The sequence below is a fragment of the Dipodomys merriami genome, unplaced genomic scaffold (assembly GCF_024711535.1).
Source record: "Dipodomys merriami isolate MVZ:Mamm:240054 unplaced genomic scaffold, mDipMer1.0.p SCAF_3, whole genome shotgun sequence".
NCBI classification, from domain to species: Eukaryota; Metazoa; Chordata; class Mammalia; order Rodentia; family Heteromyidae; genus Dipodomys; species Dipodomys merriami.
This window is the reverse complement of record NW_027204492.1, coordinates 103,566,961-103,639,049: the sequence shown is the minus strand read 5'-3', so window position 1 is coordinate 103,639,049 and position 72,089 is coordinate 103,566,961. Positions and strand designations below refer to the sequence as shown.

At 36.0% G+C, this 72,089-nt stretch overlaps 1 long non-coding RNA gene across 1 annotated transcript; it reads right to left on the bottom strand.

Annotated features, from left to right (window-relative positions):
* Nucleotides 1–23,076: 23,076 nt before the first annotated feature.
* On the bottom strand, nt 23,077–67,390 carry LOC138839695 (uncharacterized). The gene is made up of 3 exons (XR_011376013.1): nt 67,327–67,390; nt 65,876–65,947; nt 23,077–23,133 (listed from the first exon to the last, which is right to left on the bottom strand). It is a non-coding gene; the product is annotated as an uncharacterized lncRNA (long non-coding RNA).
* Between the last annotated feature and the right edge of the window lie 4,699 nt (nt 67,391–72,089).

Sequence of the window (72,089 nt, the reverse complement as noted above, 5' to 3'; positions counted from 1 at the left end):
AGCCATAATATTCATCACTGCTTAATCTGATCCACTTATTGATTTATCTATTGTACCTTTGCTCCTGTGTATTATGTACTCTATGAGTGATGAGAGTGACACTTTTACTCACCAGTGCATTATCAATATCTACAAAAGTAAATGATATATAGAAGCCTTAAAATGGAGAAGCGAATGAATGAATAACTCAATGGAAATAAAAATATGTCTAATAAATCAATTAGAGGTAAATAAAACTTAAATGAAAATGCAACTCATTGTTCAATGACTTAATCAAGAAATTTTAAAACACACGTTGATGCATGGCATTAGGCTAAAAACCTGATGCAACCTCTAATACTGAAACTGTCCTTTCCAATTTGACAAGACCTCCAAAGTTAACTAACATTTATTCCTTGTCTATACAATACCAATATGAGCATTCATAGGCTTGGATTTTGGAGGTTTCCTATGTTTATGTTCGATGGCTGAGACAAACTCCTTGTTAATGAACAATCTACTAATGCTGGTCCTGGGGCTTGAACTCAGGGCCTAGTTGCCATCTCAGAACTCTTGTGTTCAAGACTAGAGCTCTACCACTTGAGGCACAGCTCCACTTGCAGCTTTTTTGATGAGACAGATGAGAGAGATAAGAAATAAGAGAGAGAAAGAGCTTCATGGACTTTGCTGTTTGAGCTGGCTTCGAACTAAACACTTAGCTCTCAGCATCCTAAGTAATTAACATTACAGGTATAAGCCACTGGCAGCCAGCAACAATCTGTGTTTTAAAAAAAAATACTAGATTCCACGGTAGAGACAGAAGAGGGAAAATGAGGAAGACCAAAGGAAGTGGTGACATTGACCAAGAAACATTAAACTCATAACCTGATTTAGGAAATTGTAACCCTTTTGCACAGCTACTTAATAGTAACAGTAATAATAAGCATAAAACTAATAGATCCATTTGTATAACTACTTGGAAAAAATAAAATATTCACTAATTAAAACAAAAAATAAAGTATCTGCTAAAAATGAAGAAATGTTGGCTGGGAAGGTGGCTCATTGGTAGAGCGCTTGCCTTGTATGCATGAGGCCCTGAGTTCGATTCCTCAGCACCACATAAGCAAAAAGTAAAAAGCCAAAAGTGGCATTGTAGCTCAAGTGGTAGAGCGCTAGCCTTGAGCTGAAGAGCTGAGGGACAGCGCCCAGGCCCAGAGTTCAGGCCCCATGACCGGACCCCCCCCAAAATGAAGAAATGTAACAAACAAAAATAAAAACTAGGAGTTCCGGGAAGATGGCGGAGGAGAAGCTGGAATTTGAACAAGCTCTCGCATAGAAAGCAATTCTAGAGTTCCAGTGAACAGTCCTAAGCCAGAGAATCACACCAAGTGTGCCAACACAGGACAGAGAGTTAGACAAGAGAGGGGAAGCCAAGACAAGGAGACACATCTGAGCGCCTGCCAGCAGCCTCCGCGGCGGCGGCAGGGTCGCAGCGGCGACTGCAGCCGCAGCCATACCTGAGCGCTCACACAGAGGGTCCAGGACGAAGGAGCCAGACGCAGTGGGCGAGAGGATTCTACTCAACACCAGCAAGAACCGACAAGGAGCGGACATCTTCATCCTGCAGTTTGCAGACCAGACACGACCCAGGATCCAAGACTCGGCGTGAGTACAAGCCTGACGTCCTCACTCCTTCCCAGGGAGCAGAGAAGGGAAGGCCACCCCTCCACCCCCAGCACCGGTGATCTCCATCTTGGATACCGACAAAGCTCGGAGGAGCTGCTAGCTTCAACTCAGGCCTTGGAATAAAACGAGTCATTTAGCTCAGGCACCAGCTCAGGCACCAGCCATTGGAGTGGCTTTCCTCACTGGGTAACCAGAGCCAGAGGCTGCCCCTCCCTCTAGCAGCCTCCACAATCAATTGAAAAACAGAAACCCTGAGAATGGCTCCAGGCTGGGCACTGTGAGTTTTTCACAAAATAGCCCCAGGGAAAAGCTACTGTTTGTTGAAAGGCCTCAACTCTACCAGAACCTAGCCTCATCACCCCTCTTTTGTGATTCTCAAAGCAGATCACCCTCCCATTAAACTAACCTGGGAGGGGGATCTCAAAATCTTGGGTAAAGCAGAGCATTTTTATGCCTGTTGAACAAACTGACTTAAGAAACCAATCAAGCCACAGACCTCAAGCTGACCAGAGACTCCAACAAGAGGCTGGTTACAGACAAAAGGGAGATACAGGATTCTTCCCACCCCTCCCAAAAAAAAAAAAAAATCAAAGAACTTTTTTTTTTCTTCTTCTTCTTCTTTTCCTTTTTATTTCTTTTTTTTTTGCTACCATATATATATATATATATATATATATATATAAATTTTTCCTTTTCTAAAACTTTTATTAATCTGTAATTTTTGCCTTTTTTGAAAAAATAATTGTTTTCCAGTAACTTTTTTTTCCCTTTTATAATTTTTATTTTAGGAATATGTGAATGTGAGTTTTCCTTTCTTTTCTTGTCTTCTTTCTCTTTTTCTTTCTTTCTTAATTATCTTTTTGTTTTTTGTCTAGCTCTATTGAACTTCTGATCTTTTTTTTCTCCCTTTCTTATCTTTTTCACCTTTTCCTCTCTTTTGTTCTTCTGTATGTGACTTAACTCTTGTCCTGCACATCCTCAGATAAACCCATAGTTAACTACTAGACCCTCTCCCCCATTGTGTACACACTTAATCCACAAATTTATTACTCAATCCAAAACCTCTGAGACTTAAATTCCTTAATAGCAGTACTACCTCTTTATACCTATATAATATTTTAAGCATTTTTTTAAGTTTTTCACATCTCCTCTATCTCCTTCCTGTTTTCTCAATATATTCACATTCCTCTCTAAATAGATGGTCTTTCAATCTCCATAACTATAATAATTTTTACGTTTCTATTTTTTTTCTGGTCTGTTTTCATTTCCCTTTCCCTTTCTTCTTTTTCTCTCTCTCTCTACTTGCATCCTACCCAACCTATTTCCTGCATTGAGATTAGGACATAGTTAACTCTCCCTGTGCATCCCCACACCAATCTATTCCTATTTTTTACCCACATATCTCCCTAACCCTAAAAATTTCTGGTTTTCCAAATTCTTCTCTGCGGTTCGAAACCCATTAACATATAGTTGTTTGATGTTGAATAGATGTATCTGTTGAACGAGATTGTATCTGTAGACTATTGACTGTATAAATGCAAACGTTGGTTGATGGTTGCCTTAAGATAGTGTTCTAGCACAAAACTGGTGCTATTTTCATCTCAAGTGGGCAGAGTAAGCCGGAAAAACACAAGAAAAATGCCAAATCCGGATATCTCAATTCCCAATCTTGATAATCAGGGCTCAGATCAGATAATGAAAAATCCAGAGGAGAGTTCCCAAATAGCTCTACAAACACTGCTGGCAAACATGATAAATGAGAAGTTTGACAACTTACAAAGGACTCTGTATGAGCGTGATAGGGAGAGAGAGGAGGCATCCCAAAAGTTTATACAGGAATATCATAAGCGTGAGGAAGCTAATCAAAAACTGATACAGGATTTGCGTGAACAACTTGAGAATACTCAAAGAGAAAGGGAGGAATGGCGTGAGCAGGCTGAGAACACTCAAAGAGAACTGCAGGAATCCCACGAACAGGAGGAAAGAGAACTGCAGGAATCCCATAAATGGGAGGAAGCTAATCAAAGAGTAATTCAGGAATTGAGAGACCAGGTAGAGAATACACAAAGATCACTAAAGGCATTCATGGAATCCATTAACAAAGAGCTGAAGGAAGTCAGGGAGACCACAAAGGGAATGCTGAATGGAACCCAACAGAAGGAATGGGAGTCCAAAGAAACCATAACCAATCAACTAAGTGATTTGAGAACAAACACTGAACACCAAATTAAGGAAGTAAAGAAATTCATACAAGACCTAAAACAGAGCTTCAACAAAGAACTTGAAGCCATCAAAGCTGACCAATTAGAAGGAAAAGAGATAAAAAACAAAGTAGAGAGTCTTGACAGCAGGTTAGACCATGCAGAAGATCAAATCTCAGGGATTGAAGACAGCCTAGATATTATAGAGAAAGAACATACAACCATCCAAGACAAGTCCAAGAAATATGATAGATCTATCCAACACCTGGAAGACACCATCAGAAGGCCTAATCTAAGGATAATGGGTGTAGAGGAGCACCTAGAAACAGAAGTTAATGGTCTAGGAAGTTCGATTAACAGGATCCTAGCAGAGAAATTCCCAAACATACAAAAAGATAGGCCTATTCAGATACAAGAAGCTTTTAGAACCCCAAATAGACAAGACCAGAATAGGACATCCCACCGTCACATTATCATCCACACAGGATCAACTCAGAACAAGGAAAGGATCCTTAAAGGTGTCAAGGAGAAAAGGGTAATCACCTATAAAGGGAAACCAATTAGAATCACCTCAGATTTCTCAGCAGAGACAATCAAAGCAAGAAGAGCCTGGAATGATGTATGCCATGCCCTAAAAACAAACAACTATCAACCAAGAATACTGTACCCAGCTAAACTCTCCTTCATAACTGAAGGCCAAATAAAAACCTTCCATAGCAAAGAAAAATTGAAACAATACATCTCCACCAAACCAGCCCTACAAAAGATTCTTAAAGATGTCCTACACATAGAAAACCAACAAGACCGCAACAAAGGCCAAGAAACTGCACCCAAACTGAGAATCCAAGAACCATAGGAAGAACCCAGTTTTCGCAGCCCCCAAGAAGGTGGATAACATGGCAGGAACTCCCAAATACCTCTCAGTCCTATCTCTTAACGTTAACAGACTGAACTCTCCAATTAAGCAACATAGACTGTCTAGTTGGATTAAAAAACAAGACCCTTCTATCAGCTGCCTGCAGGAGTCACATCTTGCCCGTAAAAACAAACACATTTTCAATGTTAAAGCCTGGAACAAAATCTACCAAGCAAAGGGCCCCAATAAACAGGCGGGAGTCGCAATCCTAATATCACATAAAATAGACTTCAAATTAAAATTCGTGAGAAGAGATAAAGAAGGTCGCTACATACTAATTAAAGGATCTCTCCTTCAGGAGGATATTACAATTCTAAATATCTATTCGCCAAACAATGGAGCACCCAAATTTATCAAAGAAGCACTACGTTCCCTCAAATCCAATATAGATCCAAAGACATTAATTGTGGGGGATTTTAACACACCACTCTCCCCACTAGATAGATCAACTCGGCAAAAACTCAACAGAGAAACCGCAGATCTAAACAGCTGCATAGATCAACTAGACTTAACAGATATCTACCGAACATTTCACCCAGCAGCTTCAGAATACACGTTTTTCTCAGCAGCACATGGAACGTTTTCTAAAATAGACCACATTTTAGGCCACAAAGCAAACTTGTCTAAATTCAGAAACATTGAAGTTATGCCTTGCCTTCTCTCTGACCACAAGGGAATAAAATTAGAACTCAACACCAAAAGCCACCAAAGAAAGTCCAGTATCAGATGGAGGCTGAACAACACACTGCTGAATCAAGAGTGGGTCATGGAAGAGATTAGAAAGGAAATTCAAATGTTCATGCTATTCAACAAAAATGAACACACAAATTACCAGCTCCTCTGGGACACAGCAAAGGCAGTACTCAGAGGCAAGTTTATAGCTCTGAGCTCCTACATCAACAAATTGGAGAGATCTGAAACTAGCAATTTAATGACACATCTAAACCTCCTTGAAAAAGAGAAGCAAGATAAACCCCAATCCAGTACACGGAAAGAAATAGTCAAAATTAAATCAGAATTAAATGAATTAGAATCCAAAAAAACTATAGAAAGAATCAACAAAACAAGGAGTTGGTTCTTCGAAAAACTTAACAAAATTGACAGACCCTTAGCAAATCTTATCAGAAAAAGAAGAGAACACACCCAAATTAATAAACTCAGAGATGAGAATGGAAACATCACCACGCAAACAACCAAGATTCAGAACATTATAAGGGAATACTTCTCAAAACTTTATGCTAATAAGTTTCAGAACTTGACAGAAATGGACCTTTTCCTAGCAAATATTGACATGCCAAAACTAAACCAAGATGAGTTAAACCAGCTTAACAGGCCCATATCAAGCATTGAAATAGAAACAGCAATAAGAGACCTCCCAGCTAAGAAAAGTCCAGGACCAGATGGTTTTACAGCGGAATTTTACAAGGCCTTCAAAGCAAGAGCTCACACCAATACTCCAACTCTTCAATGAAATTGAAAGAGAAAGCTCACTACCGAACACATTCTATGAAGCCATCATAACCCTCATCCCAAAACCAGGCAGGGACTCATCAAAGAAAGAGAACTATAGACCCATTTCTTTGATGAACATTGATGAAACACTTCTCAACAAAATTTTGGCCAATCAACTTCAACAATTCATCCAAAAAATCATACACCATGATCAAACAGGATTCATTTCAGGAATGCAAAGCTAGTTCAATATATGCAAATCAATTAATATTATTCATCACATCAACAGGAGCAAGAATAAGAACCACATGGTTATCTCAATAGATGCAGAAAAAGCATTCGACAAGATCAAACACCCCTTTATGATGAAGGTTTTGGAAAAATTAGGAATCCATGGAACATTCCTCAATACAATAAAGGCTGTATATGACAAACCTACAGCCAGCATTATACTCAATGGTGAAAAACTAAAGCCATTTCCTCTTAACTCAGGAACAAGACAAGGATGCCCACTCTCTCCACTTCTCTTCAATCTACTATTAGAATGCCTAGCTACAGCAATAAGACAAGATGCAGACATAAAGGGGATCCAAATAGGGAAAGAAGAAATAAAACTCTCCTTCTTTGCAGATGACATGATCTTCTATTTAAAGAATCCCATAGACTCCACTCCCAAATTACTCAAACTGATTCAAAACTTTGGCAAAGTAGCAGGTTATAAAATTAACCCCCCAAAATCAATGGCTTTTCTGTATGCCAACAATGAGAAAAGTGTGGCTGAAATCAGGAAAGCAACTCCTATTTTAATAGCACCACAAAAAATAAAATAACTAGGAATTAACTAAAGAAGTGAAGGACCTCTATGATGAAAACTTTAAAATCTTAAAAAAGGAAATCAACACAGAACTTAAAAAATGGCAAAACCTCCCATGCTCATGGATTGGAAAGATTAACATCGGGAAAATGGCAATACTTCCCAAGGCTATCTACAAATTCAATGCAATACCTATCAAAATTCCAACCTCATTCTTCAAGGAAATAGAAGAGGCAATCCAAAAATGCATATGGAACAATAAAAGACCCCTAATAGCAAAAACGCTCCTCAATGTAAAGAACACTGCTGGAGGAATATCAATACCAAACTTCAAACTCTTCTATAAAGCCATAGTAATCAAAACAGCTTGGTATTGGCATAAGAACAGACCTCAAGACCAATGGAATAGAATTGAAAACCCAGAAATGAACCTACAGACCTATAGCCATCTAATCTTCAATAAGGGAGCTAAAACAATAGAATGGAAGAAAGACAACCTCTTCAGTAAATGGTGCTGGCAAAATTGCTTAACTACATGTAGAAAACTTAAGCTAGATCCTTATATATCACCCTGCACCAGAATCAACTCCAAATGGATCAAAGACCTTGAACTCAAAGCAGACATTCAGTAAATGGTGCTGGCAAAATTGCTTAACTACATGTAGAAAACTTAAGCTAGATCCTTATATATCACCCTGCACCAGAATCAACTCCAAATGGATCAAAGACCTTGAACTCAAAGCAGACACTCTGAAAACATTACAGGATGGAATAGGAGAAACCCTAGGTCTCCTTGGCTCAGGCCGAAATTTTCTGAATAGAGACCCGGAAACACAACAAATCAAAGAAAGGTTGGACAAATGGGATTGCATAAAGTTGCAGAGCTTCTGCAGGGCAAATGACATAGCTAGCAAGATCAATAGAAAGCCCACGGATTGGGAGAAGATCTTCACTAGCCATACAACGGACAAGGGTCTCATATCTAAAATATACTTGGAACTCAAAAAATTAAACCCCCCAACAACAAATCCTCAAATAAATAACTGCCCAATAAATAAGTGGGCGAAAGACTTAAAGAGAAACTTCTCTGAAGAAGAAAGAAGGATGGCCAATAGACACATGAAGAAATGTTCAACATCCCTAGCCATGAAAGAAATGCAAATCAAAACAACATGGAGATATCACCTCACTCCAGTTAGAACGGCAAAAATAAGAACTCTAACAACAACAGATGCTGGAGGGGATGTGGACAGAAAGGAACCTTACTTCATTGTTGGTGGGAATGTAAACTTGTTCAACCACTTTGGAAAGCAGTATGGAGGTTCCTCAAAAGACTTCACATAGAACTCCCCTATGACCCAGCAATCCCACTTTTGGGCATTTACCCAAATGTTTACAAACAAGACCACACTAAAGCTACCAACACAACTATGTTTATTGCAGCATTATTTACCGTAGCTAAGATATGGAACCAACCCAGATGCCCCCTCAGTAGATGAATGGATCAAGAAAATGTAGTATATATACACAATGGAATTCTATGCCTCCATCCGAAAGAATGACATTGCCCCATTTGTTAGGAAATGGAAAAACTTGGAAAAAATTATATTAAGTGAAGTAAGCCAGGCCCAAAGAAACATAGGTCCCATGGTTTCCCTTATTTGCAATATCTAGTATATGCATGAGTCAAGTGGAAAAGGTCAGATAATGTGATGTCAGGAAAATGAACCCTTAGATATGTATTTTAATGTTTTTTTCTTTCATGCATGTGTTTCTAACGCATTTATAAGATTATCTCTTTGTTGCTTTGTATGTCCCTCCCCCACAGTATGACCCCTGCTTTCACTATATTTGATGTCAGTATAACTTGTGGAGGAGATGGGGAAAAACCAGTTGTTTAAGGATACAGGTGGACCTGTTGCAACAATGAGAAGTACAAGTTGTCATGTCCAAAACTAGCTTTACCACGTCAGTGCGGGGGGGTGGGGTAAGGGGGGGAAGGGGAAGGATTGGGATTGGGGGCAGGAGGGAGGCTGGGAAGGGATGTGAAGGGTAAACAAAGGAGGAGGCTGCAATGCTTGGTAAGATATGTACGCATTATCCTTCCCATGTAATTGTAACTCCTATGTACAGTATGTTCACAAATAAAATAAAATTAAATAAAAATAAAAAAATAAAAAAATAAAAATACTACCACACTGTGTATCATCCATATAAAAAGATAAACAATAAGTAATAAATAATAAAAAAGAATGAGAACGCATATTTTCTCTTGCTAATCTATCTATCTATCTATCTATCTATCTATCTATCTATCTATCCATCTATCTATCTATCTATCTATATATATATATATATATATATATATATATTCACACACACATACATATTACCAAGTATTTTTGAAGCTTCCTCCCTCCTGCTTTGCAATCCCTGGTAGTCACTGTTTTTTATTCTGGTATCCTGCTTCTTGTATATACATTTATCTGATTTGGGGAAGGGAAGGGAAATAACCAAAAGGTGAAACAAGGAAAAATCATGAACCAATATAACAGTGATACTCACAAGACACTAGTTTGGAAATGAAAATTACAACTTCAGGGTGGTAAGGGAGGAGTAGGGGGTGGACAGTGGGAGAAAAACAAAGGAGTGGGTAACAATGTTCGACAAGAACTCATTACCTTACTCATTACCTTACTCATGTAACTGTAACCCCTCTGTGCAGTAAAATTTAAAAGAAAAATTAAAAAAGAAAATGATTGTCCTGTGTTTTGAGACAACTATTCTTTTGTTCTTCAAACAAATTTTATTACATATAGACACTATGTAGAATTGTATTAATTATCAAATTATGGACTATCAGTTGTCTTTTCACTCATTGTGTTTCTAAGATTCATCCGTACAGATGTTTTCAATTTTAAATTCTTTTATTGTTATTCTGTAAATTATTCATTACAGAAATGTATGCTAATTTATTTACCACATTACTCATGATATGGCAAATGGTTTTCTGGCTACTGTGATTTTATTTACAAGTTGCTGTAAATATTCTTTTATGTATCTGTCCATTGCTATTAACATTGGAGTCATCTCTCTTAGAAGACTTTATAGAACTATATGCAGAAAATTTAACATTTATTTTATAATTCCTTTGATGGAATCTTTGTTTTTCTTATTTTGAGTCCTCACTTAATCAAAAATTTACTGTAGTCCTTGGAAAATGTACTCATATTATCTTAGATAAATCATTAAGATAAACTCTAAAGCTATTACAGCAATGCCAATTATCTCTTTGTTGGGCAGTTTTCTTTCAGTAAAAGACTCCAAGGAAATCTCTAATTTGGAGCACTATAAAAAATACATTGGCAAGCCCATAACATCATAGAAAGTTTTCTTCATAAAATTAAGTTGATATTCCTATACTATTTTAAATTGAATTAACTCCCAATAAATATATACAGCCTCTATTGTACTTGCATGTTAGACTGCTGGAATGTTGCATACTCACTCATTTCAATGTCCACTTTAAATTGACCACTTGATTTCAGCTTTGATTACATTAAAGGAGTAAATTCTTTTTGTCACTAAAGAGCCTGCCAAATGTAATAAATAAAATGACAGGACACCATGTTAAATTTAAATCTCAGATAAATTATAAGTTGAAATATAGTGGAAATATGTCTAGTATAAGGTTGAGATCTGATTTGCTGAAATGTATTTATTGTATATCTGATAAGCAATTAACCACGCATCTTTCATTTTACCTTGTAACTTTATATACCAATTTTGCCAGTTAGAATTTCTCAAGGTTTTGTTCAATCTGTTTGAATTGCTTTAGATATTTCTTGTATGTCAGGAAGTCACTAGCTAGGAAGCACTTAGCCAACCTTTCATTGTACTTGCCTATATCTTCATTTCATACTGCACATTATCTTCCAGCACAGCACTGAGAGGCTTATGAAAACTATTTTGTTAAGGAATATCACTTTTGCTGATAGTTCTCTAATAAGAATATTTGCCAAAGTGCACCAAGTCACAGTCTGCAAAATAATAGCACAGCACATGCAGCAGCTCACAGTGTAACATGATTCTGCAGGCAGCATTCAGGTCCCGATTAAAGACTTAAGCAGTCCTAAGTACTGAAAAAGTAAGATAGGAAGAAGCTTTCTGAATCTCATGGGTTGCCACAAGTAGTTTCTTTACTCCTCCTTCTTTATCCCTTAACTTTATATGAATGTATAAATAAATTATTTATATCTCTTCCCTTTTGTTCCTTCATAGCTAACCTTTATTATTTCCTGATTCTGGAAAAATTCTCTTATTAGACATATCTTACCATGTTTTAATTCATTAATAATTTAATTTTATATTTCATATTCTTCCTGCTTCAAAAATAAAGTAAAAGAAAATTAGCCAAGTTTCTTGATTTCAGACCCTTGGTCATGCATAAACAGCACACATACTTGCTCTCTCTTCTGTACAGAAGACAAAATCATGAGAAGCCAGATATTTTTCTAACTAGGTAATTCACTGCCTTAAACTAAACAACTGGGAATTGTCCACATATGAATCCATATGTTATTAACATTGGATCATTTGAGTACAATGAAGCTGGCGAGAGCTAAATTAAATTTTAACACATGCTAGTTTTTTACCCTGAACTTTCAATTTTCTTGTTTTTTGAATCCTAATGGTTGAGACATACCACATGATTATCTTCCAGGAAGTCTTCCTGACTCAGCCGTCTTAGTATAATATGTTAGCCATACTAGCAATGCTGCAATTAAAGAATAGAGAATTATTTGATGTACAACCATTAGAAATATATTGTTACATAGATGCTTTGTTTAAAATTCTCTGCCAGTATTTATGAGGTTAAATTGCTTTAAAAATTATTTGACGCAGGCGCCGGTGGCTCATGCCCGTAATCCTAGTTACTGAGGAGGCTGAGATCTGAGGATCTCAGTTCAAGGCTGAGCAGGAAAGTCCGTGAGACTCTTATCTCCAATAAATCACCAGAAAACCAGAAGTGGCGCTGTGGCTCAAGTGGTAGAGTGCTCCTCTTGAGCTGAAGAGTTCAGGGACAGTTTCCAGGCCCAGAGTTCAAGCCCCATGAACGACAAAAAAAAAATTTATTTGAGACTTACTTAATGTAAATTTGTGGTACTAAAGATGCAATCACTGTTTAGCAATAATTTCCAGTTTTATATTATATGTTAATTTACATAAGTGAATATAAAATTATCAGTTTCCTGTAAACATCAGTGAACTTTTATCTTTCTTGGCAGATTTTTTGCTGGGAAAGAAGATGTAATGAAACACCTCATGACCAGATAATGACTTTCCATTGATAATATTGCCTAAAATGGGTATTCTCTGTACTCTCATGCAGTCAAGTTAAAAATTTTTCATAGTGATATTAGACTTTGTAATGGAGATATCTTCACCAAAGTTCCAGTGCACTGAGATTCAAAGTTAAGGAACGTACCTAAGGATCTAGAGGCCTGGAGACAAGAAAGGACCTTAAGAGTATCATAAGAAAATTCATCTGGAAAACCCAATAATTCTGAGCTTACTACTGTGGTTTCAAGGAAAATAAGAAACTAAGATTACACATTTGAGCCACCCTGTATAAATAAGTAAGGTGTAAACCAGCAACATTAACAAAACTTTACTTTGCTTGCTCTTTTTCTAGGGTATCCATAAACCATCAACTTAGTTAACTCAAAACTTTGTCCAGAGTTTCCTGCCTGAATATGAGATTATTTTTCCTATAACCGACATATAGAAAAATATCAAAAATGCAAAAGTAAGGTATTATCCATATTTTTTATCCTTACAAAGTATTCTCACAAGTAGTAAAAGGGAAAGCCGGTGATGCTGTAGCTTGTGGACAATTTTGCCTACCTTGCAGGTGTGGAGTAATTGTTGGGCCCACAACTCTATCTCCCTTAGATTTTCCTTTACCTTCATTTGCTCCATTAAAAGGAGTGTCTGCTTCTTCAAGGCAGTCATAAAATCAGAGCTGGATGTCTGAAGACAAGGAGAGATCAACATGAGTTTCATCCTGTCCTTTTCATCCAAATAATTCTTACAGACTCCCATTTATTATTATGTTTTCCGCACCACAACCATCTCTCCTTCCTGAATGCACTCTCTATATCAGTTTGCAGTATCTGAGCATGAACAATGGGCTAAGGAACCCCAAAACATACACTGAAGAAAAAACAGTTTCTTCAAAAACTGGTGCTGGGAGAGCTCAATATCCACATATATTAATTCTACTTGACCCTGTACTCTGCACCTTCTTAGCTGAATAATATTAGAGAGTATATTTAAATTTCTCTACATTTTAATATAATTTTATGAATAGCAGCTGAGAAATGTATATGTGAATGTACATTTTAAAATATAATTTTGTTATTATTAAGGTGTGTACAGAGTGGTTACCATTTCACAATTCAGGTAAGACATACATTTCTCTTTTGGACAATGTCACCCCTTCGTTTGCTTTCCTTCCATCCTTACCCACAAGTTTCATAGTTCATTTTCCACGTAGTATTGAGTATACTTTTTTTTTGTCAATCGTGGGGCCTGAATTATGAGCCTGGGCTCTGTCACTCAGCTCTTCAGCTCAAGGCTAGCACTCTACCCCTTGAGCCACAGCACCACTGATTTTTTTCTGCTTATATGGTGCTGAGGAATCAAACCCAAAGCCTCATGCATGCAAGGCAAGCACTGAGCCACCTTCCAAGCCCTTGAGTATACTTTTGATAGCACATATATTTAAATTGCATAGATTGCCACTTATAGAACATTGATAGATAAAGAAACTACAAAAATTGTACAGAATATATTGGTTGAAGCAGCAGGACATGTGTCTTGTAAGCCTTCTTCAATGAAAACTCAGAACTCTCCCCATAATGCAGTTTGAAATTAGTGTGGTAGGCTCCCATTGAACCTGAATTGTCATAAATCCTTCTGAACTCTCATCCAGCAAACAAGTATATATTTAAATGTTCTATAAGGAAATGAAAATAAAATTTGAAAGCCCAAGCCATTCATTTTTGCTTTTGAGACTGTCACTAAGAAACTTTAAGATAATGCAAGTTTATACACATTGATCACAGGATAGCTAGCATCAAGCCCATTGTGAGTTTTCTGTATTATGCTTTTGGTTCAGAACTTGGTAGACTGAGCTCTGTTGAATGCCACTATTGGACTATCAGGATGCTCCAAATATTTTTGGCCTGCTCTTTAGCAATTTACATATACATATATACATATGTTTCTACTATATATGTATTTCCAACTCTATTCTTTTCCATACATCTCCTTCTACGGAAAGGTTACCAAAAGATGTCTTTTAAAAAAGTATAGCTTAGAATCTGTTAAAACTTTATGCAGTTAACTTCTATGCATAATTAGGAGACAATTATAAAATAGAATAAAGGCCATGAAAGCCTACAAAAATACTGTTCTGTTGGCATTTTATACTGGAATGCAAAAGATTGTTGTTTAAAAATTAAAGAAAAAGTTGGATTTCATCTCCATTTTGAATTGATCAAATTTCTATTTTTCCTACTGTCTTATGGCAGCTAGAGTTATATTCTATTGCCTCTTCTGTATACTAATAAAATCTACATATACATAAATTAAAACTGTAACAATCACTTCAGTTTTCGAAGCCCTGTTGTACTAGCTTGTTCCCTTTATACCTGTAATTATAACTGGTTTTTTCTTTCTGAAACAAGGTCTTACTGGATCAGGAAGGCCTGCAACTACATACATAGCCCAGGCTCTCCTTGAACTTGCAATACTCCTGCCTTCTGGGATTTCATGTGTGTGCCCTGTGTCTTTATCTATATCTGTATCTATACCATCAATTTCAATACATTTCCAGGGTATGGGTACTAGTAGGAAGAGGAGGACAAATGGAGAGGGTAAAAAAAAGATAAATATGGTCAAAATAATTTATATACATATGTGAAAATAGAATAGTGAAGCTTGAAATTCGTTTCAGAATGGAGGTGCAGGATAAGGGACAGTGATGAGGGGGTATGTCTGATCAAGGTACATTGTATGCACATATGGACATGTCAAAATGTAACCTCCTTGATAACTAATTGTTGCTCATTGAAAACGTGAAAGAGCTTACTAAGACTGCTTAACCAACTACTATAATTAAGGCCAAAACTATTGTGTGCGTATATGTGTGTGTGCATGTGTGTATGTATATTGCACAGTAATCGTTTTTCCCTGCTTGAACACTGAATGCTTGTGTCTCCCTTTTATGTTTTGAACTAAGTTCTGAGTTACTTGGACTCAAATATTTTCTGTACTGAGGAATTCAATTCCCCCTAAATGAAGAGGTTGGACTTGACATATATGCGTTTTATCTTTCTGTATATATTTCTATGCCTAGCCATCCATCTATCCTATCATCTGTCTATCTAACTATCATCTACATCTATCTATGTATCATCTATCTTTACACTGTTCTTTTGGTGCATGACAATTTGATACAGTTGACAATAGAAGTTGAGAAAGTATCTATGATACGTTCATGATACCTGTTAGTTTCTGTATATTAAAGTAGATGCACTCTCATCTTAGAAAGCAGAAATTGCAACCATATTAATAATTCAAGTACATTAAGTTGAATTGTAGGACTTGGCAGAAAATTTTTTTCAAATAAGGACAAACAACAAAGAAATAATATTGTAAAAGCAGTACATATTGAGATCAGAGCAGTACATGTAGTCTCAGTTACAAAATTAGTCTAAATTGTTCCTTAAGTATCTCTCTAAAATACAGTTCATATCACAATTGAGCCTGGGTTGCCTTCATTACTCTGCTAAAAACTATAATAGCTGAGACATTTTAGGGGCCATTTTTTGTATCTAATATGTATACAGTGTTAGGACTAAGTTCAATGAGAGGTAAATATAAAGATTTTGGATCATTTGGAAAAGCTTACAATAAAAGTTACTAAGTAAGAGACAAGACTGGGCATTAGGTGTTATTCTTTGAAGGTTACCCTTGGGAATTAATTGTTATACCCAGGAATGCTTTTTAAAAGCTTACAATTATGAATTGGTAAATAAGGGTATTTGTGAAACTCTAAAAATTGATTTTAGAAATATTAAAATAAACTAACATTTTTCTAGGGAACAATGTCTTATTCCATATGCTTTCTTTTTTGTTTTTGTTTTTTATTGGGAAAATACTGTACAGAGGGGTTACAATTACATGGGCAAGATAATGAGTACATTTCTTATCAAGCATTGTAGCCTCCTCCTTTGTTTCCCCTTCCCATCCCTTCCCATCCTCCCCCCCCCCCCCCCCCCCCGCTTCCCCACCCAATCCTCCCTGCTACTTCCCTCCCCCCCCCCGCAGCATTTATAAGATTATTTCTTTGTTGCTTTGTATGTCCCTCCCCCACAGTATAACCCCTGCTTTCACTGTATTTGATGTCGGTGTAATTTGTGGAGGGGAAGAGGAAAAACAAGTCGTTTAAATAGGGATACAGGTGGACCCATTGCAACAATGAGATGTACAAGTCCATATGCTTTCTAATAGCAGACCCTCTTAATAATGTTGGTGGGATTTTAGGGTGACAATTGAGCTGTATGATATGGAAGAGGTGTATTTAATATTCAATGTATTTGTCAAAACTCAAAATAGTACATCAAAAACATAAATTTATAGTCAAACTAAAAATATTCACCTACAATGTTACAGAGATCTCAAAATAGAATATGAATTATGATAAATGAGTCTGGCTATATTATAAGTGTATGACATACCCTCGGTGAAGTAGGGATAGATAACGTAAGCTGGTTTAAATAAGCTCATCAAATGGGGATCCTGAAGGACATCTGTAAAAAGAAAAACAAGAAGAGATGTACATACAAATTAATTTAGTTGATAAATTGTTTTCAATGGGAGTAATAGTTACTAATTATTAACTTGGTTTACATGTTACATGTAGTGTTTGTTAATAAACAAATTGATAATGAACGGTGAGAAATAGGTTTCTCCCTGTCAACAGGAAAGTATTGGGAAGCAACAATGGCAGGTTAGATGAACTCTATGGTTCTAGATTATAATTAGAATTATCAGTATGAACTCTTGATTAGCTTAATATATTATAGAAACACAGAAATAAAGTGTCTATATTTCATAACTCTCTCTATTGAGATGTCCTGGGTCAGAGATGGCTTCTTAGCAAAGAGAATACATGCCTAGCAACCAGACCTTAATTTCTTCCTTCCTTTCTCTTTTTTGCCAATGCTGGTGTTTGAAGGCAAGGCCTCATGCTTGCTAACATGGCTGGTACTTTACCATTTGAACATGCATCCAGTTGTTTTCTAATGATTTTGGAGATAGTGTCTTGACTTTTCTGCTCAGACTGGCTTCAAATCCTGGATTTCAACCTCCCAAATAGTTAGGACTACAGGCTTCAGCCATCAGCATCCAGCCAAGATCATGATTTCTGCTGCCATTCTGTAACAAAAAAAAAAAAAAAAAAAAAAAAAAAAAAAAAAAAAAAAAAAAAAAAAAACTGGAATCCTTGGAAAAATGACCGAATCTAGGGCTATTACGGGGAATATAAGGATGACCCTAGAACATTATGTAGTGACAAAATAGCAAAGTTCTTATAAACGAAAAGGATAAGAGAATGTCAACAAATTTTGGTTGCCTATGATCCAACTTAAACAATTTCCAGTAGTCAAAGGTTAAATCATCATAAAATAATGTATATTAGAGTACAACTCAAGTTACAAAATAAATAGTCATATGCCTACATTGATATAAATGAATAATTAAATAAATTGAAGAAGAGGTTTAAATTTCCTCAAAGAATAGTAGGTTAGTTTCATTCCCTTCTTTCTTTGAATATGGACTGGATTTAGTGTCTTGCATCCAAACAGTTAATGTAACAAGAAGAGATAGTAGTCATTTATAATAAATGACTATAACAAAAATACTACTTTACCAAGTAATGTAGGTTATGTTGGTATTATATTCCTCCAATAAGATACAAGGGTAAGGGTATTCATCGTATACTTATTCATTTCCAATCCTGATATAACCCAAGTCTATCCATAATTAAAAAAAAAAGAATATATCAGACAAGACCAAATTGAGGAACATTTTACACAACACCTGAATTATGCTTCAACACTTTCAAGGTCACAGAAAACAAGAAATGGCAGAGAACTACCACAGACCTGATTAGTCTAGGGAAACATAATGATGAAATGCAATGCTGTATCTGATTAGGATCCTGAACCAGAAAAAGGTCATTAGTGAACAAGGTGGCAAAATGTCTGAATAAAGTCTGTAACTTAGTTAATAGTAACAAAGCAATACTGGTTTCTTAGTTTTAACAAATATAACAAGGTAAGAGAAGATGTAACATTAGGGAAGACTGAAAAGAGTATGGGTACATTTTTATAAATCAAAAATTATTTCAAAGCAACAACATTGTTAAATGTCAAAAAGTCCATGGGAAAAAATTTAACGATAATAGCTATAATAACTCATATAATGTTTATCATATAAGTAAAAATAATGCAGTTTCCATAGATTTTGAAGTCTCTACTTATTTTGTGAGTCATGCATAATAATTTTCATTATTTGTGACCTTTTGAAAATGTTCCTTCCTATATCATTATCTGACTATTTTGTTCAATGGTGTGCTTCTGCTAAGCTACTTCTAATAACAGCCCAATAAACACTATAAAATGAAACCAAGATGAAAAATTTAAAGGACATTTACTAAACTCCAAACAGAAAAAAATTCTTAAAGTGAGATATATCACCAAACTAAATTGTAAATTACTTAGGAACTGTCTAAAAAATTCATAAATTGATTGTTTCTTTAAACTATATATTTAACACAGAACCTACCCACCTTAGCAGAGTGTAATGTTATCAAAATCTTTGGAAGTGGACTACAATTCTTGAATGGTAATCCTCCCCAATCTCAAACTCCTGAGTAGCTGGTATGATAAGCCTGAGACATTGTCTTTGGTACATAAAAATTGTGTGTAGGCAGATTTTGCTATATAGAAGAAAAGAATAAAGAGAGAACCAAATGTATAACTAAAGGAGCTTGTTACACATTGTTTATAAGATGAAAGATATTGGGGAACATATACTGAGAAAAAATATCTAGGTATGAGAGAGAAACTAATGATTCGGGATTCAAGACCTTAAGAGAGATACAGGATCTAGACACCAATGGAGAAGTGGCTTCCTAGGATCTGGCTACAGAATATGAATTCAGAGGCAAGTGAAATTGACAGGTCTAGTGGAAAGAAAATAAAGGTGGAGGAGACTGGTGTTACTGCTTAAGTTGTGTCCAATAAAATATGAGGTAAGTGTATCAGTTCAGACTCCTAGTAAGAGGAAATTTTGTAATTTCGAACAGAGACAAATTGGACTTAATTTTCTCAGAAAGTAGGAAAAAATGTTTCAGGGAAATGTACATTTCTCAAGAAATTTAGGAATTTACAAAATGAAATCCTAAATCAAGAACATTGTCTTAGGGCTGTAATATCAGCTACTCAGGAGGTCAAGAATGAGAGGATCACCATTTGAGGACAATTTGTGCAAAACTTCAATGAGACTTCATTTCAACAACAACAAAACCAGGCTTGGTGGTACACACCTGTCCATCTAGTTATGAAGGAGCTTTATGAGATTATGGTTTACATTTTCTGAGGAAAAATACAAGATTCTATCTAAAAAAATCGTTAAAAGCATGGCTCAAGTAGTTGAACACTTGACTAACAAGAACAAGCACTTGCATTCAAATTCTATTATGGTAAAAAATAAAAAGAACTCCTAGCTAAAAGAATCTCCCTTGGACAACATTTTATGACTTTGTATTTATAATGCAAATGTAACTTGAAAATTGATAAAATATACATTAAATTTCCACTCCACAGGAGGCTTTAGATAACCAACATTATCAGACATCCACATGGACTGTCAAGTCAACTTCATTTGAGATTTCAATCGGGAATTTAGAACTTCCCACAAAACACTTATAAATCTCCTGTTGATTATGTATATGTATGTGCATAGAAAGTGCTCACATCTGGAGTTATCAGGAAAGAAAACCTCTGCAGAGAACCATGGTGAATTTCTCCACAGAAATCAGAAGGTACATTAGAACATTATGTTAACAGCCAGTTGAATGGCAAAGACAATAAAGCAATTGTTCTAATGTTTTAACCCAGGAATTACATGGGAACTTTTGTAAGTATTTGTATGCTATTTATTTGTTTGCTATTGATTCTCAAATTATCTATGTGTTCTAGCATATCTTTGCAATCAATTATTTTTATTTTATCCTTTTCAATAATTATACAGCCTATTTTCCTTCACTGCTTCCTATATTTGCTGTGATCTCCTCAGTAATGTTGAATGGTAATGATGTTGGCATGCGCTATTTTTGTTCTTAACGAGTTTTATATAATAATTAGGATAATTGCATATAATCACAAATTGAAAATATATACATCTGAATTTCACATTTAACCAAAATAAGTATGAGACCACTGAAATTTCTGTCAATCAAGAAAATTTTCTCACTTATCATAGTTTCTGTTTTTAGAATAATTGTTACTCTAGATTTACAGATTATGTTTGTTCTTGAACTTCATATGCATGGAATTACATAGTGTATCTTAAGTTGTGTTTGAACTCTTTCATTCATTGTGATAGGCAGAATAATGGATACCCAAAGGGTAACTACAGGCAAAGTCAGAATGCAAATTCTTACCACATTTCCAGTTACATTTATACTGCTGGGAACAAAGCTATAATAGAGCATTTTTCTTCAGAAAGAAGAAGATAGAAGGATGTCATTAATTTTTATCACTTATTTTTTAACTGGAACATATAAACAAGCTGTACTAATTAATGTAACATAATGTAACATGCAATATTTGACACATGTTATATATTATTGTTATAATGTTATATGTAGTACATTGCATAGTGTTTAAATCAGATTAAACTATTATCTCCTTAAATATTGATAATTTCTTTTTTTCATTTTAAAACAACTTTATTGACATACAATCTACATATAGTAATATAACTCAGTGGTTTCTGTTCCATTATTATTGTTATTATGATTTTTTTCTTTTTCTTTTTTTTTCTTGTGAAAATACCATACAGAGGGGTTACAATTACATGAGCAAGGTAATGAGTATATTTCTTATCAAGCATTGTTGCCTCCTCCTTTATTTCCCCTTCCCATCCATTCCCATCTTCCCTCCGCCCCCCGCCCCCCGCCCCACTTCCCCATTCCTCACCGCGCCCCCCCAGCCAAAGTTGTAAAGTTCATTTTTCGACATAACGTCTGTACATCTCATTGTTGCAATGATTATGGGTAAAATATAAAAATAGGTAATGCCTTCTTGATTAGGATTCCAATCTTCCAGGAAATAATAGAAAAAATTGATAAATGGAATTGCATCAAATTACAAAGTTTCTGTAAAGGAAACAATTACACAAATCAAAAGAATCAATAAGAGAGAAGATCTTTATCAGATATTAATTAAATAAAGGGTTAATATCCAGTTTATTAAACATTAAATACTGAAAGGACAAGATAATAAATGTCAAATTAGCTTAACACACAATTCTCAAAAAAGTGCAAATGGCTAATAAAAGCATGAAGAAATGTAAACTATCCTTAGTTATAAAGGAAATGCAAATAAAAATTACACTAAGTCAGCCATGGTGGCTTACTCCTATGATCCTAGTTACACAGGAGACTGAGATTCAGAAAATCACAGCTTGAGGAGAGCCCAGGATGAAAAGCCTATGAGATTTTATTTCCAAAATAGCAAAAAGCAGAGCTGGAGGCATGGTGCATGTGGTAGAGTAGGAGCTGAGCATGCAAGCTAAAGACAAATACCATTCTGACTGTAGTGAGATGAAATATCAATATAGTGTGTTTGTTTAATTTTTTAGTATGTGTGTACACACATGTATGTTAACTCCATCTGGTCATAACGAATATGCAGATAAGTTTCCAACATTTGCAGCAATCTTTCTTGCACATAGGATGCGGTTTGTCTTGTCTTTCAGTGTTACTTTACTCACACTTGTACACCATGAGCAATCTACATATCTTCCAGGAAAATTATAATTTGAGGTAAAATTTGCACAATTTTTCCTATCCACATTTTACTAGTAACTTCATGGCCCATGTCATAAGTGTTTACAAGTTTGCTGTGACATCATTAAATCCTTTCCTCTGTTCCACAGAATAATTAACATGACAGAAGATTTCTTAAGTTTTAGTGAACGATCATTGAGATTTTGGAGATTTTTAGTTTTGTATAATCAGTACCACCACATTAAATTATGGAATTTCACATTTTTCTTGCAACTGCCCTCCTTTGGTTCTTGAAATTCTCCTTCCATTAAAATATTTCAATATAAGCTGGGCATCCATGGCTCACGCCTGTAATCCTAGCTACTCAGGAGGCTGAGATCTGAGGATCATGGTTCAAAGCCAGCCCGGGCAGGAAACTCCATGAGAATCTTATCTCCAATGCACCACTTAGAACACCGGAAGTGGTGCTGTGGCTCAAGTGGTAGAGCACTAGCCTTGAGCTGAAGAGCTGAAGGGCAGCACCCAGGCCCAGATTCCAACCCCATGGCCGACACCCCCCCCCCCCCCCCGCGCCAAAAAAAACAACTCAATATACTAACAATTTATGAATACCTGATATATGGCTTTTAAAGTTTTATGATAGCATAGTGAAAATCATCAAACATTGTTTGAAAAATTAGGAAATCAGAAAACTGAGAGACCTTATTTAAAGCAAATTTTACCCATCTATGGAATTATCATAATAAAACCTGTTTGTCCTATTAATGTGTGCTAATTTTAAAATAAATTTGGATTTAAAAAAGAAAATAAATTTCTCATTATTTACTCTAATTCTCTTTTTAAAATGAGGAAAATACTTACAAACTTAATGGATTTCCTGGTCATGATCCAAAATATATAGGAGTAATCCTTCCATGTTACTTTGAGTGAGAACCTGAGGGAAAAAAAATGGGTTAGCATCAGTCTTCAGTGTGCCCAGAAGAAAATTAGGAACATTTTTGAGAAAATTAGGAATGTTTTTGAGACAACTAAATCAAGACCTTCATTTGTTGGTTTTCCTCAGTTTGTAGTCTTCTATATGAAGAAGACTGTTGGAATCCAGGAATAAAAATACAAGGAAAGGTAAGTATAAGAAGTTATTAAATCTAAAGAGTACAATCCCTCACATTAAGTGCAAAAGAATAAAATAAATAACTTGTGGAGGAGATGGGGAAAAACCACTTGTTTAAGGATACAGATGGACCTGTTGCAACAATGAGAAGTACAAGTTGTCATGTCCAAAACGAGCTTTACAACGTCGGTGGGGGGGGGGGAGAAGGGGGGGAAGGAGAAGGATTGGGATTGGGGGGGAGGGGGGAGGCTGGGAAGGGATGTGAAGGGTAAACAAAGGAGGAGGCTGCAATGCTTGGTAAGAAATGTACGCATTATCCTGCCCATGTAATTGTATGTTCACAAATAAAATAAAATTAAATTTTAAAAAAAGAATAAAATAAATAGGAACAAGCTAAGAAATTATACATATTTTTGCTTTATCCTTGCTAAAAGTTCAACCTATTCGGCTCCTATGAAATTCTTTGCCATGGTTGAGTCTAGTTACCTCATGTTTAAAAGTTCTAGGGGTGGGGGCTGGGAAGGTGGCTCAGTGGTAGAGTGATTGCCTTGTATGCATGTAGGTCCTGGGTTCAATTCCTCAGCACCACATAAGCACAAAAAGCCAGAAGTGGCGCTGTGGTAAGCGCTAGCCTTGAGCTGAGGGACAGTGGCCAAGCCGAGTTGAGGCCACGAAAAAAGTTCTGGAGGATTTGAATTTTGTATATTAGATACCCATAAAGAAAGGGAGAGATACTTAATCTCCTAGCATTTGCCCTGAGGTTCCTTCATTCTTAAATACCTCGAGCCAGGGATCAGTGACTCCTGCCTGTCATCCTAACTACTCAGGAGGCTGAGATCTTAGGATCACAGTTGAAAGCCAACCCTAGCAGGAAACTTCACAAGACTCTTACCTCCAATAAACTACTCTCAAAGGCCGGTGAGTCAAGTGTAGAGAGCTCACCTTGAGCGAAAGAACATATTTGAAGATATTTAAAGAAAATAATGCAAAATAATTGAAATTCTTAAAGCCACAATATTTGTAAGTTAGGAAACATGCTGGGTTTTTGGGCAAAGTTCTAGCTTATATTTGGGAGACTGACAGGCCTTAGTTGATGAGCTTCAAGTCATGTGAAAGAAGGTCTTTGTCTATAAGTCATGGTTTTCTGGAATAAATAGCCATACATGCTTTTATTACAGAAGACATAAAAAAGATCCAGATCGTCTTATTCAGTTTCTTGGCCAAAAAAAAAAAAAAAAAAGATATCACAAACACACTCACTTTCTGAGCTATTATTTTAAAAATAAGATCATTTACTAATAATTAAAATGTGCAGTAACAGAACTTCGCATTTTTCTGGGGTTTTGTTTTTTATCTTTTTTTTCTTTTTATTAATGGATGTGCTGGATGTCTAATTTTGTTCAGATGACTGCAGAACCTGGAAAAGCTGTTGCTACTATTAATGCATATCATACTTCTATTATTGGTCTTTTATATAAATATATATATATATATATATATATAATTTGAATTTTTGGAAACTTTAGCTGTGCTGTCAACTTTGGAAAAAGTACGCCAGTTTACCGTGTTGTGTTGGCATTGTACAGAAATTAATAGCTATATTGGTCTAGAAACGTTAAAATTAATTTTTTCCATTTGTACAGGGGTAAATGCACTGTATTAAATATGTAAGGTCTTATGTACATGAGTTTGATTACAGAAACTAATAAAGTATTCTCTAAATAATGAAAAAATGTGCATAATATCTAAATACAAATACTCAAAGAGAATCTAGCATCATTAAATATAATTACTATTTCTGAGTGATTTTACAATAAATAGAAAATATTGAATCTTCATTTCAAATATTCCCTCTGGCCTAATTATAGATTTGGATTTCCCCCACATAATTAATGAAAATTGAATTTCAAATTATTAAATTTTTTACTTCAATAACTTTCCTAGAAATATTACAACAAATTATTCCAATAATGGCCACACAGCACATAAGAAGCAATTTCTCCCAGTCCTTAATTATCAGACTAGGTTATAAACAAACTACTTGTTGGTAGATACTTACAAAAATAGAAAATTATTTGAATTTTTTCATAAAAATTTAAAGTCATAAAATTTTAAAAAGAGATGTTTATTAGTTTTTATTATTTGCAAAAGAAAGGTTCATATATATATACATATATATATATATATATATATATATATATATATATATATATATATATATATATATATATATATAGGTAGAGGGTAGGGTGGGGGTGTGTACCACCCCCACACACACCTCAATAATTATTTTTCCATCTCTTTGCTGAATCTTCCCTATCTGTAAAAGACATAAAAACTTTTCATTGTACAAACCACAAAGTATATATTAAGCCTTATGAAAAGGGAATACCCTGCCTCTGACGTACATACCTTTATTCACAATCCATCACAATCCATGATGTACAGGAGTACATGTAGAATTTTACCTTATCTTTTTTTTTTGGTTGGTCATGGGGTTTGAACTCTGGGCCTGGGCGCTGTCCCTCAGCTCTCCAGCTCAAGGCTAGCGCTCTACCATTTGAGCCACAGCACCACTTCTGGCTTTTTCTGCTTATGTGGTGCTGAGGAATCGAACCCAGGGCCTCATGCATGCAAGGCAACCACTCTACCACTGAGCCAGGTTCTAAGCCCCGAATTTTACCTTTAATACTAGGCTGTACTTCAAATGGGTTTCTGAGAACTTGGTATTTTCAGGTAAATATCCAGAAATAGCATGGCTAGACAAATTATTAAAAGATTAAAACTGGTTATCCCTATAATAGGTGCATATGTTTAACTCCCATTAACAACCTAAGACAATCCCAATTTCTTCCCACCTTACATACTATATAAACATTAAAATCATATTTTGAAACTTTTCTCAACTTTTATTTTCTATGCTTTATTATCCCCTTATGTTCTTTTTCTTGTTACTCTGGTTCTTTCTTTATTTCAGTTACTTTTCTGATAGGGTCTTTTTATTGGTGGGGTACAGTTAGCCTCAAACTGCAACCCTCCTGTCTATGCCTCCAGAGCAGCTAAGATTACAGGTATCACACTAAAACTTATTAGTTAATATGTGGTCTAACTTTTTGCCAAGGCTAGTTTTGAACCTTGCCCTTTCCAATTTCTGCTTTCCAAATATTTGGAATTAAAGCAAGCAATCTGATATTTTTTATAACAAACAAGATACATTGATTCATTGGTTTTTAAAAAGTGAAAAAAATCTATAGTATTCAATGGGAAAATCAGGAAAGCTTTATTCTTCTCTTTCAGTAATCATTAATGAAAGAGACAGACACATCCGCAAGACTTCCAGGTAATATGATTACCCATTTGTTTAAAATGAGAAAATCCATCTAAACAACTTTAGTTAGTGATTTCAAATAAAAATAGGCAAAAGAGCCCCAAAATATCAGGAGTTTCATGTAATAAAAGTTCATTTTCACAAAGAGGTGAACAAGTGAAGACAATGACCCTTAAAAACAACTTGTAAAACATAATTTGTACATACAGGCTCAGGGGAATGAGAAGCTGGAATGAGTCTTCCTGAATTGTGATGCAGGCTGCACACGTTTACAAAACCACTTAAAAATTGAATTGACACAATGCATAAATTTATATGATGTGAAAATTATGTCTAAACAAAGCTGAATTTTAAAAGAAAATGATAATAACATTTGTAGAAATGTGGCTCTGAATGAAGGGATGAGAAAAAGTGTGGCATCAGTTTCTCTTACAAACAAATGCAAATATTTGATTGGGGGGGATTATTTTGCATTGTTTGGGCAGAGTTTATCAGAAGCATATGTATCTTGAAGAAATGAGAAACTTATTTTTTCTTACCAAAGTATTAGAAAAAATACATGTAGAATGTAAGGCAGTCAAGGTTATAAAAGTGCACAAGATAAAATTAGATAGAAGATATATGTATATATATATATAGATAGATATAGATAGATATAGATATACGCACACACATATATCCAAAACACTGTCTACCTTTCTTCTTATGTACTCTGGCCGAGTTTCTTAAATAAAACGTTAAGGAAAAACATATGCATATAATTTTTTTTCTTTTTCTTTTTAATGGTGCCAGTAACAAGATTGAACTTAGGGTCTTTGGCTTACTTTTCTTGCTCAAAGCTGGCATCAGAGTGGCATTTGAGCCATGCCTCCTGTCTAGTATTTTGCTGCTTGATTGGAAATAAGACTTTCATGGAATTTCCTGTCTGGAATGGCTAAAAATCAAATCTTGATGAATGTCATGGCTCATGCCTGTATTCCTACCTACTTAGGAGGCTGAGATCTAAAAAAATTATGATTCAAATTCAGCCCAGTCAAGAAAGTATTTTTTCTCCTCTCTCTCTCTCTCTATACATATATATATTATATACATAGTATATATAACATATTATATTATATATTATTATATTATATATTATATTTTATTATATTATACATAGTATATATAACATAATATGTATTATTGTAAAGATACTATACAGAGGGGTTACAGTTACATTAGTAAGGTAATGAGTCCAGGTCATATTGAACATTGTTATACCCTCCTTTGTTTTTCCCCAAATATCTTTTCCCTCCCCACCTCCGCCAAAGTTGTAAAGTTCATTTTTTTTCATTTTTTTAGAATTTAGTTTTTATTGTGAAAATACTGTACAGAGGGGTTACAATTACATGGACAAGATAATGAGTACACTCTACTATAAAGCCATAGTAATCAAAACAGCTCGGTATTGGCATAAGAACAGACCTCAGGACCAATGGATTAGAATTAAAAACCCAGAAATGAACCTACAGACCTATAGCCATCTAATCTTTGATAAGGGAGCTAAAACAATAGAATGGAAGAAAGACAGCCTCATCAGTAAATGGTGCTGGCAAAATTGGTTAACTACTTGTAGAAAACTAAAGCTAGATCCTTATATATCACCCTGCACCAGAATCAACTCCAAATGGATCAAAGACCTCGAAGTCAAAGCAGACACTCTGAAAACATTACAGGATGGGATAGGAGAAACCCTAGCTCACCTTGGCTCAGGCAGAAATTTTCTGAATAGAGACCCGGAAACACAACAAATCAAAGAAAGGTTGGACAAATGGGATTGCATAAAGTTGCAGAGCTTCTGCATGGCAAAGGACATAGCTAGCAAGATCAATAGAAAGCCCACAGATTGGGAGAAGATCTTCACTAGCCATACAACAGACAAGGGTCTCATATCTAAAATATACTTGGAACTCAAAAAATTAAATCCCCCAACAACAAATCCTCAAAGAAACAACTGCCCAATAAATAAGTGGGCTAAAGACTTAAAGAGAAACTTCTCTGAAGAAGAAATAAGAATGGCCAATAGACACATGAAGAAATGTTCAACATCCCTAGCCATAAAAGAAATGCAAATCAAAACAACATTAAGATACCACCTCACTCCAGTTAGAATGGCAAAAATCAAGAACTCTAACAACAACAGATGCTGGAGGGGATGTGGACAGAAGGGAACCTTACTTCATTGTTGGTAGGAATGTAAACTTGTTCAACCACTTTGGAAAGCAGTATGGAGGTTCTTCAAAAGACTTCACATAGATCTCCCCTATGACCCAGCAATCCCACTTTTAGGCATTTATCCAAATGTTTACAAACAAGACCACACTAAAGCTACCAGCACAACTATGTTTATTGCAGCATTATTTACCATAGCTAAGATATGGAACCCACCCATATGCCCCTCAGTAGATGAATGGATCAAGAAAATGTGGTATATATACACAATGGAATTCTATGCCTCAATCAGAAAGAATGACATTGCCCCATTTGTTAAGAAATGGAAAAACTTGGAAAAAACTATATTAAGTGAAGTAAGCCAGGCCCAAAGAAACATAGGTCCCATGGTTTCCCTTATTTGCAATATCTAGTATATGTATGAGTCAAGTGGAATAGGTCAGATAATGTGATGTTAGGAAAATTAACCCTTAGATATGTATTTTAATGTTTTTTTCTTTCATGCATGTGTTTCTAATGCATTTATAAGATTATCTCTTTGTTGCTTTGTATGTCCCTTCCCCACAGTATAACCCCTGCCTTCACTATATTTGATGTCTGTATAACTTGTGGAGGAGATGGGGAAAAAACAAGTCGTTTAAGGATTCAGGTGGACCTGTTGCAACAATGAGAAGTACAAGTTGTCCTGTCGAAAACGAGCTTTACAATGTTGGTGCTTGGTAAGAAATGTATGCATTGTCCTGCCCATGTAATTGTAACCCCTTTGTACAGTATGTTTACAAAATAAAATAAAATAAATAAAAAAAATAAAAAAAGATTGAGTACATTTCTTATCAAGCATTGTAGCCTCCTCCTTTGTTTCCCCTTCCAATCCCTTCCCAGCCTCCCCCCCCACCCCTTACCCAGTCCTCCTCCCCCACCAAAGTAGTAAAGTTCGTTTTCCACATAACAACTTGTACTTGTCATTGTTGCAACATGTATCCTTATTTCAACGACTTGTTTTTCCCCTCCCCCTCCACAAATTATACCTAGATCAAATACAGTGAAAGCAGGGCTTATACTGTGGGGGGAGGGACATACAAAGCAACAAAGAAATAATCTTATAAATGCGTTAGAAACAAATGCATGGAAGAAAAAAGATTTGAATATTTATCTTGGGGGTTCATTTTCTTAACATCACCTTATCTGACCTTTTCTGCTTGACTCATACATATACTAGATATTGCAAATAAGGGAAACCATGGGACCTATGTTTCTTTGAGCCTGACTTACTTCACTTAATATAATTTTTTCCAAATTTTTCCATTTCCAAACAAATGGGGCAATGTCATTCTTTCTGATGGAGGCATAGAATTCCATTGTGTATATATACCACATTTTCTTGATCCATTCATCTACTGAGTGGCATCTAGGTTGGTTCCATATCTTAGCTATGGTAAATAATGCTGCAATAAACATAGTTGTGCTGGTAGCTTTAGTGTGGTCTTGTTTGTAAACATAAAGTTCATTTTCAACATACTCTCTTGTATATCTCATTATTACAATGGGTCGTCCTGTATCCTTATTTCAGCATTTTGTAATTTCCCTTCCCCTCCCTAAATAAGAAAAATGTATATACAAGTTGCAGGACGCTGGAATCAAATACAGTGACATCAGGGGTTGTACCATGGGGGAAGAAGATACAAAGAAACAAAAACATCACATAGTATATTATGAGCAACAGCAACCCCCTATCTTGGGGTTCATTTCGTTTAGCATAAGGTTATATGGTCATATGTACATAGCTTTTGACTTCTGTTCGTAGTAGACATATACTAGTTATTGCAGATAAGGGAAACCATGGGACCTATGTTTCTTTGGGCCTGGCTTGCTTCACTTAATATAATTTTTTCTAAGCCTTTCCATTTTCCAACAAATGGGCAATGTCATTCTTTCTGATGGAGGTATAGAATTCCAGTGTGTGTGTGTGTGTGTGTGTGTGTGTGTGTGTGTGTGTGTGTGTGTGTGTGTGTGTGTGTGTGTGTGTGTGTATGTGTGTGTGTGTGTGTGTGTGTATACATATATATATCACATTTTCTTGATCCATTCATCTACTGAGGGGCATCTGGATTGCTTCCATATCTTAGCTATGGTAAATAATGCTGCAATAAACATAGTTGTGCTGGTAGCTTTAGTATACCCTTGTTTGTGATCATTTGGGTAAATGCCCAAAAGTGGGATTGCTGGGTCATGGGGGAGCTCTATGTGCAGTCTTTTGAGGAAACTCCATACTACTTTCCAAAGTGGTTGAACAAATTCACATTCCCACCAACAATGCAGTAAGGTTCCCTTCTGTCCACATCCCCTCCAGCATCTGTTGTTATTAGAGTTCTTGATTATAGCCATTCTAACTCGGTGAGGTGGTATCTCAATGTTGTTTTGATTTGCATTTCTTTTATGGCCAGAAAAGTTGAGCATTTCTTCATGTGTCTATTGGCCATTCTTACTTCTTCTTCAGAGAAGTCTCTCTTTAAGTCTTTAGGCTACCTATTAATCGGGCAGTTGTTTCTTTGAGTATTTGTTGGGGGATTTAATTTTTGAGTTCCAGTATATTTTAGATATGAGACCCTTGTCTGTTGTATGACTAGTGAAGATCTTCTCCCAATCCGTGGGCTTTTTTTTTTCCTTCTTTCTCTTTTTTTTTTCTTTTAAGGGAAGAGCACTTTTATTTGTGAACATACTGTACAGAGGGGTTACAATTACATGGGCAGGATAATGCGTACATTTCTTACCAAGCATTGCAGCCTCCTCCTTTTGTTTACCCTTCACATCCCTTCCCAGCGTCCCCCCTCCCCCCCAATCCCAATCCTTCTCCTTCCCCTCCCTTCCCCCCCCCCACACCGACGTTGTAAAGCTCGTTTTGGACATGACAACTTGTACTTCTCATTGTTGCAACAGGTCCGCCTGTATCCTTAAACAACTTGTTTTCCCCCATCTCCTCCTCAAGTTATACTGACATCAAATATAGTGAAAGCAGGGGTTATACTGTGGGGGAGGGACATACAAAGCAACAAAGAGATAATCTTATAAATGCGTTAGAAACACATGCATGAAAGAAAAAAACATTAAAATACATATCTAAGCGTTCATTTTCCTGACATCACATTATCTGACCTATTCCGCTTGACTCATACATATACTAGATATTGCAAATAAGGGAAACCATGGGACCTATGTTTCTTTGGGCCTGGCTTACTTCACTTAATATAATTTTTTCCAAGTTTTTCCATTTCCTAACAAATGGGGCAATGTCATTCTTTTTGATGGAGGCATAGAATTCCATTGTGTATATATACTACATTTTCTTGATCCATTCATCTACTGAGGGGCATCTGGGTTGGTTCCATATCTTAGCTATGGTAAATAATGCTGCAATAAACATTGTTGTGCTGGTAGCTTTAGTGTGGTCTTGTTTGTAAACATTTGGGTACATGCCCAAAAGTGGGATTGCTGGGTCATAGGGGAGTTCTATGTGAAGTCTTTTGAGGAACCTCCATACTGCTTTCCAAAGTGGTTGAACAAGTTTACATTCTCGTGGGCTTTTTATTGATCTTGCTAGCTATGTCCTTTGCCATGCAGAAGCTCTGCAGTTTCATGCAACCTCATTTGTCCCAACTTTCTTTGATTTGTTGTGTTTCTGGGTGTTCATTAAGAAAATTTCTGCCTGTGCCAACGAGCCCTAGACTTTCTCCTATTCCTTGCCATAATGTGTTCAGGGTATATGCTTTGTCTTCGAGGTCTTTGATCCATTTGACTCTTATCTCTAATTAACTACCCAAAATCTGGAAGTGGAGCCATGGTTCAAGTACTAGAGTACTATGGACAGGCGCTGAGTTCAAACCCTACGACTGGCAAAAAAAAAAAAAAAAGTTCAATCCTCTAGGTTTCCTGAGTAGCTAGAATTGCAGTTGTAAGCCACCACTATACCTTCCTATGTATTTTTTTAAGAATAAAAATCATAGTGGAGTCTTAACAGTTCAAATTAGTTCTCCTCCTCTGGTTTTAGACAGTTTTTTAGATATGCTTGTAGACAAATACCTTCTTCACAAACTAGTTCTCAAAACACACTACAATTCTTAATATTGCTACAAACCTACGGAACTATGCAAGGGAGAATCCCTGACACTTAAAAATTCATTGCTTTTACAGAAAATCTGCCAGGAAGTATATGGAATGTGTATGGCAGTACACAGATTTCAGCTGTGCACCAAATACAATTATTCTTTATTTGATTTTCTTCATTTATAAATTCAATACAGGAGCAGTGACCAAGTTGGAGCTTTACCCACTTTCTTAGAGATTTGGACAAATGTCAGAGGAAATTTCAAGTGCTATGAATAGCACAGTAGGTAATTCTTGTAGGGGCGTTGAAGACTCAGCATGTTTAGTCTCCACATTGCATACTTTCTCTGAGCTCTTTCTCCCTTCTCTCTTACAAGGGAAGAACCATCCCTCTGCCTCTCTCTATCTCTGGAATACTGGTTTGTGGGAGAAAGTGGTGAGGACAGGAAGAGATAGTTATCATTTAATAACAGCCATATATTTTTCAACATATGAAATCATCAACTTAAAGAAGATATAAGTGATTCCATAAGAGGTTTTCAGGAAATAGTTATTATGCTAAATACATTCAATTGGTTTTTAAATTTGTGTCATTTGATTGCAATGGTAATCTGAGTAATAACTTGCTTTTTGTTCTTTTTTGATAGTACTGGAATTTGAACTCAGGATTTCATGCTTGGGCAGGTACTCTGCTACTTGAGCCAAACCTTCAGCCTTTTTTTGCTCTAGTCATTTTTGAGATAAGGGCTAATGTTTTGCCCAGACTGGCCTGAACCACAATTTGTGCATATGTTTCCTGTCTTAGCTGAAATGAAATTACCACCATACCCAGCATTTTCTGTTAAGATAGGATATCATGAATTGTTTTGCCTAAGGCTTGCATAGAACCATGGTCTGCCTGATCTGAGACATGGGATGACACTTGTATACCACCATTCCCATTTACTATTAGATTTTGTGTAGTCTGGCTTCAAACTGCAGTCCTCCTGACCTCTGCCTTCTAAGTAACTAGGATGTGAGCCACTGGCCCCTAGCATTTTTCTGACTTTTCTCTCATAATCAAAATTAAGTATTTAAATCTCATGATTCTATTGAATCACTTTTAGCAACCTTTCAGACCGTTTCTGCATTCTATTCCTCCATAAAAATAGAAAACCTGCTATATCAAATGCTGCTTTAGGTGGTAGAAGTGCAAGGGTTAAGCAAACAAGGCCTCTGTCCTAATAAACCTTAGCTATTTTGCATAGAAAGACAACGCAAAACCATACACATCATGTAATGCTATGCACAGGAAACAGAAGTCTGGAAGATAGACCACAAGGATATGCATGTGTGTTAAAGACCTGGATAAGATTATAATCCATTTTTCCACTATATTTGATTCTGGTGCCCTTGTATATACATTTTTCGAGTTTGTGGAGGGGAAGAGAAATAATGCTTACATAAGGATACTGTTTGACCCATTGGAACAATAGATGTACAAGATACTATGTTGAAAATGAACTTTACAACTTGTTGGGGGGTGGGAGTTGAGTAGGTGGGGAGGGAAGGGATGGTAGGGGAAAAACAAAGGAGGAGGTAACAATGCTCAATAGAAAATGTACTCATTACCTTACTCGAGTAACTGTAACCCCTCTGTACAGTATTTTTACAAAAAAACATTTTAAAAAGAATGGAACAGAGAAAAAAGCGTTATGAATTTCACTCTCAGCAAGAATCATGGACTTTTGGGAATTTTTTTTTTGCTTATCTTTGTATCTTTTAATCAAAGTGTCATGTTTTTCATAAACAGTGCACAGAATAACTATTCTTAGGACTGACTGTTTAATTTTAAGACACACATACTGCAGTAATAACCAGGTCAAACAAAGGAGGAGGCAACAATGCTTGATAAGAAATGTACTCATTACCTTGCTCATGTAATTGTAACCCCTCTGTACAGTATTTTCACGACAAAAAATAAAAAATAATAACCAGGTCAAATTTGTCTTCTAAATTTAAGAAAATAGGATGAAGGGGTTGGGAAGGTGGCTCAGTGATAGAGCGCTTACCTTGCATGCCTGAGGCCCTGGGTTCGATTCCTCAGCACCACATAAGCAAAAAGAAAAAAGCAGGAAGTGGCGCTGTGGCTCAAGTGGTCATTCTGGGAGCCTTTAACTCCTATTTCCTGGGGAAGTGGGGGAATATTTCTCTCATTTTTTCCTATTCTCCTTATACTATCTTGTTATACTAAAATCTCTGATAAAACGTTTTAAAAATGCCATTCTGAGAGGGGGGACCAAGATGGCGACGGGGCAGTAGGGAAACGCCACAGCTCTCTCCAACCAAAAAGAGAGTTCGAGTTCCAACGCTTAATCTCCCCAAGAGACTGACAACAACAAAAAGACGAACACTCAGAGAAAAACCAGAGGCGGAGAATAACAAAAAAGAAAGAGGAAAAGAATTTCAAAACAGAAAAAAGCGAAGACCCCTCCCCCAACTTTTACTGGCCGCGCGGCAGCGCGCCAAGCCGCCGGCCAGCCGGCCCGGCGGGGGCTGTGGGAGCCCCAGAGAAACAGCAGAGACACAGGGGGCCACTTTCAGAACATCAGGTACTGGTTTGCAGAACAGCAGATCGCCAGGAACAGAGAAACCTACCAGCCGGGAGTCTCCACGAGGATCCCACCCCCACCCCTCACTCTCCACCCGAGCAGAGAGGCTCCATCCCGCCAAAGCCGCTCGGCATCAGCAGAGTGACAAAAGGACCTGCGGCAGACCACCCGGCCCACCGGATCGCGATCGCAACGATCCAGCACTCTCCACCCGAGCAGAGAGGTTCCATCCCGCCAAAGCGGCTCGGTGCGACAAAGGGTCCTGTCTGCAGACCACCCGCCCGCCCGATCACGATCGCAACAACCCGGCGGGGTCACTTGGGCCCCAGAGGTACCGAGAAGAAGCTGCCTGAGCGTGGACACTCTTGACCCAACAGCTTCGACAGAGGCAGAGACAGAAAAGAATCACACAGAGCCACCACCGCCCAACCCAGCCCGGATTGCAACAACAACTGACGACCTACACCACACAGAAACAACCAGCTCCAGGGTGAGTACCCCACAGGGGAAGTGTATCCCTCAAGGGAGACCAGAGCTGGAGGGAATCCCCAGACCCTGACCTAGACTCCCTACCCCAGCACCCGGACCACAGGACCCACTAAAACTGGGAACTGTTTGAGAGCTCCACCAGCCCGTGGAGCACACTCAGCTGGCCAGGCTAGAGCAAGAGCACCCCTGGAAGGGAGCTTAAATGCCCAAGCCAGGAACAGCGCCCCTGGGTCAAGACTACCAACAGTAGAAGAAATTTGAACTGTGTCCCCCAGGCTGTATAACCTAGGGGGTATACACATCAGCACAGGCCTAACAAGCGCGCTCCAGGCTGGGGCCGGAACCAAGCCCGGGGATCCGGCGCCTGAACAACACAACCAACTCCTCCCAATTGAAGTAAAAAGCTGAGCATACGCCTCAACAGAGGGGAGAAAACCAGGAAACAACACTCCCCCGGGAAGCACGCCTGTGGCAACAAAAGACCTGGAGGCCCAGGACAAGAGAAGCCCAAACCCCACCAAAACTCCACCCATATACCCTAGACTGGGAATTGGGCAACACAGGCTGCCAGCACCTGATAGTAAGCAGGAGCTCAGACTGTTAAGGCGGCTCAGCAATAGAGTGATAGTCTTGGATGTATGAGGCCCTGCATCTGATTCCTCAGCATCACAAAAGCAAAAAGGGTCAGAAGTGGTGCTGTGGCTCAAACGATAGGGTGCCAGCCTTGAGCTGAAAAAGCTGAGGGACAGCACCCAAACCTAGAGTTCAAGCCCACAACCAGCCCAAAACAAATAAACAAAAACACATCAGGAGCCCATAGCAGACTCCAGCATTTGGGAGAGTGCATCCAGAGCATCTGTTCTTCACAAGAGCACCCGTAGGAGCAAACACAAGCAGTCTAGGCTGCTCAACCCTTCCAAAGGCGGGAACTGTCAGCAATCTACAGCAGAGAGCTGAGAATCCTAAGTAAGTCAGAATAGCAGCTGGAAATAGGCTCCCAACAGAACCCAGATCAGGCACAGACTCTCTCTACCAATACAGAATCAGCAACCAAGCAAAGACAGACACACCAAAACAAAATTGAAGAGCAGTCTCCTGAACCTCCATGCGAAAATCACAGAGAAAAATCACAAGGTTTACTACCACCCAGGACAGCAAGCTCACCCCAAAAGCCAGCAGCCACACAGGGGAGAGCCCCAGTGGGAGCAAAGCAGGAATGGAAGACAAAGGCTACTTCCAAGGGTTGCTGGAGGCAATGACTCAAGAAATAAAGCGAGAAATTTATCAGAAATTGAAAGAGCACAAGGATGAACTATCCAAAGAGATACAGGGTATCAAACAAGAGATGCATGCAAAAATAGAAGCTGCACAAACCTCAATAAGAAGTGAGATAAACGCCAAATTAGAGGTAATGCATACCTCATTGAGAGGTGAGATCAGTACTCTGAGAACCAACATTGAATCCATAAAGGGATCCATTTCCTCCATGCAAACCACAATAGAAGCCACTGTCAACAGAGTGAATGAAATGGAAGGTCGAGTGTCAGATACAGAAGACAGAATACACCAACTGGACCAAAAAGTGACAGATATGGAAAAATTACTCAAATTAAACCAAAGGGATATTCAAGAGCAAGCAGATAATGCTAAAAAATTTAACCTTCGCATAATTGGAGTGGACGAAGGTGAGGAATTCCAGAGCAAGGGAATGCAACACCTATTTAACAAGATAATCAATGAAAATTTTCCCCACCTCAAAAACGACCATCTTAACTACATCACAAAAGCTTATCGAACACCCAACAAGCAAGACCCCAGGAGAAACACTTCTAGACACATTATAGTAAAAATGATAGATCTGAATAATAAGGAAACAATCCTGCATGCAGCAAAAATGAAGAAGGAGCTATACTACAATGGGAAAAAAATAAGAATTACTGCAGATCTCTCCACACAAACAATGAATGCAAGAAAAGCCTGGGAAAGCACCATACGAGCCCTGAGAGCCAATAACTGCCAACCCAGACTGATCTACCCGGCAAAGCTAGCATTCACATTTGATGGAGAACTGAAAACTTTTAATAGCAAAGAAAAACTAAATGAATTCATAAACATTAAGCCAGCATTACAAAGAATTCTAAGAGGGGGGACACAACCTGAAGAAAGCAGCCAGGAACTGGGGCCTGCCCCAAACAGGCATTACTCAAAGTCTAACTGAGCAAGCACAGGAGGAAAGGAAAAAAGAAAAACTTAGGAAAACGGAATGGCAGGGACAACAATGCATCTCTCTATACTTTCTCTTAATATAAATGGGCTGAATTCACCAATTAAAAGAAAACGAACTGAGGACTGGATAAGAAAACAAGACCCATCCATCTGTTGCCTTCAGGAGACCCACCTCTCAGCCAAACATACAAACAAACTCAGAGTGAAGGGGTGGAAAAGGATCTACCAATCAAACGCCCCCAGTAAGAAAGCAGGTGTAGCTATCCTGATATCTGACAAAATAAACTTTTCATTAAAATCAGTACAGAAAGACAAGGACGGACACTACATATTAATAAAGGGAACAATCCAAGAGGAGGATATAACCATCATCAACTTATATGCCCCAAATATTGGTGCACCCAGATATGTCAAACAAATGCTCTCAAACTTACAGAATAAAATAGATCCCAATACGATAATACTAGGAGACTTTAACACACCACTCTCACCAAAGGACAGGTCTACCAACCAGAGGATTGGCAAAGAAGCTACCGAATTAAGAGAGGCCATACTGCAAGCGGAATTAACTGACATCTACCGAGTATTTCACCCTAAAACAACACAGTACACATTCTTCTCAGCAGCTCATGGAACTTTCTCCAAAATAGACCATATCATAGTTCATGCAAGGAACTTAAGCAAATACAAAGGGATCGACATAATCCCCTGTATCCTATCTGACCACAGTGGAATCAAGCTAGCTCTCAATAACAAAGCATACCGCAGAAATTTCTCCAATACATGGAAATTGAACAGCACACTCCTTAACAATGCCTGGATAACAGAAGAGATCAGAGAAGAAATAAAGCATTTCCTACAACTCAATGAAAATGAAAACACCTCACAAAGAAACTTGTGGGACACAGCAAAAGCAGTCCTGAGGGGCAAATTTATTGCCCTCAGTGCCCACATCAAGAGAATGGAGACAGACCAAGTAAATAATCTCACGTTGCAATTAAAACAGCTAGAAAAACAGGAAAAAATGGAACCTAAAGCTACTAGAAGAAGCCAGATAACCAAATTAAAAGCAGAGATTAACCAATTAGAAAATCAGAAAACCATAACCAAAATAAACCAAACAAAAAGCTGGTTCTTTGAAAAAATAAACAAAATTGATGGCCCATTGGCTAGATTAATTAAAAAAAGAAGAGAGGAAACCCATATTAATAGGATTAGGGATGCCACGGGAAACATCACCACACGTACCCAAGATATCCAAACAATTCTAACAGACTACTTTCAAAAGCTATACTCTCTAAAGGAAGAAAATCGGGCAGAAATGGATGCATTTTTAGAGAAATACAAGTTGCCCAAACTGAGCAAAGAAGAAGTTAACCAATTAAATAAGCCAATATCCTATAATGAGATACAGGAAGCTATCAAAAGTCTTCCAACAAAAAAAAGCCCAGGACCAGATGGATTCACAGCAGAATTCTATAAGACCTTTAAACAAGAACTAATACCCATACTCCTCAAGCTCTTCAGAGAAACAGAGAAGGAAGGAGCTATCCCAAACTCATTCTACGAAGCCAATATCACACTCATCCCCAAACCAGGCAAAGACCCAACCAAAAAGGAGAATTACAGGCCAATCTCCTTGATGAACACAGATGCAAAGATCCTTAACAAGATTCTAGCTAACAGAATCCAGAAACACATAAAAAAAATAATTCACTATGACCAGGTAGGCTTCATCCCAGAGACACAGGGATGGTTTAACATACGTAAGTCAATAAATGTAATCCAACATATCAACAGAGCCAAGGTCAAGAATCACATGATTATCGCTACAGATGCAGAAAAGGCCTTTGACAAAATTCAACATTCATTCATGCTAAAAGCTCTGGAGAAAATAGGAATAGAAGGAACATTTCTAAAAACAATAAAAGCCATTTATGACAGACCAATAGCCAATATTATACTTAATGGGGAAAAGCTACAACCAATTCTCCTAAAATCAGGAACAAGGCAAGGATGCCCACTGTCTCCACTCCTCTTCAATATAGTCCTAGAACCCTTAGCCAGGGCAATAAGGCAAGAAAAAGACATTAAAGGGATCCTCATAGGAAAAGAAGAAGTTAAACTATCCCTTTTTGCAGACGACATGATACTATACCTCCACGATCCCAAAAACTCCATCCCCAAACTCTTAGAAATCATAAATCACTTTGGCAAAATAGCAGGATACAAAATAAACCCACAAAAATCAGTTGCCTTCCTATACACTGATAATGTACAGGAAGAGAGGGAAATAAAGGGAGCAACCCCATTCACAATAACCTCCCGAAAAATAAAATATTTAGGAATTAACCTAACCAAAGATGTAAAAGAACTATTTAATGAGAACTATAAAAAGTTAAAGAAAGAAATTGCAGAAGACACTAGGAAATGGAAAGACCTCCCATGCTCCTGGATAGGCCGACTTAATATAGTAAAGATGGTAATACTTCCAAAACTAATATACAAATTCAACGCAATTCCTATTAAAATCCCAATGACGTACATCACTGAAATACAGAAAACAGTCCAAAAATTCATATGGAACAACAAAAGACCTAGAATAGCCAAAACAATTCTAGGGGATAAAGACAATATGGGAGGGCTATCCATGCCGAACTTCAAACTCTACTACAGAGCTATAATAACAAAGACAGCATGGTACTGGCACAAAAACAGACCCGAAGACCAATGGAACAGAATAGAAGATCCAGAAATAAATCCACAGGCCTACAGCCAGCTGATATTCGACAAAGGAGCCAAAGACATACAATGGAAGAAACACAGCCTCTTCAACCGCTGGTGCTGGGAAAACTGGGCAGCCACATGCAGAAAACTAAAAGTGGACCCCAGCCTATCACCATGCACCAACATCAACTCAAAATGGATTAAAGACCTTAACATTAAACCTGAATCTCTGAAACTACTGCAGGACAGAGTAGGAGAGACACTTGAACTAATAGGCACAGGAAGGAACTTCCTGAACAGAGTCCCAGGGTCACAACAAATTGGAGAGAGACTCGACAAATGGGACTACCTTAAAATAAAAAGCTTCTGCACAGATAAAGCTATCGCAACCAAGCTAGAAAGACAACCAACTAATTGGGAAAAAATATTTACCAGCAATATATCAGACAAGGGGTTAACATCCTGTATATACAGGGAACTCAAGAAACTAATCCCTCCCAAACCCAACACACCAATTACTAAATGGGCAAGGGAACTAAAGAGGGACTTCTCAAATGAAGAAATAAAAATGGCAAAGAAACCCATGAGGAAATGTTCATCATCCCTGGTGGTGAAGGAAATGCAAATAAAGACAACCCTGAGATACCACCTTACCCCAGTCAGAATGTCCCACATCCACAAATCAGCCAACGACAAATGCTGGAGGGGATGTGGAGAACGAGGAACGCTATTACACTGCTGGTGGGAATGTACACTCATACAACCACTTTGGAAAGCAGTCTGGAGGGTCCTTAGAAAGCTAAAGATTGACCTCCCTTACGACCCAGTCATACCACTTCTAGGCATCTACCCTGAACAACAGGAACCAATATACAAGGACACATGCACCTCCATGTTTATTGCAGCACTGTTCGCAATAGCTAGGATATGGAAACAACCTAGATGCCCCACCACAGATGAATGGATCCAAAAATTGTGGTATCTATACACAATGGAATATTATGCAGCCATTAGAAATGACAAAATAATGGCATTTGCAGGGAAATGGATGGAGCTAGAAGGAATCATGTTGAGCGAGGTAAGCCAAGAACGAAGAGACAAACAGTACATGGTCTCCCTGATAAGTGGATGATGAATCCAAAATGTTAGGTGATATGACAAAACTAACAGGACTTAAGAAACAAAGAACTCCCACTCATCTGGTTGAACCACTACTAAATATCCCCATGCTGCTGATCACATATATGGTATATAACATATGAGCACCGTTATATATTATAGACTGTGATAGACAATTTGCTCCAGGAAAGTTAGAATGAACTTGTGACTTTAAATGAGCATCATTATTCCACAATACTGTGAATTTCCGGAAATTAAGTAATCACTTAATCACGATCAAAAAAAAAAAAAAAAAAAAGAACCTTGGGGAAGGGAGGGAGGGAGGGGATGGTAGGGGGAAAACAATGGAGGGGGTAACAATGTTCAAGAGGAAGTGGAAGTGTACTCATTACCTCACTCATGTAACTGTAACCCTCTGTATAGTATCTCTACAATAAAAAAAATTAAAAAAAAAAAGAAAAAGAAAAGAAATTTTCTTTTTAAAAATAAAGAAGGGTGAACAAATGCAGTAGCGGTATCACTAGACACTATGTTGAAAATGAACTATACAACTTGTGGTTGAAGACGGGAGGGAAAAACTTGGAGAGAGTGAAGGAAGAAAGGTACTTTTTATCTGACACGTAACTGTAACTCCTCTGTACATCGCCTTTATACTAATAAAAAATATTTACAAAAAAAAAAAAAAAATGCCATTCTGCACCTTAATAGTGAATCAGGGGCTGGGAAGATGGCTCAGTGGTAGAGCACTAGAACTGAAGAGCTGAGGGACAGTGCCCAGGCCCAGAGTTCAGGCCCCACGACCGGACCCCCCCCCCAAAAAAAAGAAAATAGGATGAAATATAAAGTGTATAATTGTATCCTTAAGATGAGCAGTTTACAGCACATGAATCTAGTCACAAGTATATTTTACCTTAGCATATCCTATGTTCAGTATCAAGCAAACTAGGCTTTTATCACACTGTCTGACAACTAAAACATATCCTGTAAAACTGTAACAAAAATCTTTTAAAAACATATTTAAAAACAACTTTTGAATCAATGAAGTCAATTTTTGTGTCACTAAAATGTTTTAAATGGAAATTGCTAATTCGACTATGTAAGTGGATGAAAGTTAAATAGCTCCCTGGCAGTGGTAATCAGAACACAAGATCACATCTTTTGCCTGAATATATTAGAATTATGTCACAAGTTACTCTCGTGAATGGTCAATGGAAATTACATGTATATCACCTATATATCAAAATAAACCTCAGGGACTGTCACAGGAAGATATCAAAGATATAAGCCAATTAAATATAAGAATTCTCATTTACTAAAAGAACAATAGACATAATCTAAATAGCCAATGATGGAGCCAAGTACAATCTATTTGAACTTTTTGCATCATGCAATGATAACATGATAGTAGACATCCAATAATAGTCAAAATATTTTAGCTAAAGAATAGAATGAGTAAACTTTTTCTAACTGTGACTTATGTTTTCCATTCATGCAGATCAAACTGTCATGTTTGTTTGATTCTTCAAGAAGATTATCTTTTGATTTGACAAGTCTATCACCTGTCTTTTCCAATGTTATCATTATTAATGTTATTTTTAAGGAATATATTGATTTACTTTCCTTGAGGTTCAGGAATTAATCTTGGGTTATTTTTTATCAGTGTATATGTATTTCATTTTACTATTACTTTAAATGGTCAAAAAGAAGGGTAAGTCACGAGTTCATGAATCTACTAACTTATTGATGAAAACTATCCTTTAGCCCAATCTTCCCTTAGGCTTTCTTTTATATATGAAACAAAAGAGCACATCCAAAATGACACATTTCTTAGTATACATCCTTCAAATTTACAAAATAAAATTATTTTTGGTAGTACTAGGATCTTTCAGACTTTATACCAGGTCCTTTAATTTAGTTCTAGCATACACTAGCTTATTTCTTCATCAAATTACTATCATGTGCTTTCAGTTAAGACCGTCTTTGACACATCAATAGTAAAGTCAAACCATGTCAAACTATATATATACATATATGCATATATATGTATATATACATACATATATATACATATATACATACAAATATAAGTGTGTGTGTGTGTGTGTGTGTGTGTATACATATATATATATATAGTTTGTGGGGCTTAAACTCAGGGCCCAGGCACTGTCCCTGAGCTATTTTACTCAAGACTAGAGCTTTACCATTTTGTGCCACTTTCAAACTATATTTTATTATGCAGAAATTACATATATATCTTAAAATAAAGTGGTATACAAGAGACTGAAATAAAAGCGTAAAAGTCTTTCCAACATCAAACACATGCACACACAAATTAAGGAGTTTTGTTTCATTATTATGATAATTGTTGTTATAATTTTATAAATGATTTTATTTACCAAGTATAGAATGTATAGTTTCATTATTTTACTGTGAGAAAGGAGATAATATATTGCATTTACATTACCTCCTGCCTATTTTCAACTTGCTATTTTAATTCTTCTGGTGGTTGTTTTTAAAATTTAAACAATGTATTTGAACCTGCATTTTTGTATATATGACTTCTAGAAAATAACTCTGTTATTGTTGTTAAGACAGGATTAAAGAATAATATGTTTTCTTTTTTAAACATCCTTTTTCATACTTCCCTGCTTTTGTAAATAATATCTATGATTTGACATTTCTAAAACATATAATCTCTTGACCATAATTTTTCAAGCTTTCCTCTAAATGTTGATATTAAGCCATGAAAAGCAATGAATAGCATTTTCCATTTAATCACCCAAAGAATGTTTATTACAGAATTAAGAAATACGATTAACTAGGAGTGTAATTATGTTAAGCATGTGAATTTTCTTTTTTTTTCGCCAGTCATGGTGCCTGAACTCTAGGCCTGGGCACTGTCCCTCACTCTTCAGCTCAAGGCTGGTGCTCTACCACTTGAGCCACAGAACCACTTCCAGCTTTTTCTGCTTATGTGGTGCTGAGGAATCAAACCCTGGATGTCATGGATGCAAGGCAAGCACTCTACCACTGAGCCACATTCTCAGCCCATGAATTTTCTCTTATTTTCAGCTTTAATATTCTAGGTAATACTCTAATGCCAATGACTTTTTATGGTTTGGGTATTACTGGGTTTTTAAAAATTGTTTTTGTATAATCGATATATAGAGGGGTTACAGTTACATGAATTAGGTACAATCAGTATAATTCTTTTTGAACCATTTTTCCCCTTCAGTCACTCTCTCCAAATCTTTCCCTCCAGTCCACACCAGTAAGATATCCAGCTCATTTTCTTCATAGTGTCTGGTGAGTATCATTGTTGTATTTGTTTATTCTTGTTCCACCCTTTATGTGTCCTCCCTTACCCTAACATAAATAAAGTACAAAAAATACGAAAAGAGAAGAGAATGAAAACAGCAACAATGACAACTAAAAAGTGTCTCTGATTTCCTATTTTTTGGAGTTTATTTCATATAATATGATATTATATGGTTATCTGGCTATAGCTATTGAGCTTATGCCCACTAATCCTATGCTTAACACCTCCTTTGGTCTCCCTATATTAATGACTATAGTCCTATATACATTATCATGTCCAGTACTGGGTTTTGAACACTTGCTAGGCTGGTATTCTACCATTTAAGCCATCCCTCTAGTACTGCTTTTCATTGGTTGTGTTTGTATATGTGCTACTGGGGCTTCAAATCAGGTCTTTTGTTCCCACTTTTTTAATCACAGCTAGTAGCTGATACTCTATCAATCAACCTATGCTTCTTTGCTGGTTATTTAGACTGGTCTTGAGATCTTTTCTGACTGAGCTGGCTTCAAATTACAATTTTCCAAGCCTCATTCTCGTGAATATTATAGGTCAGAGCTACGAGCACCTGAATTAACTTGTTAGTTTTAATTTAACTTTTCTAATTTGAATTGTATTGTAAAGGTTATGTACAGAGTGGTCACAGTTACATAAGTAAGGTAATGAATACATTTTTTGAACAATGTTACCCCTCCCTCATTTTCTCCCACTTATTCCCCTCCTAGCTCCCCTCCCCGCTAAGTTGTAAAGTTCCTTTCCAAAATAGTGTCTGGTGAGTATCACTGTTGAATTTGTTCACTTTTGTCCCATCATTTTTGTGATTCTCCTTCCCTTCCCCAAACCAGATTAACTTATATATAAGAGAAAGGGTACAGAACTCAAAAACAGTGACAACAGGGAATAAAAAAAGGGGAAAAAAGAGAAAAAATAATTGCAAACAGTACAGTTAAAAAAAAAACTTCTTGTTTCCATTGCTTGGAGTTCATTTCGATAAGCATCATTTTATGCATATGCATATAGCCATTGAATCATTATGATATAAGAATATCCTCCTTTGTTCTCAGTATGTGAATGCTTAGAGTGCCATTTAATTAAATGTGTCCAAGAGAAAGTAGTTGTCTTTTGCTATCCATTGGGTTAACTTGTAGGTTTATAGACAATCTAGTTATTACAAATGAAACGATGCAGCCTACATTTCTTTGGGTTTGGCTTACTTTGCTTTGAACCCACAGAACTATAGCCTGTATCTGTTGACAAGGAAGCCAAAAACACATTATGGAAAAAAGACAACCTCTTCAACAAATGGTGCTGGCAGAACTGGTTATACATGTGAAGAAATCTGAAATTAGATCCTTATATATCACCCTGCACCAACATCAATTCCAAATGGATCAAAGACCTCAATATAAGCCCAGGTACCCTGAAAATATTACAGGAAGGGATAGGGAAAACATCAGGACTTCTTGGCATATGCCAAAACTTCCTAAGTAAAGATTCAGAAACACAGCAAATCAAAGAAAGTCTGGATAAATGGGATAGCATCAAACTGAAGAGTTTCTGCATGACAAAGGACATAGCTAGCAAGATAAATAGAAAGCCCATACAATAGGAGAAGATGATTACTAGCTCTGCATCCGACAAGTGCCTCATATCTAAAATATACCTAGAAGGATGGCCAATAGACACATGAAGAAATGTTCAACCTCCCTAGCCATAAAAGAAATGCAAATCAAAACAACATTGAGATACCACCTTACCCCAGTTAGAATGGCTATAATCAAGAACTCTAATAACAACAGATGCTTGAGGGGATGTGGACAGAAGGGAACCTTACTGCATTGTTGGTGGGAGTGTAAACTTGTTCAACCACTTTGGAAAGTAGTATGGAGGTTCCTCAAAAGACTCCACATAGAGCTCCCCCATGACCCAGCAATCCCACTTTTGGGCATTTATCTAAATGATCACAAACAAGACCACACTAAAGCTACCAGCACAACTATGTTTATTGCAGCATTATTTACTATAGCTAAGATATGGAAGCAACCCAGATGCCCCTCAGTAGATGAATGGATCAAGAAAATGTGGTATATATACACGATGGAATTCTATGCCTCCATCAGAAAGAATGACATTGCCCCATTTGTTAGGAGATGGAAAGGCTTGGAAAAAATTATATTAAGTGAAGTAAGCCAGGCCCAAAGAAACATAGGTCCCATGGTTTCCCTTATTTGTAATAACTAGTTCATGTATGAGACAAGCAGAAATGGTCAGATAAGTTGATGTTAGGTGAAATGAACCCCAAGATAAGTATTCAAATCTTTTTTCTTTCATGTGATTGTTTCTAACATATTTATAAGATGATTTCTTTGTTGCTTTGTATGTCCCTCCCCCACAGTATAATCCCTGCTTTCACTGTATTTGATGTTGGTATAATTTGTGGAGGGGAAGGGAAAAAGACAAATCGTTTAAATAGTGATATAGGTGGACCTATTGCAACAATGAGATGTACAAGTTGTTATGTCGAAAAACGAACTTTACAACTTTGGCCAGGGTGGGGGGGGGGTAGGGGTAGGGCGGTGGGGGCGTGGGAGATGGGAAGGGGAAACAAAGGAGGAGGCAACAATACTTGATAAGAAATGTTTTCATTATCTTGCCCATGTAATTGTAACCCCTCTATATGGTATTTCACAATAAAAACAATAAATTTCAAAAAATAAAAAAGAAGATACATTTAGAGCTTAAAAAATTAAACCTCACAAAAACAAATCCTCAAACAAACAGCAACCCATTAAAAAGTGGGCTAAAGACTTAGAGACTTCACTGAAGACGAAATAAGAATGGCCAATAGACACATGAAGAAATGTTCATCATCTCTTGCAATAAAAAATGCAAATCAAATAACTAGTATATGTCTGAGTCAAGCAGAAAAGGTCAGATAAGTTGATGTTAGGGGAATGAACCCCCCAATTTTTTTTCTTTCATGTAATTGTTTCTACAGTATTCTCACAATAAAAAAAGTAAAGGAAATCCCTTTTTATATCACCTTACAATAAAATTTAAATTTTCAACAAAAAATGCAAATCAAAACAACATTGAGATTCCTCCTCACCACAGTTAGAATGGTCATTAAAGAGAAAACATAATTATAGATTCTGGCAGGGACGTGGCCAAAAAGGAATGCTACTACACTGTTGGTGGAATTATAAATTTGTTCAACCATTTAGGAAATCACTATGGAGGTTTCTCAAAAGACTAACCATAGAGCTTCCCTATGACTAACAATCCCACTTGTGTGCATTTACTCAAATGACCACAAACCAGCCCGTGCTAATGCCACCAGCACAACCACGTTTGTTGTAACATTATTTACCATAGCTAAAGTATTAAATCAACCCAGATGACCCTCATTGGATGACTGGATCAAGAAAATGTGGTAATTTCCTTACTCATGTAACTGTAACCCCTCTGTAGAGTGTTTTTACAATAAAAAATATACACAAAAAAAGAAAATCTGGTACATACACACAATGGAATTCTATGCTTCCATCAGAAAGAATAACAATGCCCGATTCATAAGGAAATGGAAAGACTTAATTTAAGTTTTATTTCCCCATCTACATACAACAATAAGCAACAATTCACCTATTTTAGGCTATCAATCATTACTGGGATCACAAGTTCTGTGTTCACTGTCCAGCTTCCCTTCACAGAAATGGAGTCTCAAGGAGTTTATTGCCTGGACTGGCCTGACCTCACATCTGACACTCACACAGCTCTGTGTGACAACCTCTGTGACCTGATATGGGTTGAGGGGAAAATGTCTGATGAACTTTTCTGCTTAGCTCCCAGTCCCACACACCCAATTGGTTAAGATTAGAGGAGTTGAGCCACTGTTACCTGGCTCTAATGACTTTTCAATTGCATACTTTTTTGTTTTGTTGAAATGTCTTCAAGAGTAATGTATTCATTGGTGATTGATTTCTGTATTCTTGAGTGTCTGAAAGCATATTTACTTGACACTTATGACTTAATAATGATATGGTTGTGTATATAATTCTTGTATCAAAATGTTATTTTTTTACAGAAATTTAAAGAGATTGCTATATTTTTCTTTGGGCAACTGATACTTTGATGAAAATGTTAGTTCCCTGAAATTCTTTTTTCTTATTGAACAAGGATTTATTTGTCTCTAAAAAGTCTGTAGAGTTTTAAATTTTTCCTTTAAATTATTTTAACTAATGCATAAAAATCTTTAAAACTGTACTTGCCAATTGAGTATCATGTGGAATTTTGATACATGTATAGTTTGTAGAATGTTTACATCAGATAAAACACATTCATCAAGCCTATAATTCTAGTGACTGAGTAGTCAAAGATCAGGAGATTCCCAGCCTGAATTGGGGGGGGGGGAATGGAATACATTCACAAGACTCCTATCTAGACATTAAGTGTTTAGACTGAAGTGCAATGGCATATACTTGTCATCCCCATAACACAGAGAAGCACAAATAGGAGTACTGTCATTCAGAAAGGTCTGAACATAAAGTAAGACCCTATATCAAACATAACCAACATAAAAAGGGGCTTGTGAATGGCTCAGGTGCTAACAAGCACAAAGTCTCTGAATTCAAACTCTCATTCCTCCAAAAACATCCACATCTATATCCTCAATTGTTTATCATTTCTATATGATTAAAACTTTCTATTGAAAATTTTTCTTAACATGTTGAAATGTAGATTCTTTTTTGTATGTGCTGGTACTGGGGCTTGAACTCAGGGCCTGAGCACTGTTCCTGGCTTTTCTATTTCCTCTGCTCAAGATTAGCACCCTACACTTGAGCCACAACTCCACTTCTGGCTTTTTTTTTATAGGTTTTATAGTTTTCCTTAGTTTTTGTTTTAATAATCAGAAAGATTTTTCTATTGATATAATTTGCAAATAAAATGTATTCATTTGTTATTTTTGTAGCTTATTGAATTTAAATTTCCAAAAATGCTTTGTAGGTCTCATGTTTTTTTTCATGGTTAGGTAGTATTGTTTCATGGAAGCAATATTTACATCAGATTCGTTCTAGAATAATAAATTGGATTATTTTTCCTCAGAATTTTTCCTACACTGTGGTAATTAAACATACATGTACACAATGTCTAATCATTAAATAGAAGTAGTTAACAAATAAATCTCCAAAACATGTATGTAGAATGTGTGTGTGAGTGTGTGTGTGTGTGTGTGTGTGCTGGTATTGGGGCTTGAACTAGTGCCTTGCACCCTTGCGTGGCTTTTTTGCGCAAGGCTGTTGCTCTACCACTTGAAACACACCTCCAGTTCCTCATGCCCTTAAACATTAACTATATCATTCTACTTGTTCTTTGTCTACCTCCTTTAGACTTTGTGTTTTACTCAAAGGTCTTGTGATGTGTATCAGTCTGTTAATATTTACAAATAAAGTAAAGCAGTAGTTGGAACTAGTACAGAGCATGTTGGACCCCATAATGGTCGTAGGCTGTTTCTTCAATAAGACTTTCCCATAATTAAAGCTCACTACTGATTCTATGTAAGGAAACAAGCTGCATATTGTGATGGACACTAACCTACATGTGGGTGGTATGCCAGCACACACATATGCCCAAAGTCTAATTGCCAAACCAACAAGTTCTATCCTCTAGGAAGTGAATTTTATTCTCTGAGAATAAAAATATCTAATATATTTCTACTTTCTTTGATTAATATTTTCTTATATCTCTTACAGATTGTCTCATTTTCAGCTTATTTTCCTTCTCAAGCCATAATACCCTTACTAGTAACCCTGCCTTACAAAAAAATCATTTTGTCCAGAAGAATTTTTCTGAACTTAAATCTGAGGGAAAAATTGACTACATCCAGCTGTTCTGTTTATGAGATGGAGATTTGGGGGATCAAATATCCCAGGTGTTCTCAATAAAATTCTTTAAAATAATTATCTTGATGACTGACCCATAGCTCAGTCTGACTTTGATAGTTTTTGATTCTGCTTAGTTTTCTCCAAGCTTTCCTTGGGAAATTTTGGTTAAATCTAGTGTTAGTTACACTTTAGCACTGTTAAATAATGATCAGCTTTCTATATATTAACATTCTTACTTACAAATATGTAGTTCTCTTAATTGATATTTTATTAATCTTTTGTTTACATACATGTATACACGCCAATATGTTATCTAATATTTTAAAGTATTTGGGGAAATGAGTTATAGTCACAATTGTTCAGCTTCTCAAATAAAATCTAAAATTTAATACTTCTTTCTCAGAGTCTTGACTTTAATCATCATCTTTTCAAGGTACAAATTAACATTTTTAATAGAATCCCTCTAAAATACACTTGCCAGAATGTGAAAAATAGAATAATTCCACTCACCAAGAGAAATTAAAGTATTTAAATTATCAACCTTTCTCAACCAAAAATTCTCTATTTTCTCAAGGCCATAGGTCTCAGAGTACACTTAAATACAATTTTTATGAAGTTTACACTCATTTTTATGAATATTGCAAAGAATTATTACATTTTGTTTTTGTTCAGAATGATATTTTCCATGCATTGATGGCTCATGTCTGCAATAAAAATTACTTGGAAGACTAAGAATGAGAGGAATGAGGTTTGAATTCAGCCCAGGCAGTAAAATTCAAGAGACTCATTCTCAACCTTTATCCAGCCCCAGTGCACCTGTCATCTCGGGATACATTGGAGACTGAGATTGAGCAGATCCCAGTGCCAGGCCAGCATGGCCAGAAAAATCCGTGAGATACTGTTATCTGAAAGGAAAGCTGGACCACATGTCACCTGCCTGCCATAAGAAGAAACATAAAAATAGGCAGATCAAGGCTTAGATGCACATTGGCCAGCAAGAGAGACTATCCTAAAATACAGGGCTGAAAGAATATCTCAGTGATATGGTACCATCCTCGCAAGCATGAAGCCCTCAGTTCAAATACATATGATCATCAATAAAAAAGAATGATTCTTTATATTTATTGGTTAATTGTGATGGTATGTAGAAGTTTTGTTCTCAATAATAAAGTGCATCATAAGTTGTGGGTTTTAAGATAATTTTCTGAGTTTTATGCAGACAAATTATTTACAAGCAATGATAATTTTTTTTTGTCCTTCATGGGGCTTGAACTCAGGGCCTGGGTAATGTCCCTAAGCTTTTCTTGCTCAAGGTTAGCACACTTTGAACCATAGCTCCACTTCTGGCAATGTTAATTTTTTATTACTTCCACATAACCACATCTCATTTCATTTTCCCATAGGATTTTATATTTCAAAACTAACAGAGAAATACAAAGAGACACTGTAGCAATTATTATCAGCCTAATTTCAGAATTAATTGATTCATTATTTTGCAAAATGATGAATTGCACTTATATTCTTTATAATGTTATGGTAGGGGAAAAACACAGGAGGAGGCAGCAACGCTTGATAGGAAATGTACTCATTACCTTGTTCATGTAACTGTAATCCCTCTGTACAGTATTTTCAGAACAAAAACTTACTGAATTTTTTAAAATTCTCATAAAACCAAAAAGAAAATATCTCTAAATATTTGATTTATTAATTTGAAATCATGTTAATAATTGACTTTATCAAATTCTTTTGCAATACACTGCTTCATTGTTGAGTGTATGATTAATATTTATTAATTTTACATATTAATGGGATTCAATATAATATCTCAATATATGCATATGTACTGATCAAATTCCTTTATCTGGGCTTTCCCACTTCCTAATGTCTAGTATTCCATATTCTACATTAAGGTAAACATAATTAAACTTCCAAGCCTTGTGCTCATGGTGGCTCAAGTCTATAAATCTTTATACTCAGGAGGCTGAGATATAAGAACTGTGGTTAGGAGCTAGCCCAGGAAAAGAAGATACAAGAGACTCTATTATCACCAATTAAGCAGCAGGAGGAAAAAGCTGGACTGGAGGTATGGGTGAAGTGTAAAGTGCTGGCTATGAGTGGAAAAACAAAGCAGATTGGGAGCATGAGGCTTAAGCACAATTTATTTTAAGTTTCCACAGGAGACAGAATTTGTGGTACTTTCTTTATGTATCTGTTATTATTCACTTGACATAACGTGTTAAGTGAATGATTAATAATGAAACAATGTTTCACTGTTTCTTTATACTTGAAAACTACTCATTTGTATCTCTATGTGTGGGGGGAACACATAGATGCAAATAATATACATGTACATGTAACACGCACACACATAATAAAGGCCTTAAAGACCTTTGAGTAGTCAAATACTTTTAGGAATATATAACTATTCTGGGTTCAAACCTAATTAAAACACTCAAAAAATTATTGCAACATACTTTAAAGTCTCTGAACCCATAGTAGGAGTTACTTTATTCCAGAAAGTTCACTTTTACATGAAGTGTCAATTCTAAGTGTATGTGGATGTACAATATTGTGTATGTTAATAAATTCATTGTTTAGAGTTACAATTGCCAAGAAAATTGAGAAATTGAGAGGCATGTAATTTTTATAATGCGTAGAAATAAATATATTTCACATATATTTGAGAGTTATTTTAGAGATCATAAAATTGTCAGGAAAATTAAGTAATTGCTTCATTTCCCTAATGCATTGTTCTTTCCTGGATGATTTTTAATATATATTATATAATATCTACTTCTTTCACTTCGTTTTCCATTAAGATATTGCTGGGCAACTTTTATTTAAAATCTTTTATAATTCTACTCATTGATGTTGCTTATATTAATTTAAAAATCCTAGAAGTAATGTCTCTCACTCTTGAAAAGTAGAAGGTAGTGAAAAGGGAGGAACTGACCTTGGAATCTTTTCTCACACATATCCTTAGCTAGGATAAGAAGACACACATATTTCTCAAAGCCATTCTGCTGTCAACCAGTCCTTTTATACTCTTAATTCTGAGGACTCAAAGTCATTTGTGTTGTCAGATCACTCACCACATAAGATCACTCTCCATAAGATCATGGCAGTCATATTATAAATGTTTAATATAAATTGTTAAATCATGTGATACTATTTATCACAAATATTTTACACAACATGTAACAAATATTCAGATAATAAACACATCATTCATTTCTTGGGGTGTCCAGTACATCAATTTCTTTTGTTGGTTCCAACTAAGGGGGAAGTACAATGGCTGGACACAGTGTTTCATGCTTCTCATTCCTAGGGGCAGTGCAAAACATAAGTAGGAGGATTGCAGCCCAGGAAACCCAAGGCATTAACTGAGGCCATACCTTGAAAATAACAAGTAGAAAAAGTAGCTGCAGATATGGCTCAAGTGGTAGAACACCTGCCTAGTAGCTTGAGACCCTAAATTCAATCTTACTGCTGCTCCCCTAAAAAACCCACACCAAAACAAAAAAAATGTCAATAGGGCTGGGAAGGTGGCTCAGTGGTAGAGCGCTTGCCTTGCATGCATGAGGCCCTGGGTTCGATTCCTCAGCACCACATAAGCAAAAAGAAAATAGCCGGAAGTGGCGCTGTGGCTCAAATGGTAGAGTGCTAGCCTTGAGCTGAAGAGCTGAGGGACAGCGCCCAGGCCCAGAGTTCAGGACCCACAACCAACAAAATATAAATAAATAATAAAGAATCAAAGAAGTGTGACAAGTAATGGCATAAGTTTTAAAAGAAATATAAATTTTTAAACTGTATATCACAAATACCAAAATTAAGAACACAGAATGCAAATTTTACAGCAGATTTAACACAAGTACAAAATCTGTGATTTGGAAAATAGGTGAGAAGAAACTGCCCAAAATAAAATAACGAAGAGAAAAAAAATAAATTTTGATAGCTAAGAGAAAAAGAAAATGGAAAGTTCTGAAATACATTTAATTGGAATTTAGATAGTGAGAATGAGAAAAATGTGGCAAAACTACAAACTTTCCAAAATTAATAAAACACATAAATACAGATATTTAACAATCCCAACAAGTTCCAAGAACTGTGGGGGAGAAGATAATACCTTAAAAACACATAATTACAGCTACTCAAGAGTTTGAGGTCTAAAGGATACATTCTGAAGCCAGACTAGACAGGAATGTCTATGAGACTCTTATATCCAATTAACCACAAAAAGGCCAAAAGTAGAGCTGGTAGAAGTGGAGTGATTTGAACTCCAAGACATGGATATAAGAGGTTTTCTTTGTTGTTGTTGTTAATGTACTATGTGATTTTTTGTTTCTTTGTGTTTTTTCCCCACTATGGTTTATCCCTTGCTGTCACTGTATTTTATTTTGGTACCCTGAGTATATAAGTTTATCTGAACTAGGGAAGGGAAGGGGGACAACAGAATGGTGAGACAAAGGACAAAGAGGGAACCAATGCAAAAGCAATACTCAAAAGATAATATATTGGAAATTATCTGTACAGCTGGGGGGAAGAGGGTGGAGAGAGGGAAAGTGGGAGACAAATGAGGGCGGGGGTAACAAGTTCAACAAGAAATGTACTCACTACCTTACTTATGTAACCCCACTGTACATCACTTTGACAATAACATTTTTAAAAGTGGGGGTGATAACCTTGAGGAAAAATGCTCTAGGACATCACATAGAACTTGTGCATGCACACACATACACACACACTCACACACACACACATACACATACACTAAGAACATCATATTTAAACCATCAACAGTAAAAGGTAGAGGGGATTTGAAGCTTCAACAACTGAAATCAAAAACAGCTAGAATTTTAATTTCAGTGTATTATTTTCTATGAAGACACTACATTTCATTCCACAAAAAAATAAACCTTCAACTAGGGACAAAATAATGGCATACCCTGATAATCATGACAATTACCAATCATCTCATAACATAATAAATAGTAAAGGATGTTTTACGGATATAAAAATGAACCTACATAGGAAATATGCAGTATAAATATGCAGCCAAGCACCACGGGTTCATGCCTGTAATACTAGCTAGTCAGATGCCTGAAATCCAGAAAATCACAATTTGTAGCAAGCCAAGGCAGAAAAGTCAACAAAGCTCCACCTGCAAAATAACCAGATAACCAGCAAAAAAGCTAACCTGGAGGTGTGGTTCAAATGATAGCGTACCAACCAAGCAAACCAGCAAGCCTAACAAATGCAAGATCAAATCCCAATGGCAGGACACTGTGAATATGGTAAAAGTGCACATCAATATCAAGTATGTGAAACAAAATCATTGCAGCTACTTGTTTTCAAAATACAAAAAATTAAAATCTCTAAAATAATATTGCATAGGTCAAGAAAAGAAGTAATTGTAGTTAAAATAGTATGGTTTTCTAACACTTTTCTAGAAGAAAGTAAAATATCCAAACAACATTAGATACTGTAACTCATATAAATGTTATAATTTCTACAAAAACATGACTGGAGAATTAAAAACTACAAACTTAAAATTATTAGAGAGGAATGCCAGGCATCAAAGTGTCACACCTGTAATCCTATCTTATTAGAAGGCTCAGATCCAAATATCCTGGTTTGAAGCCAATCCTGGCATGAAAGTCTGTAAGACTCTTATGTCAGTTAACCACCAAAAAGTCACTGATGGAACAGTAGCTCATGTGGTAGAGTACTGGCCTCAAGCTAAAAAGTTCAGAGCCAGTGCCCAGGCTCTGAGTTAAAGTCAAGAGAGCAGCACAAAAAGTATTATAGAGGAAAAAAAGAATAATAAAAACAAGACAAAGCAATATTAAAAGAAGGGAAATGAGCTCACAAAATAAAAGGTAAAATAAGATTGAAATAAGTGGGCTGGGAATGTGGCTTAGTGGTAGAGTGCTTGCCTAGTATGCATGAAGCCCTGGGTTTAATTCCTCAGTACCACATACACAGAAAAAGCTGGAAATGGTGCTGTGGCTCAAGTGATAGAGTGCTAGCCTTGAGCAAAAGAATCTCAGGGACGGTGACCAGACCCTGAGTTCAAGCCCCAAGTCTGGAAAAAAAACAAAAACAACAAAAAAATGAAGTAAGTATTCATATAATCAGATATAGAGCATATTAGATAATTGGAATGAACATGCAACTCAGACATGATTTTTTAAATTAGATATATACTGTTTGCAAGACAATAGGAAACAAAACATATGATAATCAAAGAAACATTAATAAAGTTAAAATCCAAAAGAGTATAAAGTACCAAAATTTATTTCTCAAAAAGACTAATTAAATGACTAAACTGATAAGAAAAAAACTGAAATGAAACAGAAATAAGGTAGGAATCTTAATACACATACATGCATCATAGAAAGTACTATAACAAGTATTACAGAAAACTGAAAAAACTAAAAAAATTCCAAGAAAAGCATATCTTAAGAAAATTGACATGTAAAAAAGTCTAAAGTACAAAAATCTAAGTAATGAACCCACACTCATAATTGAAATTCTTTGAAATCAAACTCTGGAATCAGTTGGCTTCATTAGATACGAAAAAGCAAAATCTGTATTACTCAAAAAACACTTCTGAAAAAGAAAGAAAGAAAATGTATCCTCATATATTTTCACTAACAGCATAATTGTAAAACCAAAACCTGACAAGAACATTATAAAGATCTAATAATACAACTAATTCCCTTCACAATCATGGATGCAACAATCCTAAATAAACTGTCTGCAAATTAAATCCACTGGTAAATAAAAAGTCAAAATAAATAAAGTGTGCTAAAAAGATAATATATTACAACAAAGTATGTTAAATAAATTTAGAGAAATGTGTTTTTAAATAAAGGATAAATCAGAGATGTATTACAGAACCAAAAGATATCATTAACATTAAAAATAGCATTAAAATAGCAGACATTTTATTTCATAAACAGGAACAGAAGGATAACAACATATACCCAAGCAGAAAATGTATTTGACAGAATTTACTGCATACCATTTTATGCTATTAATTTAAAACACAAATGAAGCTTTCCAATTTGAATAAAGGGTTCCTGAATTCCTAGAGCAAACATCAAAGATAATGATGTAATATTGAAAGTATTCCTCTTGAAACAAGAAGTAAGAACATATGCTTGTTAATAACACTGACCTCACTTTCTTTTAGTATTTCAAAGTCTAACTCAGTGCAGTGAGATGTAAACACACACACACACACACACACACACACACACACACACACACACTTGCATGGAATTTTTAAAGAATCTATAAAATAAAGTTAATAAGCAAAATTTTCAGATTTTTGAGAAATAGTTACAGACATATTGACTTTAATCTCTGTTTGCTGGTTAGGTTTTACTTGTTTACCTTCACTATAGGGCTGGGGATCAAACCCAGGGCCTCCCAATGCTAGGAAAGCATTTACTACTGACCTATACTGTGCTGTTAAGTTGTTTATTCAATTTTTTTAAATTTAATTTTATTTTATTTGTGAACATACTGTACAGAGGAGTTACAATTACATGGGCAGGATAATGCGTACATTTCTTACCAAGCATTGCAGCCAAGAAAAATTGAAACAATACATCTCCACCAAACCAGCCCTACAAAAGATTCTTAAAGATGTCCTACACATAGATAACCAACAAGACCGCAACAAAGGCCAAGAAACTGCACCCAAACTGAAAAGAACCATAGGAAGAACCCAGTTTTCGCAGCCCCCAAGAAGGTGGGTAACATGGCAGGAACTCCCAAATACCTCTCAGTCCTATCTCTTAACGTTAACGGACTGAACTCTCCAATTAAGCGACATAGACTGTCTAGTTGGATTAAAAAACAAGACCCTTCTATCTGCTGCCTGCAGGAGTCACATCTTGCCCGTAAAAACAAACACATTTTCAATGTTAAAGGCTGGAACAAAATCTACCAAGCAAACGGCCCTCATAAACAGGCAGGAGTTGCAATCCTAATATCAGATAAAATAGACTTCAAATTAAAATTCGTGAGAAGAGATAAAGAAGGTCGCTACATACTAATTAAAGGATCTCTCCTTCAGGAGGATATTACAATTCTAAATATCTATTCGCCAAACAATGGAGCACCCAAATTTATCAAAGAAACACTACTTTCCCTCAAATCCCATATAGATCCAAAGACATTAATTGTTGGGGATTTTAACACACCACTCTCCCCACTAGATAGATCAACTCGGCAAAAACTCAACAGAGAAACTGCAGATCTAAACAGCTGCATAGATCAACTAGACTTAACAGACATCTGTTTATTCAATTTTTGAATTTTGTTTTTCAATTACTGTTGGAATTTAAGGGCCAGGTGCTGGCTTAGTTTGCTTGCTCATGGCTGGTGCTCTACTACTTGAGCAATGCTTCTAGTCTAGCTCTTTGCTTATTAACTAAAACCACCTCTCAGACTTTTCTGTCTGGGATTGCTTCAAACCACAATAATCTAGGGAACACATTCCTGAATAACTAGAATTACAGGAATGAGATACCAGCATCAAGCTTAATGTTTTTATGACTTATTCTTATTTTTCCCTTCATGTATATTATACTTGAATAAGTTTGTAAGTATACATACTCATGACAAAGAAAAGTAACAGCAACAACCACAAACTTTTACTATGTGAATTTTTAAAATCCTAGGCAAATGCAACTGTCAGACCACCTGTTTATGATTTCACCTGGGAAATTTCATATACATTTAAAATTTTAAAGAACATTGGAAGAATATTAAAGAATATGGGGAAGTATCTGTATAATGTAATTTCAAATACAGAAACTATACAAAAATATAGACAATATACTTCACTACAAAAATTAAAATCTGTACATAAAGTAAACGAACAGAGTAGAAATACAAACAGGAAAGTACAACTAATATTACTGATAATTTAAAATACTGTAAGTAAACTGTAGAGATATCTATATAGCCATTATCTTAATGGGAAATTATAGATTTCAGGGGCTAATTCCTTATTTTTAAGTAAAAAATTACATGCTATTTATGTAATATAATATTTTATAGATTCTTTAAAAATTACATGCAAGTAGTGTTTGTGTGTTTTCATCTCACTGCATGTAACAAATATTTTAAAATATTAGTTTTATATATACTTATAAATTTAAAGATTTCAATTCCTTCTTCAAATATATTTTTGTTGTTGTTGTTGTTTTGGAGTAGTAACCTAGGCTTGAACTCAGAACTTTTTAGATTTTCTTGCTCATGATTGCCACACTTTCAGTCTGGCATTTTGCTGGTTAATTAGAAATGGAGTCCCATAGCCTTTTCTGACTGGACTGGCTTCAAAACTTGGTGCTCTAGAACTCAGCCTCCTGAGAAGCTAGGATACAAGCATGAGCCACTAGCATCTAGCTGTATTCTTATCTCTTTTTGTTTTTGTTTTTGGCTGGTCCTGGGGCTTGAACTCTGGGCCTGGGCACTGTTCCTGAGCTTCTTTTGCTTAAGGCAAGCACTCTACCACTGAAGCCACAGCATCACTTCCAGCTTTTGGGAGTAGTTTATTGGAGAGAAGAGTCTCACAGAATTTCCCACCTGGGCTGGTTTCGAACCATGTTTCTCAGATCTAAGTCTCCTGAGTAGCTAAGATTACAGGCGTGAGCCACTGTGGCCCAACTGTATTCTTATTTCTTAATACCAGATTATATTTATTTCACTAATTAGCACTGTAATTTCTTTGGGTGTGAATATATTTATACATTTATTATTTTGCCTTCTCAAATTTTGTTTGTACTCTTGAAATCTTTCACATATACATATGTCGTATATACATTTTGCTCAAATATCACACACACACATATATATATATACATTTTACACTACTCATTGTAAAAAAGGAGTCATTTTTCATAAAACATTTTAAATTTATAAAAATCATTTAATGCAATAACATACTAGTAAAAAGTAATATTATGTGCATCTGGAATTTTTGTGGTACTGAGGTGTGAACTGAAGACCTCACACTTGCTTAACAGGTACTCTGCCACTTGAGCCATGTCTTCAATCTTTCCTGCTTTCATTTTTCAAGTAAGGTCCTGATTTTCATATAGGCTGGCCTGGACCAAATGCCCCTATATACACTTCCCTCATAGCTGAGTGAAGGCAACCACACCAACTTTTATTGGTTGAGATGACAGTTTCATGAACTTTTTGCCCTGTTGGTTTCAAACTTCTATTCTCCCAATACAGGTATGATACACTGTGCTCAACTGAAAAATTCTTTTTGATAGATTTTATGTAATTTATGAAACAAATACAACTATAAAATAGTTTAGTGTTATTTAAACATTATTATCACATGGGGATAATAACAACTCAGAGCCTCTTCTAATCTTCTGAGCTTTAATCCATTCTTACTGTCATTGGCCAAAGCATTAATACTTCTGTGTCCTCTCTATTAACTTTATTATTCAAATATTAAGTCTTGGACTCTATCTGTGTCTACATTAACTTAATGACTTTTGTTTCTTAGAATATTTTTCAAATGGCTTTCCTTATACTTGTTTATTGATTATAATTACATTTTCTGAACCAATACCAGGCATACATCCACACCAGTATTTGAATACTTTTGACTGTATTCCTTGAGACATACTCACTTATACACTAATTGTATTTACATTTGTAAACAAGGAAATCATTACCAATTTGCAATTCTTTAATTTGTACTTTTAAATTTCTAGGAGAAAAGACACAAATTAATATATTTTTGAAACTGGTATGACTGTATAAACAACATAAGTCATGAGTTTAAACTAACTAGTTTTAAATCAGATAAACCATAGAGAAGAAGGATTCTAATAGTAAGTATATGTCTCCAACATTTCCTTCCAGGAATATCTCTGCTATGGTTTCTTTTATAGTTATTAATGTCACCATGAAACTCAATTGACATTTGGAAATTATAAATGACACAGCTATATGTCAGTGAAAAACTTTTTGTCAGAATATCGACTAAAGCACACAAATGTGAATGACTAGATTCTAACTTGGCTTCTCTTTTTCCATTTTGGTTTCTGCTCAGGACTTTAAGTTAGCCATTTAGTTTGCTTTTCAGTTGACTCTATGTCTAAATATGGAAACAGCTCAACAAGGAAAATTAATGTGAAAGTTAAATATTAGAAATTCTTAACTTAGTAAACATTCATGTATGAAGCCTATATAATAAATGAGTTATTCCCTGATATATTATGTAAGTGCTAAATAAGCATAAGGACTCAAGATCTGCTGGTGGCATTTCGAATTCATACTTCCTAAAAGAATACTACTCAGCCACATTGAGTGTATGCTTACTATATGCAAGATATGGCAGTAAAAATTGTGAAGAACATAAATGCACAGTATAATTCTTACAAATTAGTGATGCAAATAGCTATGTTGATTTTGTCCCTACATGAAGTACCACTTCTAATTAATACTTACTTTTAAAGTAAATGACATAGTACCTTCAACATATTCACTCTTTTAGAATACGCTGAAAGTTAGAAATAAGAACCAGCTGCCCTATTACATTCATACCACCCAATTAATGCATTATTTAAATAACCTTTAATTAGCAAAAGAATCTTATGTATATCCACATTTCATCAAATATCTTGTCATTTTAAGAATTTTAATTCTTAATCAATGAATTGTTAACTTGTTCCCAGCCCACAAGCTGTTAAGGAATGTAAGTACTTAGAGGATAAAAGGACAGATTAACTATTAATGTAATGTGTCTTCAATAGTTGACACCCTACTTAGCATGACCATTATGTACTACAGCCTACAAAATTATTCTTCATGCTCCCACAGCAGAGCTAGAGCACCATATGGCCATGCTTGTTTTTCATCAAATAATTTTTACATAAACAGCTGGTGAACTGTTTTTATTGTAACAGTGCACATATTTTTTGAGACAGTTGGAAAGGATTGATGCAAATCTATTCACTGCCTGTTTTTATATCAATGTTAAAGAGAAATTTGAATTCATATGTTTAACATGTAAAATTTTGTATTCTTTTCATCAGAGTTCATAAGATTTTTAGTGCAGTAGTGATCGCCATACTCATAAATTTGTACTAAGAAATAATATTAATCACAAGTAATTTTCAAAATAACATGGGATATTCAGTGTTTTTCAATTTTATACTCTCAAGAATTTTAGAAGCAGAGCTGATATGTTTTGGACTATTTTACAGGCAGTTTTAATATGACTATATTTGGTTTTGAAACATAGCTTCAACACATTCTGATAAGTGACATAATAACCAGAAGATTTTTAGCAGTTTTGTGTGAATATGTGATTTGAGTAGATTTAAATAATATTTGCTTCAAAAGCACACCCCATCCTCCTCAACAAGAAATTTCATATATTAAAGCCACTTCTGTGTGGAAAATACAAGTAGGACTTTCTTTTTTCAAATTCTGAAGTAATCATAATCACTCTTAAGTTTCTTCTGTAAGATTAAAACTACACATACAATGTTAAATGATAAATCTTTAAATGTAATTTTGTATTTAGTGCTTCAAAATTATTCTTATAACTGGAAGATATTCCCATTAGAACAGTGGTAAAAACGTATGTATTATAAAGCCTCATTAATCATTTTTCATAGGATCTTAGAGATCAAAACATGTTCAATTTGGGAACAGAACAAAAACTTATACCACTGCAAAACTTGGAGTCTTGTTTAGTTACTATGTGTTCATGAAAAAAATAAAATAAAAAATTCAATTAAAAAATGAAAAAAGAAAACCTTAGGACCTTAGGGTCAGAACCATTAAGAACATTTACTTGTCACATACTAATAGTGTGTTATTAAATGGAAACTACTTCCTTACCTAATAGCTTTCATTATATTCAACTGTCTGTCCTTTTTATACCTTCAATTAACTCTGTTTAGGTGTACAAAGGAATATTTTCACAGAAAAATGTCATACACAAAATGAAAGCAAAACAGTCCTCAATTTTGCCTAAATATTAAATTCTTATTGAAGAAACTTGATCTTGAATAGGCTCTATAATTATAATAATAAAGGAATTGAGGGTTTGGCACCACATATATTTGGAACTGTAGGTGTGGCTCAAGTTTTAGAGAACACACTATGAGTGAAAAAATCCAAGCAAGAGCAGTAGAGCCCAGTACTAGTTAAGGAAAAGAAAAGATAGGCCTGGTAATATGCACATGTCATTTCAGCTACTGTGGGGAACATAAATAGGAGGAATGTAGTCCAGGCAAACCCAAGAAAAAGACCCTATTTCAAAATTAACCAGAGAAAATAGACTGGAACATGGAAGAAATGCATGTTTATAGCAAGCAGAAAGCCCTGAGAACAAAATATTGGTATTGCCAAACCAAGGGGGGAAGGAATAATGGGAAATTTGTCAATTAAATATGTAGTACAATATCTGGCCAGTGGCTCATGCCTGCAATCCTAACTCCTCAAGAGGCTGAGATCTGGAGGATTATAGTTCAAAGCCAGCCTCAGTAGAATACTACATCTCCAAAATAACTAACAAAACAAAGGATTGTAAGAATGCTTTAAGTGGCAGAGCATAAGCCAAGCAAACAAGTCAAGTAAAGTCAAGGATCAGAGTTCAAACCCTAGCACCAGAAAAAAGAGAAAGTTAAAGAAAAGCAGTGTCACAAACTTGAAAGCCTACTCACAAGGTTAAGATCTGGGGATCACTATTCAAAGCCAGCCTAGGCAGTAAAGTTTGTGAAAGTCATGCGTCCAAATAACAATCCAAAAAGCAGAAAGTGGAGCTATGGCCCATGTGGTAGAGCACCAGCCTTGAGCATAAAAGCTAAGGGACAGAACCCAGTTCCTGAATTCAAGCTCCAGGATGCACCCCCCTCAAGAAATACCTCAAACCACTTTGTTCATGTGTATTTGAATTGATATCCTAGTGTATATTTTCTTGTACATAGTTAATATTAATATGGATGCTAAGAAAATGGATTGAGAGGATGGGGGATGCCTCAAGTGTAGAGTGCCTGCCAAGCAAGTGCAGCCAAGTTCATATCCAAGTAATACAAAAGAAGGGGGGAGGTGTTCTCCCCAATTGAATCCACTCATTAGTCACCAAAAGTTGCAGATTAAAGCAGGAGAACATTATACCAAAAAAAACCTTGACTATAAATAAAACATGTAACAGTTGAAGGATAATTTTTATGGGCCACTTGCAATTTCTGTATGTCTTGCAAGTGAGACATTATTTGCCTTTGTTGCATATTATCTTTTCAAAAAAATTGCATTTAAACCTTGAGAGATGAATATAAAATCTTTAGAGTAGCAGGAAGGCATGCAAGGTTCCTAAACTAAAGGGTCCTGTCCTATAATGCTATCAACCATGTGTGCTTGTATCACCTGTAACTTTTCACATCACCTTATTGGAACAGGGGCTTGGAAGCCAGGGTAAGAAAATGCTAATACTACTGTTATGAGGAATAAAGCCATTTGTCCCTCACCCAAGAGCTTTGTGTCTTCTGCTGTTATTTATAAAACTGTAACCAGTTACCTGGTAAGCTTGCAAGAAGGATAAAATATCAGGATTCCAGTTGTTGCTAGCAACCACACATTTCTTTTTTTCCTATTAAGAAACAAAACATAAACAATCTTTAAAAGGTACGAAACAGGTAACATTCAATTTATTCATCTTTACTGTTTTTATTTTATAATAGAATTTGACATCATTAGTTTCCTGGTGCTACTATCTCACATCTGTAATGCTAGCTACCCAAGAGGCTATTATCTGAGGACTGTGGTTCTAAATCATCCCAGTTAGGAAAACCTGTGAAACTTTAATTAACTATCAAAAAAGCCAGAACTGGAGCTGTAGCTCAAGTGGTAGAGTGCACCCTCTATGCAAAAAATCTCAGGGACAGTGTCCAGGCCCTGAGTTCAAGCTCCAGGACAAACATAAAATAAAAGCATGAAACAGATAACATTCAATTTACTCTATTTTATTTTACAATAAAATTTAGCATCACTAGTTTACTTGACACTGGTAACTCATGCCTGTAATCCTAGCTACTCAGGAAAGTTGAGATCTGAGAATCATGGTGCGAGGCTAGGCAAGACAGTCCAAGACACACTTACCTTCTTCAATTAACCAATGAAAAGCCAGAAGTGAAGCTATGGCTCAAAGGACAGAGTGCCAGTCTTGAGCAAAAAATGCTTAGAGACAGTGCTTAGGCCCTGAATTCAAAGCCCCAATACAGGACAGACGCGCGCACGCACACACGCACACACGCACACACACTAATAAGTATAAAATAATTAGTATAAAAATTAGTATAATCAGTTTGAAGTTGAATTAACTAGCATAAAATAAGCAAACATGAGATGTACTATAGTGAGGAATACAGTTTTGATATAATTACTAACGAAAGTGATATAATCATTTTGCTTCTTGTATTATTATGTTTTAGCAAAACATCAACTCAGGTTAAGTAATGTAAAAGGTTAATGCTATATTGTTGAAATTTTATGCTCAATTGTATTTATATAAATGTTAGAAATGCTAGAATATTATCTACCTATATATATGATTCATAATATATTGTTATATGTATTTCCATCTGCTATATAAATTTAAAATTAGAGCAATATATTAATATTTAAGCCACAAATATGATTTTTTGTGTGTATACTTAACAAGAAAATGAGCAATTTTTCCATGAGCAATTAGGAAGAAAACAAATTCAAGTAATGATAATTTGCATTCATTATCTCATGGAACTGTAAAATAGCTGCATGGAACTTTCTCACAGAATTATATTTAAAATTACAGGTGAAAAAGGCATGTAACCAATGAATATTAGCATGAATTTCTATTTGAGGCCTATCCCTTTATCATGATATTTTTCTTTTCAATTTAACTTATTTATTTATTTATTTATTTATTTATTTAGGTACTTTCTCAGCTTGCTTGCTTGGTCAGCTAGCAATCTATAACTTGAACTATACCTTGTCATTTTTTTTGCCAATACTGAGATTTAAACTCAGGGTTCTTGTACTTTCTCAGCTGGCTTGCTCATAGCTGGTGGCTGGTGCTCTAGCATTTGAACAGCATCTGTAGTTGACATTTTGGTGTTTAATTGAAGACAGAATCTGGTGGACTTTTCTGACTGTGCAGATTTCAAACCTTGATCCTCTGATCTCAGCCACTTGAGTAGGTAGGTGTGAGGCAGTAGGATTACATGCTCTTAAACATATACTCTTGCAGGGGAGAGAGAACTTGCAGTTTTACATTGCTGAGTGATCCTATGTGTATTGTCACTCTATTCTTCATGATTAAATGTTAACTGTGTTCAAATATTTTATTTTCCATCCTATGTAACCAAAACAAAATGAAGTATAAACTTCTAAGGCATGAAATAACTAAACATTAAACTCAAGGTAATACAGTTTAAGAAATAATTACAGTAAATGCAGAAATGACTAATTTGAAGGTAGTGACATTACCTAACCAAATTCCATTCTTTGAAAAAATTTATAACTTGTAATTTTTTTTGTTTTTGTTTTTGTCTGTCTTGGGGCCTGAACTCTGGGCCTGGGTGCTGTCCCTCAGCTCCTTAGCTCAAGACTAGTGCTCTACCACTTTGAGCCACAGTGCCACTTCTGGTTTTTTTCTGCTTATGTGGTGCTGAGAAATTAAATCCAGGGCCTCATGCATGCAAGGCAAGCACTCTACCATTGAGCCACCATCCCAGGCCAATATAACTTGTAATTTTATAAGTAACATCAATACAAAACAAATACAAAATAAATGGTATCAATATTATAATATCATACTATATTAAGTAATATATTAAATGTAGTTATAGGAAAACTGTAAAAACAACTATGTTTATTGCAGCATTATTTACCATAGCTAAGATATGGAACCAACCCAGATGCCCCTCAGTAGATGAATGGATCAAGAAAATGAGGTATATATACACAATGGAATTCTATGCCTCTATCAGAAAGAATGACATTGCCTCATTTGTTAGAAAATGGAAAGACTTGGAAAAAATTATATTAAGTGAAGTAAGCCAGGCCCAAAGAAATATAAGTCCCATGATTTCCCTTATTTGCAATTATTAGTATATGTCCGAGACAAGCAGAAACAGTCAGATAAGTTGATTTTGGGTGAAATGAACCCCAAGATAAGGACTCAAATGTTTTTTTTTCTTTCTTGCGATTGTTTCTAACATAGTTATAAGATGATTTCTTTGTTGCTTTGTATGTCGCTCCCCCACGGTATAACCCCTGTTTTCACTGTATTTGATGTTGGTATACTTTGTGGAGGGGAAGGGAAAAAACAAATTGTTTAAATAGGGATACAGGTGGCCCACTACAACAATAAAATGTACAAGTCCTTATGCTGAAAAATGAACTTCACAACTTGTGGGGGGGGACAGATTGGGTGGGGGGCGAATGGAAGGGATGGCAAGGGAAAACAAAGGAGGAGGCAACAATACTTGATAAGAAATGTACTCATTACCTTGCCAGTGTAATTGTAACCCCTCTGTATGGTATTTTCACAATAAAAAATAATGAATACCATCACCAAATTGTGGACAAGGAACTATTTTTACACAAAATTACAGTAAAAGTCAGGAACCAATGGCTCACACCTCTAATCCTAGCTACTTAGAAGCTATGATCTGAGGATCAGAGTTCAAAGCCAGCCAAGGCAGGAAGGTCTGTAAGACTCTCATCAGTAATTAACCACCAAAAAAAGCCAGAAGTGAAGCTGTACTCAAGTGATAAAGTGCTAGCCTTGAGCAAAAAAATTCAGGGATGATGCCCAGGCCCTAGGTGCATCCCCCAGGACAAGCACATAAACATAATCCCCCCCCCCCACACACACACAGGATCTAATAAGTTCAGAAGAAAATGTAGAAATTTAAATTTATGCAGCCCTTAATTAAATAATGAATAAACAGACCATAAAGAAACAGACATCATGTGCCCCACAGGATGGAAGGTACTTTTTCATGCTAGAAATTCAAAAGGGGTAAGAAAAAAGAATTAAAGCTTAATTTGATAAACTTCTGCCACTGTAAATAAATAAAAGGGAGAAGGACATTATTTAGAAAAAGGAAAATTCTTATGAATCAGTACAGAATAATAGCTCTCTTTATGCTTTGGATTTTTAACAAAAAAATATAAGGAAAAAGAGATAACATGTGTGTAGAGAAAGAGTCTATAAATTAATAGACCTAAAAAGCAATGACTAGCTGGGTGCCTGCAGATTACACTTGTAATATTACCTACTCAGGAGGCTGAGATCTGGTGACTGGGGTTCAAAGCCAGCCCAAGCAGGTAAGTCCATAACAACCTTACATCCAAGGATAGATGTGGCACTGTGGCTCAAGTGGTAGGGAGCTTCAGGACAGGCCCTGAGTTCTAATTCCAGGACTGGCATAATTTTTTTTTTAAATAAAAGCAATGATCCAAGTTCAAGGTAAACGAAATGATAAAATGTATATAAACCAGTGAAGTAAATATGGAAATCACCTGGACATTTCAACTTACGAAGTTAATTTATTCTTATTTATTTATTTATTTATTTTTAGTGAGGGACCTGGAGCTTAAACTCAGGGACTAGGCACTGTCCCTGAGGGGTTTGTTGTTGTTGTTGTTGTTGATGATGATGTTTCTCAAATTTAGTGCTCTACCACTTGAGCCACAGATGCACATCTGGCTTTTTGGGTTGTAAATATATAGAAAAGTCTCACCAACTTTCCTGCTCAGGCTAGCTTCGAACCCTGTGTTCATCAGATGTCAGCCTCTTCAACAGGTATGAGCTACAGACAACCAAAAGGAGTTAATTTTTAAGGCAGGGCAAATACATTTTGGAAATGCATACCAAAATGTTTAAAAATGAAATTTCATTATATTAGTAGTAAAGATGATGGGAAATTTGAAAACAGATGGGAATAGATTAGCGATGCATTGGTGATTGCTGATTCTGAGTGGTTGATATAACCTCTCTACTATTTAATGTTTGAAAATTTCTATAATGTAAAGAATATATAAACACATTAAATATAAATTTCCCTCCTCCAAATGTCTAAAAACAAAATAAAGCCAGGTGCTGGTGGCTCATGTGTGTAATCACAGTTACACAGGAGTCTGAGAGCTGGAGGATCAAAGTTTGAAGCCAGAGCAAGCAAGAAAGTCCTTGAGACTCCATTTTCAATAAAGCCATAAAATGTCAGGTTGAAGTTGTGGCTCAAGTGCTATGCCAAATAAATCAAGTGAAAGCTCTAATCCCTGAGTTTAAACCACACAACACACAATACACAAATAAATGCCAGGCACAGTGATTCATGCCTGTTAAACCCAGGTACTTAGGGAAAATAAACAGGAAGATCCTAAATTTGTACCCATCACAGACAAAATTAGCTAGACCTTATTTTAAGACAAAACAAAATAAAAAATAACAACAAATAAAACAGAATTGTTGGGATGGAGTAGAGTATTTGTTCAAGCTTCAGATGCTAGGATCAATTTCCACTACTCAAAAAGCCAATAAATAATACGAATGACTCAACTGATCTCAAATGAAATTGAAAATTATTATGAACAATATAATGTTCAATTGCAGTCAAAATGTCAGTCACACTCAAATATTAGAGTATCAGACAACTGGAGAAAGAGGGTCTGTTTTACCAAATTAAAAAACAAAACACAACCACCGCTACCTTATGCAAATGCATCAAACGCACACAAAGCAAGAGACAATTTTATACTCATTTTCCCAGTGCAACTCTCTTTCTTAAGATAACTACCTGACATCACCGTGGCAAAGAACATTTGAGCCAATATCGTCTGCATAGAGGCCAAGATCATCAGTAAATTTGGTTCATTAGTAAAGGTTCCATACTGAAATGAATAAAAAAATGCAAATGTTCAAGGAATATAAACATGTATTAACACTAAAGACAAAAATGTTCTTAAATGTTAGCACATAAACCACATAGAAAAATTAACTGGTGTAAATATGATCAATTTAGATAACCTGAGAAAAACATCACAGATTTTTTCAAATAACACATAAATGACTTTTTGTCCCAGACCACTCAATCAGGGTATGTTATGCTCTCACTTATTGGCTGGCGCTGTCCCACCTGAGCCATGTGTTCCAATTCCCACATAAAAAACTTCTGGGGGGCAAAAACGGTGTATAGATCCAAAATAAGGTTCTTTTTGCACAAAGCAAGAATATTAGCCAGGTGCCTATGGCTCACTCCTATAATCCTATCTATTCAGAAAGCTGAGACCTGGAGGATTGTGGTTCAAGCTAGCCCAGTAGGAAGGTCCCTGAGATTCTTATTACCAATAAATTATTCCGAGAAAACCAGAAGTGGCTCTACTGGTAGAGGGTTAGCCTTAAGCACAAAGAGGCTCAGGATAGTGCTCAGGGCTTGAATTCAAGCTTCAGGACAAGCAAATGAATGAATGAATGAATGAATGAATGAATTTTAAAAAGCTCGGGGAAGCAGAGTGTAAGTCTATTTTAACACACAGGAAAGGCAATGCTGGATAAAGACAAAATTTATTTATATCTGTATGCATGTTCTCTAAAATATGTAGAGATCTTTTTTTAATTATATTTTTTATTTATTTTTTTGGTGGGCCGTGGGGCCTGGGCACTGTCCCTCAGCTCTTCAGCTCAAGGCCAGTGCTCTACCACTTGAGCCACAGCGCACTTCTGGCTTTTTCTTTTTCTTTTT